General features: G+C 32.6%; 1 pseudogene; it reads left to right on the top strand.

Moving 5' to 3' along the window:
• Nucleotides 1-49,144: 49,144 nt before the first annotated feature.
• LOC149239157 (presenilin-like protein At2g29900 pseudogene) lies at nucleotides 49,145-49,504 on the top strand (annotated as a pseudogene).
• The last annotated feature ends 22,585 nt before the right edge of the window (nucleotides 49,505-72,089 follow it).

The following is a 72,089-nucleotide window of genomic DNA, read 5'->3' as shown; positions in this document are numbered from 1 at the left end:
ATGTGTTTTTTCAATTCTATACCAAGTGTTGTCCCACTATGTAAGCACAAATTGGTGAACTTTACATGATTTAGAAAATTTTGTATTCAATTTTCAAAATGTGCGTGCTTCAGAATTTGTCTCATTTGTGTTTTTAGTCTTGAGTATATTTTAAATGAAGAGCTTCAAATTGTTACATTAATTTTCTGAATTCTTTCAATGTTTTTAAATAGAAATTTTAGGATCTGAAAATTTATTATGTAATTTCAAGGGTAACATCAATTAAATGCATGACGTGACTTCAAGGTTTATATCAAATTTATTAATTTTTAATCTTTTTTAAGTAGACATTTTAGTATTTTTAAATACATGAGGTAACTACAAGGGTTACCACAATTTTCTAAATTCTTGATTTTTCAAATAGTAATTTTAAAATAAGCGTAAGTTCATGAGGTAATTTTTTAAATATCATTCATCTATATATCTATAGGTATCCATATCATGGAATATCATTTTCCACATGATTATTCGAGGTGAGCATCAATAGAGTCTCATGCATCTACTAGAGGGGGAGTTCGAGGTCATGCATCAAAGAGAATATCAAAAGAATCGAAGGAGGTCCATCATGATCTCGGTATATATATGTTTATTTGAAACTTTTGAAATTATATTTGAATATAATCATATGTTCATTTATACATATGGAATTTATTTTTTATCAATTTAGATTTAAATTAATTTATAATAAATTTCAATTTTTTAGGAGCATCTCCAACTAGGTCATAAATACTATCTACTCAATCAATGGAGGGTGATTGTTCAATTGTGGTATATATGTGTGTGTGTGTGTGTGTGTGTGAATTTAATTAAATGATAAATAGGTAGAATCACATGTATGTACACATATATATTGAATTGTTTTTCTATTTATTTTAAGAAGCTTCACTCATTATGTGATCACATGATGGTGGTCAACATCCGCTGGGTGGTCATCAATATTAGGGTGGTAAACGTTCTCCAGGTGGTGATCAATATCAGGGTGGTCAACATTCTTTGGGTGGTGATCAATCTCAATCGGGTCGTCATGATCATCATCATTTTGGTAAATTATTTAATTAAAAAAATTATGTTAAAAGAAATTTGTACATGTAAATGAACTATATGTACATATGCATGTAAATGTCTATCTATCATGTGTTCGAATACATTTATCCACATTTTTTCATATTTATGTAATTTTATATATCAATGTAGAGGGTGAAAATTTTGCTCCAAGTAGACATAAGTGAAGTTGGGCAGGTTCAAGAAGGAAACCATACACAGCCTATCACTTATCCATCTGATATTCTTGATGAGCTTCCTTGGGAGACAAAACTCCAACAATGTACATTACAGAGGTGCAAAATTCATTATCAAAATTTGAGAAAAGATCTTGGGAGTTTGGAGCTCCCTGTAGAGAGTGGAGAAAGCTTAGAAATAGTTGTGCATTCTCTAGGATCATTTCTTGATACTTACGATCAGCTTGGCCAACCATGAATACATTGATATATATGATGACATGTAGAAACAAAGAAGTAATGGGTCCTGATAAATGGCCGAGGATAGTAAAAGTGTTACAAAAGGTAATGCAAAATCTATGTTTAATTTCAAAGAAGGGATGAAAACAAAGATACTCAAGGTGCAATATTTCAAGGACCCTGATATAGCCATCCATTTTTATGATAGGTGCCTTGTCGAGTATGGAAAGCTAACATGGAATGATGAGGGTCCAATTTGTTTTCAAAAATATTTTATGCAGAATTATTTTTGGGTATGAAATCTGATTATAATGACCTTCCATCTGAATATTATGGTATTGGGAGAGGTCGGTTATATGATCGTAAGGGCACATTATGTTATACTGAATTTCCTCACCCTTTGCCACCTTCGGTACACCAACCTCCTCGTCTTCTAACTATGTGGTCAAATATGGATCTCACTTCTCAAGTTCGTCGAGAAGGAAGGGATGCCATTATAGACAACATCTAGAGTGCATTGACTAGTATTGATATTGGTCTAAATCAACAAGAGCATGAGCTAATGCACGTGCTAATTTTTACATAAAATAGATGAGGAGATAGATAATATGAATATTGAGGAGCTTAAAGAATATGCCAAAGGTTGTCATAATGGTTGGTAAGTCTTAATTTCTCATTCAGAAGAGGGCGTGGGATCAGTACATGTTAAATGTTAGGGTGGATATTTTAATGCAATTTGTAATGTATGTGTTAATGTGGATTCACATAGATTTTATTAATTTATTTAGAGATAATATAACACATATTTATCATATGTTCACCGTTTGGAGTTAACTCGTTTTTTGAACAGAAATTTTGATAATTTCATGGTCCTGGGTTCAGGTTCCAATTAAGATATTTTGAGAGATGTTAGTTTTTTTCATAGAGTTCATTTTGGTATAGTTTTATTCTACTTTTATTAGATCATTATTGTGAGGACATACTTTTAAAAGAAATAATTATGTATGTATATTAAATGTTAACATATTCCAATTACATTTGATGTTTTAGACATAGTGCCACCCTATTCCTCCCTACTAGGAGATGTGTCAAATATTCGATTGTCACAAGTATTGAATATTTCACTTATGTTTTGTTATAAATCAAAGTGCAAGTTTCATTAAAAAATGAGATAGATTTATATCTTATAGTTTTAAAATTTTTGAATTTAGGTTTTTGAGTCGACTTCCATTCTTCAAGGACTTTAATGATGGAGTCCTCATTGGGAATAGGATCATCTAAACAATTTCAAAAATTCGTGTACTAATTTCTTTGATTTTGTGTGTTTATGCATTTTCAAGTGCTTTTTCATGTGCAATTTTAAATTTTTAATATATACATGTACATGTATTGTATAGGGCATCCAGGAGGGAGAAATGAAAGGGGAACACCACAAGGTATTGCATGGAATTTGAAGGTTTAGTCTGTTACAGGGACTGAATCGTCTAGACAATTTGAAAAGTTGATACTTGATTTTTTTAATATTCAACTAGATTATGTATTTCCATGTGCAATTTTAAAATTTTAATATATATACATGCACATGTATTGGAAAGTTTATCCATGAGGGCACAATGCATGGTGAACATCACAAGGGCACAATGGAGGGGGAACACCATGAAGTATTGCATGGAATGTGAAACTTTTTATAATTTGTTTTGATGATTACTTTCTCATTTAATTTTAAAAAAATGGAATTTAATTTTAAAGTACATAATCTTATGTATATATGCATTTACACATGTTGTGCAAGGCACCCATGATTCAGATGAGAGCATAGGAGGTTGATAGATCATATATTTTAGTGAGATTCTCTAAATTGATCTAACTTTTTATTTGATAGTCTTTTAATGTTATATTTACTTTTATCATGATATAAATTTTGGACATATTAGAAATAAAGCTCTTTATTATGAATTGATGCATATTTTTATTCGACAACTTTTTATTATATATTTACTTTCATAATGATATAAATTTTGGACATATTTTAAATTTAGAACTCTTTATTATGATTTAATACATGCTAATTTTGGGGTTTGTGTACATTTTACATGGTAGGATTTGCAAGATGCATGGTTTGATGCTTTTGAAGGTTTTACATATTTAATTTCGTGACTATGTAGCAATGAAAGTAATTTTGCATTTAGTTGGTACATTTTGCATGATCATTCTTATAATGTTAGTAGATCATTTTTAGGTTTTGTTTAAAGTTGTTTGTCAATTTATTTAAAATGAATACAGTAAAATTATAAATTACAAAACATGGTACATTTTTCATTTGAATGAATCTTTTAATTTGGTGTAGATGTCTAAAACAATCATAACTTAAAATTGCATTATAAAATATTTTATATACATGTTGAATTCATGTATAGAAAGGCTACTATGGATGTTAGTTGATAGTTACCTTTTAATATAAAGTTGTTTTCAAGAGAAAACGCATTAGATAAAATTACATTATAAAACATGCCCCACAATTTGCATGATGCATGCATGGTTTGATGCTTTTAAAGGTTTTACATATTTAAGTTCATGAATATGTAGTAATGAAAGTAAATTTGAATTTAGTTGGTACATTTTTCATTTGATAATCCTTATAATGTTAGTAGGTGATTCTTAGTTTTTATTTACAGGTTTTTGGTCAAGTTGTTTAAAATTTCATCTATTAAAATTGCAAATTGCAAAACATGGAACATTTTGCATTTCAATGAATCTTTTAATTCGGCGTATATCTATAAAATAATGATAACTTAAATTTCATTATAAAATATGGTATGTACATTCTACATTCATGCATAGAAATGCTACTATGGATGTCAGTTGATAGCTAACTTTTAATATAAATTTATTTCAATGCACAAACATACTAGATAAAATTGCATTATAAAACATGGCCCACAATTTGCATGATGCATGCATGGTTTGATGTTTTTGAAGGTTTTGCATATTTAAGTTCATGAATATGTAGAAATGAAAGAAAATTTGCATTTAGTTGGTACATTGTGCATTCAATCATTCCTGTAATGTTAGTAGACGATTCTTATCTTTTTTTTTTAAGTTGTTTTGTCAATTCAAACCCTCTTTCATATATAAAGTTGTTATCATCATAGTCTTCCAATAGCTTCATCTTCTATTCAGTGCACCCCATCAAATAATACTTGACATTTTCTATGGTGTCATAATATAATTGAAATTCCACATGATAATGACAACAAAAAGTGTCACATACAGTGATACGTTTGATATAACATGGTTTTTGTTGCACAAAAGTATTGATTGAGACATTAATTCCACAATTCTCTTCTATGAACTTATTGAAAAAATCTCTCTGAGTGGTGTCCAAGATATGTTTTGCATGTTCTTGATAATGATTTTTTGTTATTCTTTGTTGCATCACATCCCTCGCCTTTTGTGAAACACGTGAATTTTTCATCCAATACTCATATATATTTTTTTTAAATCCTCTCCAAGTCTATATTTTTATGGTTTCCTAAAATTAACTATCCAAAAAGCGAGCTCATCATTCACATTTAATTGCAATAAAAATTTCCTATGTTTATGCAGTTTTTTTCGTGAGGTCCCTAATGCTTTTGTCATAGATTTTACCAAACAATTTTCTTTAGTACTTGATAAAATCACTGCCATTTGTATTTCTCTATGTGCATCTATACCAATTTTCTTTCTAGCTCTTCCAATTGATTTTAGAGCACTAATTATATTTTGAATCACATTTCCCTTCATCTTTTTATCTTTCATTGATTTTTGAATACCCAATAGAGTTGTAGCCTCTTTTAATTTCTTTGATGTTAAGAGACCTCTCAAAATTTGAGCTCGAAATGTCACATTTTCATCTTTGAAGAACTTATCAATAATGACCTTAACACAATATCATATAACATGGTCATCTTTTCTATCTCCATATGTGTCAATGTCAACATCTTCTAACATCTCATCATCAATATTGATTTCATCTATACATATGAAAATTAAATTTAAATGGGTATAAATATTCATTAAATAATAAAATTAAAAAATAGAGTTTGAATGAAATTGAAATTAATAAAAATGTATAATTTCAATAATACACATGAAATATATATACATACCTGATGGTGATTCAAATTCTTCACTTACATCTCTTTCAACATCTTCAATCATTGGTTCATTATCTGTTTCACTTTGTCCTTCAATATTTTCAATCTCATCATCAATGTTATGTGGACTATCTCTTTTTGTTTACATTGCAAAATGTTTTTCAAATTAGTTCATCAAATAAAAATTAAATTGCGCAATACACTAGTTAAATTTTAAATATCATTTATAATATTTACATTTACATGCCTACTTCAACTTATAGCTGAGATTGATTTTCCCTTTCAATATTTAAGCGTTCTTCCTTCTTTTTAATAGTTTCTCGCATGTTCTCTATGAGTCTCAATGTCTCTTATTTGATCATATTTTCTCTTGCAAATTGTTTGATATCACATGATAATTCAATCTATGTATATTTTCAAATCCAACCCAAAATCAATTTCAAAATCCTGCAAAAAAAAACTCACTTTTAAAATTTAGTCCAAAAAATTCTCTTTAATAATTCACACAAAAGAATTACTTTTAAAAAATTCACTTCAAAATTTCAGCCAAAAAGATTTACTTTAAAATGAACACAGTTTAAAAATTCAGCCAAAAATATTTACTTTCAAAAAAACTCACTTTAAAAATTTAGCCCAAAAAATTCACTTTAAGAATTTAGCACAAATACTTACTTTAGAAATTAAGCTTAAAAAACTCACTCTATAAATTGAGGCGAAAATACTTACTTCAAAAGTTAAGCCAAAAAACTCACTTTAACAATTAAACCCAAAATAATTACTTTAAAAATTAAACCCAAAAAACTCACTTTAAAAATTCAGTCCAATAAAATTCCTTTAAAAATGTAGCTCAGAAGAATTAGTTTAAAAGTTCACTCCAAATGAGAAAAGAGTGTGAAAATAATATTTTGGCTACATTTATTTATATCATTCTGGAAAAACGGTTTTTTCAGAGCATCACATTTTTTCATTTTAGCAGCCGGCGGAAAATATTTACAAATTTTCAGTCAAACATTTTAAAAAAAGTTGGTCAATCTTTTAAATTATTTAGGCTGAATTATTTATTTTATTTATTCTAATGGGCGTCGAGGAAAAACACAAGTTTGGCCAAATGTGCTTTTAGTTCGGCTAAATGTGCTTTTAGTTCGGCCAAACTAGTTTAACTTGGAACTCTCCAACAACTCGGCTCTGGTCACATTTCTCCAAGTTCGAAATGGTTAAACTCCATAAAATTTAGTGAATTTACATTCAGAACCAATAACAACATTTGCAGAATTGAATCTAGTTTTAATAGATATAAAGTTAATGAAATTTCAAACATTTTCTAATTCTAATTAATTTTCTAATAAAATGTATGAGAAAATTTTTATAAAGGTCATTATGATTAAGTGAAATGAAAATGATGTATCTTCCAAAATACACTATAAAAAAATATGAAAAAATTATGGTTCATTACATCGGTCTATCCTTTGTAATGGGTAGTTATTAGATTTTTAGTTTATAATTAATATGTTGAGAAACTTAACACTATGCTAAACATCTTCAAAATCATCAGTTTTTTCATATTGGTTCAATTCAAAAAATTCTAGTAATTATGATGTGCATCAGTTAGTTTCATAAATACAATGATATCAAAGTAGATTTTGTCTACCTTGTTGCAACACATTTTATTTAAAAAAAAAAGCAAAGTCAACAAAGAATACACTAGTGCTAAAAAACATGCTTTTTATTAATCCCTTTGTTTTTAAAGAACACATACTCAAACAATTGATAAGTTGACATGTAAAATGTGGATAAAAAAATTCGAAAAAATAAGTAATATAAAGCCAATAAAATTTCTGACAAGTTTTCTTTTTATTATAAAATGAAATTATAAATAAAAAATTTCCTTTGGCATGTCGAAATTTGAAGGGCTTCTAAAAATGATATTTTTTCTCAAAAAAAGGCAAATAGTGTAACCCAACATCACATTTTCACCCTGTCATAACTAGGAATAGTTTCGGTCATGTCCTTAGTCAACCCTAGGCTTAGATGCACATAGTGGTTTCTTGTTAAGGTAGCAAAATCCATTATTGAGGAAAAGACATGCTGATTTGAGTAGTCTAGAGGGCAACATTTTTGTCCACTATTTTCTTGCCCTTTTAGATAGGCTCCTTCATCATTTTACTCCCTATAGAGTTTAGTGTTTCCTTCTCCCCTTAGGATCCCCTTTTGCATCCTAGGTTTTGGAGCTTTTTTCCTATCCTTGTCCAATATTTTCACCTTTGATATTTGTCAGTTTTCTAACCCATTTACAACAGATTGTTGCCTTTAGATCCCAATCCCTTTGAGCTTATATCTTTTTCCGATAAATGCTTCTTTGAGTAAATTATTTTCCATCTCTTTATTTGTTGCTTGTTTGCCCATTTTTGTGGCTTTTGTGTGCTTAGATTGATTGTTTATTTTACTTTTTATATTCAACGTTATTTAAAGTTTTTTAACACTTTAATTTCAACACATGTAATCATAAAACATGCTCAATTAAATCATCCAATGAAAAAAAATTCAAATGCACGTGCACACCCTAAGCAAATGGAAGCTTCGTTAATAGAGCTAATCTAAGAGTTGAAACACTACACCTTAATAATTCAACTCACATAGATTAAGCCCACTTGGGCACTACGGCCAAAACAATCTGTGTAGTTATGTATAGGATATGTGGGATAGGATTCCAATAACACCCATACATCACTTACATTGAGTCATAGCTTGCTGACATATTAGGGAGCTTAAAATCCTTCACCATCCCACAATGTAGTTGGAGCATGTCAGAAAATTGATTCATAGGGGGTTAGGCTAGCTCATCATGTGAGTTGTTCTCATCAGGGTTACCCAACCAATGGTAGGGAATCTCATGCTTTGGTTGATCACCAAGATTATCAAGACTCGAACACCCCTGTGAGATGAAGGTAACCATAGTGACCAATCATAGGAAAACACCTTATAAGACTAGTTGTGGGTAGCAGTTCGTTCTATGCCCCACATTTCTCTAAATATCTCTAATTGTGGGGATCAAATTCCCTCAAGTAAGAAGTCTCTTCGAAAGTCATTTGAAATAGTAGATCTAGGACTTGTTTAAGGATTTATATCACCTATAGGCTAGGTCTCATTTTTTATTTTATAAGACATGTTTGCTTGAATTAGAGTAGCATATTAAAATAGTTAGTTTTCACTTGCACTACTGCACTTTTGTTTACTTTTTTTTTATTACTCTTTTCTCCTATCTTTTCCCTTTACTCTATTGAGTCATCATTGTCTTAACATCATTGTGTCCCCTAGGCATTTCTTGCAAATATTTCGTGGCCTTTACCCCCAGTTTCCTCTATGACATATTAGTCCTCCCATTTGATTTAGAGTTCATCCCCGTAGTCCTATATTGAGTCCCGATACTAGCCCTAATTCTTCTGATTCTTCTAGTTGTTCCTTGGATTCTGTGTCTTCCCAACCCTGTATCTCTACCATGTTAGGCACCAATGTCGGTGCAGGAAACCAAGGTAACCCCATAGAAAGATCCTCTACTAGTATGGTCACTAATCTCCCATTGGCCCTCTATATGTTTGGTCTAAGCCTCCCTAATTTTAGCAAACTCATCAATGATCCTCTTCCCCATGAGGCCAATTGGCCTGTTATTCCTACCAAAATTCCTTCTGACATCCCAAAGTTCGAAGGTAATCTTGGAGAAGACCCCACAAGTCATGTTCTCTCTTTCCATATGTGGTGTTAATCTAATTCCATCACTAAATACTCCATTCATCTTCACCTTGTCCAATGACCCCCTACTAAAGCTACTGCCAAATGGTATGTAAACCAACAATATGCCTCCCATTCCACCTTCAGGACTCGCACCAAAACATGTATTTCTTATTTCTAGTTACCTCTATGATATGACATAGGCACCTTATTCTTGACCTATTTTCATCAAACTTTTGCCAATCGCATATCTAACCATGTTCAAGAATATTGCAAAAGGGGGAGCATGTGTAGGGCCCCTGAATTTGAAGAGCATTTCTATATGGATTGGATCCCTATAACACTTTTGGCTCCCATAAGTAAATATGTTAGCTGTAACTTATCAAGAAGAAGTGCTCAAGATAGCTATGAAATATGCCCAGATCTATGCACAATTAGATTATGATTATAATATCCCTTCTAATCTACCTCAAACTGGTGCTGCTAATGCATTGAGGGCATATCATGCCACTAATGTAACGATTGGATCTATATCACACCCTCAACTACCACCATATCCTCAACCTCACATGAGTTATGGTCAATTCCTCAGGGGGACCAATTCCATTGACACTAATCCACCACAAAATCCTTTGTGTTTCAACACTTACTAAGGTACAAGTATTTCATATACATAACCCCATCTGCATCAATTGATGATAGGGCTATTTGTTGCTCCACCTAGTTATCCAAATGTTCCCGCAAATCCTTACTATCCTTATGGACCACCTAGTGTTCTATCACTACTGGCACTAGTGCCCCAATTGCCCATTTCCCTTCCACGTCTCCAACACTTAGCAGAGTGAAACTAATCCCCCAAATCCTAGGAGAAGGAAAAAGGGGAAGGGTGACCAAAACCAATAGTCTGAAGGTAACCAAGAAAACCATGGTCCATCACCTAATTCCCCTGAGGGTGAAGAACCTAATACCACAACCCTGTAACAAGGTGGATAGCCCAAGAAAAAGAAGGCTCTTCGAATGAACAAACATTGTGCTTGTTAGAGTGTATTTTTCCATTAAACTCGTGAATGTTCCCTTTTAACTTAGATGCACCAAGCATGGGAAGCTCAATTAGTTGCTTCTAGAGGTCATCAACCTGTTGCTCCACCTCCTCCCCCTCCTACTTCATCACTATTGGTTGTGCTTACAAATCCTCTTCCCCATAAAGAATATGTAGCTTCCCAACCAACACAGGGTAGTGCAATGCCTCAACCTAAACACTCTAGCTAGAAAAATTACCATATCTTCATCATGAATTCAAAATAACTCAACATCGAACAAGTCAACCTTGAGACTCAGTCGTGCCAATATGACAAGCCCCCTGGAAATTGAATGACTAATTCCCAACCAAAGTTTCCACTGAGCCTCTGCCTTCACCAATGGCCCCTTACAAATCCCTCTACCTAAATTCAAGGTTCGTCCCAAGACCCCCAACTATCCATTACGTTGAATTTTTTCTTATTCTAAATCTGCCCATACCTACCACATAGTAGATGACTTGGTGTAGTCTCCTTCTACCATGTCAATGTTGGAAGTCCTATAGATGTTCCCATCCCAATTCAGAGATATACTATCTTATTTAGGTGCTATGGATCCATTTTACGATCGTTTGATTATATTTTATGTTAAAAAAGTAGAACATCCCCCCTTCCTTCCTTAGTTACCTTTTAAATACTAGTCTCCATAAAGAACACCATGGTCCAATGACGTAACATAGATGAAGGTGCCTCCACCTGTGTGATGGCTTCTAATTTTTGAATAAAATTGGTTCCCCTTACCTATTCTCACCTCTTATCACTCTTCATGCTTGGGATAGTCATCCCTCTCAACCCCTCAGTTTTTACTACAATTGTGCTACCATTGTTGCTTGCAAGATGGTCTCAATTGATATTGAAGTCATTGATGTCTCCTTAGATTATAACATCTTGTTGGGTTGTAGTTACACCTATGCTATGTCCATAGTCCATTTGGTGTATGATGACATCCTTGGCCACCTTCTCACTCAATTAAAATAAGTCTTAGCCTAGACCCCAACTATCTAGGTATGGTCGATTATCCTTTAATTTCTTGGATACTTTGTCCTACCAATATCTCCCTTGAGCCATATACACATCACATATAATAGATTCTTGATACCATATATTCAAACATTCTACTCTATGTGATGTCGCACTTACCACTTAGTCCCCATGTTTGACTTGGTTGGAAATAATGATCCTAGACCTCGTCTAGTAGTTCATTCTCATTTCCTTCCTTATCTTGATTCTTCATCAAGAACCATACTTCCAAGAAGCATTAAGGCCATCCTTAGACACAAATAAGGCCACCTATCTGAAAGTTGCATATCCAATTATGATAATTGTTTTACCACTGTGAGCTTCCCAAGATTTAGGGCCTTCTCCTCCTCTATAAATTCTCTAACAACTCATTATGAAAACGAATTGGATTTGGGGAACAAGAAGCTCTTTTATAGGAAAACCCTATTTTTTTCATCGCGCATTGCGACCAAACCGTAGCTCAATTTGAAAAACCGTCAGCACCATTGTAAAGATCTCACTGAGTTGTTTATTGGGTCTCTCTTGGTTTTAGGTGATTTGAAGCTTCACTAGTAAACCATTTTTACCAAGAGGTCTCACTTTGTCACCTACTAAAATCAAATTTCTACATATGAGCTGCCTATAATCTCATACCACTTTACCTTGCAATTTTTGGCTCATATTTCAATTTTCGTCATAAGTTACCATTATTTACTCATGCTTTTATGGTCCCCTTTAGGCCTCCCCCATGTGACAGGATCATTGAGTCGCCCTTGTTTAGAGGATCTGAGATGAGTCACCCTTGTTCAGAGCATCCAAGATGAGTAGCCTTGCATACAACTCATCTGTTCAGAGTCCCATTTAGTTCATTTATAGTGTTTCATCCATATTTGCATCACATTCATCCCATTTTTCTCATATTTTTCATCCAACTATACCGCTCCATCTTTGAAAAGCCTCCGAATAATTAATTGACCATCCCCTCTACAATCGAGTTAGTCGATGCTAGGTCAACCATGCATATCATGCTCTAATAATGGAAGTCATTGGTCTACCTCACCTCTTGTCAACTCCCATCATCATGTCTAATGTCAATCAATCACTCCCATTGTTATGATTGCATGCCTTTGTTGAGGAATCCTCATTTCCTCACCTTTGGTAGGCCCTCTTCTCTCGACTTCAGCACATTTATTCTTGGAGAGTGGTCTAGAGGGCAATGTACCTTTATTCAAAATTTCGTCATTGTTCAGTGCCTAGGATCAAGAAAAGGGAATCATCATTGGTGTTTGACTTGGTTGTTTCTCGTGTGCTTATCTCCAGCTCATTATTGCATGATAAAGAATCGTACACTTGATCGTCTGGTGATATAGCAAATTGTAGCATCATTTATTGGGTATATGTGATATTTTCCAGACCTCATGACGGGGCAGCCCTTTAGGTAGGCCCCCACATTCCTGAATGACTATAGCTCATGATCCAGCCTTAGATGAAATTCCACAAATTTGATTGGTTAGGTTTCAATCACTTGCAGCACCCACAAGATGCATGCCTCATTCAGATGACCCATTCAAATATTCAAATCCTTTTCCTATTTAGTAGGGATTCTTTCCTTGTGACTCCCCCTCACCATGTCAGCTTGAGGGGTATTATGTATCAAATACTCATATTAGAAGATGTTATTTTATTCAGTCGTGACCTTTTTTTCCAAGACTATTATATTTATGGGGCTCATTATATCATTATATCATTCTATGGACCATTGATGCCAGCATAACATATATCATGTGTCATGTATCATGTACTTTGTTGCTCAGACCCACATTGCTAGGTGCACAATTACTATTTGTACGTAGTTATCTTGACCTGTATGGGTATATTTCCCCTGCCTCATTTGATATCATGTAGTGCAACATAAAACTATACTTATATTAGTTTAGTAGGTCTTTATCCCTTCTTTCTCTATCCTTCCTTTCATTGCTTCAGCCATCTCTCTCTCTCTCTCCTCTCCCTCACCCCTTTGGTGTCTTGTGGAAGTGTAACCCACATCATATTTTAGTCATGTGATTTGTTCCTGATGATCGTACATTGGGGGGCAATACGTTATGACCTAAAAATTGATCACCTAGCCATTTCTAACTAGGTGTATCGAAATACACAATGTAGGATTAATTTTACCACAATAAAATCACTTTCACCAGAGGAAATAATTTAGTAAACCATTTTTATTAAATTATTTATATTTAAAATTAAAAAAACCCATGAGAATAATTGAATAAATCATTATTTATTTAAGTTTCACTGAAAATAATTATTTGATCACTATTTCTTAACACATTTGACTAAATCACCTTCGAATAATTAAATAAATCATTATTTATTTATTATGTGTGATTATTACTTTTTGAATAATTGTTAAACCATTATCTAATAATTATTTCAAATTCACACTTTTATTAATCCTCAGAAAGTGATTAATAAATCATTTTATTTGCTAATTACACCAACCTTTTTCTAAATAAAGATACTTGACTATTTCGAATATCTTTTCTCTCTCCAAAAAATATAATAAAGTATTATATTTTCATTTAGTCAATAATATTTTATTATTTTCTAATTCGTATATTAGCTCAATACTTTGTTATGAATAAGAGGGTTTTCCATTCATTATTCACCGTGATCATTATCATCGTCACCGTTATCATCTCACAATATTTGAGCTCCCACTTGAGTTTCATATTGCTTTTGGGTTTTCTGCACATTTCCGAGAGAACAAAAAGATCACTAATGACAAGGACATCAAAAGTATCCATCCGGCATGAAGGGGGATCTACAAACCCACATTGTAAATCTTCCTCAACAGTTGTTTTAATAAAAAAATATTTATTTTAGGTCCTTCTGTTGGGTAATTGCAATTTTCTTTATTGATACTATATGTTTTGGGCTTGCATCATATGTTTTCTTGTAGGGTTTTATCATGTTTTCTTCCAAATCGAAAGAAAAATAAGAGACCATATTATGTTGTTAGGGTCACTTGTCACCAACTACTTGAGTGAAGCTTTTTTGATACACATACCAAGAATTTTCATCCTAACAAATATACTTTTAAAAATATGTATATTTTTTTATGTTTTTTAAAAGAGAAATTTATTAACCTAAAATAGTTAATTATATATTTGATTTTACCTATTACAAAAAAGTATAATTACCATAAAAGAATTTTAAATTTTAAATGAAAAAAGATAGTTATTTTCTATAAATCATTATGACAAATTTTAAAAAACATTTATAATAGTTATAATGGTGCATTTTATTAATTTTAATGTTATTCTATGAATTACAAAAAAAATTATTATAAATTTCTTTGTTTTTTAAATAAATAAATAAATAATGTAACGAACACTAACATGTAAGTGTACTCACCATATCAACTAACCATTATGTAAAGTAAGTATTTGAATATAAAATGTAATAAAATGTAATAAGTATAGTATCTGAATATATTTCTTCATTACTATTTTATTTTGAACATTTAATTTCGTGCTTTACATATTTCTTCATCATATAGCGATTTCCAAATGAGTTACCCTCGCTCATATATTTATTCATTTTTATTTAGAATTAAATATATATTTTTCATTAGTATGGAGAATTATAAGTTTTTTAAAATTAAAATCGAAAAACAGTTATATTAATTAAAAAACTGTAGAGACCGATTATTTGAGGAGTACAATAAAATAGTGTTCCTTCGTTGCCAATATATAATAGTCCATTTGATAATTTTGTCTACTAAATTATAGTATATCACACCTCTAGACATACTAGATATACACATCCAACAAAATGTTGTTAAAAAAATATGAACTTAACAAAATATTCAATGGTCAAAAAAGAAGAAACCACTCATGATCATTGTTCTCTATGAGGGTTTCCTCTATATTTTACTCGAGGATACTTGGGGAAAGCATCAATATGAACTTGACAAAATATCCAATAGTCAAAAAAAAGAAGCCACTCATGATCATTGTTCTCTATGAGGGTTCCTCTATATTTTCCTCGAGGATACTTGGGGAAAGCATCATGTGAGAAGGGGAAACACGACTCTTGGATGAAAAGAAAATGAGTTGAGGTGGAATTTTTCTAATTTGAATCTCTAGGTTTGATAGTGTGCAAGTTCTGTAGACTGATGAACTCATGAAGGCGTAAGTTTTCATGAGTTATGAATGTTGAAAATAATTTCTCGTCTTTGGATTGGAATTTATCATATTGATCCCTAAATCAATTCTCCCATTCCTTCATTTTATCCTCACGACTTTGCAACTTTGCAACATATATTTATTGCATTGTGACTCTATATAGTGTGTGCTAGTATGTGGGTATAGCTCCCTTTTAGGTCTAGAACTTACAGTGGAAATGCAATTTGGGTTATTTCTTTTTCTGTAGAAGGGAGTGCAGGAAGGAATTATGGTGTCGTTGTATCTCAAAATCTTTCACATCTGAGGAATATAGGGATATTTCGTTTGCTGTAGAAGGGAGTGCATGAAGGAATTATGGTGTCGTTGTATCTCAAAAACTTTCACATCTGAGGAATATAGGGATAGCAAGCACCTAAATGGCCAAGGGACTCTACTAAATTCTTCATGATTGCATTGATTTTTGAAGGAGTGGAAGAATTTAGGGTCAAAATTACCTATATAAGAGGCGTCTCTAAAAATATTGTGAATGATAACTTGTAGCTAGGGAGAAATGGGTTTGTCATTGGGAATGCTAATTTCTAGCTAGCCGGAAATGAGAGTGTCTTACCGGGAGTTTCTTAGCCAAATAAGGACTTCCCTTAAGTCGATTGAAACTTGGTCAAGAGGATTTGTCAACTAATCAATAAATAAATCATCCATGAGGTAAATTCTTAATGGATTACACCTCGAAGTCGAGGAAGAACCATAAACGAGAGTTGTGGCAATGTAAGACGTATGGAGTTGTTCGGTAATGTTATCACCCATCCCCGTCCACATCTTGATTCATCGTTTACTTAGTGTCAACACTATGAATGTGGGTTGTGTGAGATTCATGGGATGGCTGGATTATATATGTTGCATTCTATAGAAAGAACCCGGATACTTTCATTTGTTTCCAATCTTTCTACATAATTTTCTTCTTGGATTCTTATGTAAAAGGATCTAAAAGCACAATCTTATTTTATTTTGTCGATTACAAATACCAACTAGTGCTTCTATGGGACTTGGTTAAGGATAACGAACCTAATGATGACAAATAAGTCCCCAATAATTACTAATATAAGGTCCCTAAAATACTATTTGCAAGTTTATGTCCCTAAAATAAGGCTTATGCATCTACTCCACTGGTTATGGTTATGCTAAAACCGCATGCATATGTACATAGTTTTCTTTCTTTGAGATTGAAACTAACCCTTGTACATATAAACCCATAGAATTACAGTTAGCTATATCCACTCACAAGTAAAAGAAAATGTGATATAAATTATTTAATCCACTCATAACTAAAAGAAAATGTGATATAAATTATTTAATACATTTATTTTTGATGTGATATAGAGAGTTATTTTTCCCATATCTAAATTTATATTCATTCTTATTTAAATTAAGCGTTAAAATGTATGTGGAATAAAAAAAAATGGCCCAAACATCCTTTTAACAAAATTAAAAAATGATAAATATTAAAAATTTTGTAAAAGATAGCAATTTTTAATATTTAACAAGAATTTATGTGTTGAATATTTTCAATATATTATAGGTTTAAAAATATATTTTATGATTCTAACACCTTCAAAATTGGGATATTACATTTTTCTTAAAATTCTATTTAAAAAAAAAAAATATTCCATAAAATTAAGTACTTTATAACACATTAAACATACTCTCACTATTGTTCGATGAGTCCTTCCTCTCTTGAGGCTCAATTGCTATGTCATATAGTCCCGTGCTCTGCATATTTTTCCTATTTTGGGAATTACTAGCATATTGTAATCCATATCTAAATGCATGCTCATATATCCAATATAAGCATAACAATGTCCTAGCATAATTAAGTTAGATAATATGGAAATACATTTCATAAGCACAAATAAATATATATTAAAAAATCTTGTAGCAAAAATATAATACAACACATAAGGAAATTGCTTATCTTTTATATGGTGCAAAGGATTAGATACTTCAAATGTTCCACCCAGCCATAAACCATGTTGTTAATTTATTTCAATAGTGGGTAACCTCCAAACTATGGCTATCATTCCATGGCATCAACAATAACTTTCCCAAAAACCTAACACATATATGGTACAAACAACAATTGGCCAAGGTACTATGGATGGCATCCTCCAACCAACATTCTTGTGTATTTTAGGAGTTCGACTTCCCTCATAGGCCCTCTAAGTACCCTTCTAGGCTTCACACATTCAAGGTACCATGCCTGACAGATTCCAACCAAAAGTCTTATAGGTTCCTTCAGTTCCACTTCCCACAGGAAGCCTCCAAGGTACTATTCTAGGCTTGTCATATCTAAGGTACCAAGCTTGAAAACCTCCAATCAATATTCTTCTAGCTTCTAGGAGTTTTACTACCGTCACAGGCCTTCCAGGTATGCTTCTAGACCTCAAATTCCACCATTGTATGCAAGTTTCCATGGTCGTATTTCCAAAACCCTTCAGAATAGTCATTTGTACTCCTCTATAACATATAACTAATGTATACTACTCCACTTCCCATAGCTAAGACACTCATTTTATCTACATCCCCTCCCTTTGTGACTTGTCATTCACCCACACCCCTTAGTGTACTTTGGTTATATGCATGGGAAATTTCTATGATTATTATATCATATAAGGCCCTTAAAAGCTCACCCATCCATGGAGTCTCAGCCCCCCATTCTCATTTTCTCCATTTCCATCTACAACCAATTTATTTTTATTAGTGTTTGTAAATAATTACATTGATAGGCCTTCTAGCATAAAAATATGCAACTTTTAAACGCAGGCATACCAACCCCAAAACATAACACATGCCTACTTGGGTACATTTTGGCTCACCAACTTGGTTCCACATTCATATACTATACACATTCCAGGGATCAAGTATGGGGTGTTACATTCACCTCTACCTTATTTAGGCATTGTCATTAGTGTGATATATATGCACACATATACATAATCGATCATTTAAAAGGATGAGGGTAATCTTCCCTCATCACACCCTTGCACTCCCCTATAGCATATTTAGTAATAAAATGCATCCACTGCACCTTTACCCAGGTGATGGCTCAATTCCAGAGCACTCGGAATTTCTTGTCCAAGATTAATATTAGTTGCACCTAAAAGTCTCCCTCAAGCTCCAGCTAAATTATGCTCAAAACAATTACAATGTTAGCATCAACAACATATTGTTTTGGGAATGAAACAAGAAATATATTATGTATATATGGATGTTGGTAATGCAATCCTATATCCAACTGTGTTGATCCTTTCCAGGATATCAAACAATCAATAATATATCATCATTAATTTTTTATAGTTTCTAAAATTCTAGGAGTTGTTCCTTGCCTTCACCCTTGGGAAGACATGGTCAACAATTCTAAATTTCCTATTTGACCTAATGCTATCAATATAACTTTTCTTTCTATCTTGGGAATCCCTTAAATTTTCTTTAATTTTTCCACTTTCACTTCCATTTCCATAAGAAAATATAAGCTAATAATGGCCTTATCAACATGACTCTCGAAACTAGCTAGTGTGTTTCATTTCCTACCATACAAGGCTTCAAATAGGCTCACTTTCAAAGGTGCTTGGTACCCATTATTATAATCAAATTCTTCCAAGTGAAAGAATTCCTCCCAATTCAATGGCTTTTCCATCACATACATTCTCCAAATATCATCAATGACTTTATTATCTCTTTCTATTTGAGCATTTGACTCCAGATGGTATGTTGTGCTAAAATCAAAATCAATCCCAAATACCTTTGAAAAGCCTGTCCAAAAATTGGATGAAAAATTGGAATCCCTTTCCAAAATAATCACCTCTTGCACACCATGCAATCAGATAAATTTCCCTCATGTAATTCTTAGCAACATTGAATCCCTTTCGTGTTAAATTTATTAGAATGAAGTGGGAATCCTAGGTGAGTTTATCCACCACAACCATGATGGAATCATGTTGGTTTAATTTTCTAGGTAAATTTATAATGAAGTCATTTAAAACAATTTTCCACATCCACTCAGGAATGGGTATTGGATGTAGTAACTTTGTTGGTTGTCTATGCTCAGTTTTAATATTTTTTCATTCCAAACACTTGGTTATCTAATTAACCATGTCTTTCTTAACACTTGGACAAATTATTTCTTTCTGACTACTGATATTTTGTTTTTATATCTTGAGTTCACAACACATGGCACTCTACTCATCTCACTTAGCACTAAAACATTCATCCCTAGGAATTCAACACATAAACACTACCTTTATACAAAATTACTCCATATTATTCCATCTGATAATCCCTATATTTGATCTCTATTTCTCCTTGTTGTAGGCTACTTTTTATTTCCGTGTATTTTTTATCTAAATTCCCAAATTCTAAAATTATGATTCTTAACTACTATTTACTTGTGTTTATGGTTGTGGCATTCATTGTATGCACCCTCCTATTGAGTGCATCAACTACTTTATTTTCCTTTCCCTTTATATGCTTAATTTCAAAGTCATAACCAACTAAAAAATCTAATCATTTAGTTTATTTGACACTTAAATGTGGTTTTCCAAACAAATGTTTTAACCCACTATGGTATTTTCACAATTCAATCCTCTTCCCTAAGAGGCAATACCTCCATGTATTCAAGGAATGTATAATGGTGGACAAATACAAATCATGATTGGGATAATTCTTTTTGGACCCCTTGAGGTTCATGGATTCAATACATATTACAAGTTTGTTCTACATGGAAAATCCTCCATTTGATTCTTTACATGCATCTGTGCACATGAGAAAGTCTTAATATAGGTCAAATATCCTCACTATAGGTGCATTTGTCAATATTTCCTTTAAATATTAAAAGGGATCTTAACATTTCTGAGACTAGTCAAAATTTTCACCTTTCCTTTACAAGGATATAAAGAATGGGTTATCCTTAAAAAACCTCCAAGAAATATTTTGTAATAACCTACTATACCCATGAAAAGACTTACCTATCACATTTTAGGTGTTTTCCACTCTTTAATTACTTTGATATTTCCTGGGTCTATTGTTATCCCTTCTAAAATAATATGGCCCAAATAATGGGTATTTCTCTAATAAAATGAGCACTTACTCATATTTGTATATAAATTATTTTTTATTACTACATGCACCACCATTCTTAAATTGTGTTCAGGTTCTCCCTCATATTCAAAATATATGTTCTCCCTCATACTCATAGTATATAAGGATATTGTCTAAAAATATAAAAGATAACTTATAATCTTTTTAATATAAATATTAGCATTTAAAAATATAAATAATATAATCATTTGATAGTTTATTTAATTTTACTTTTTCAAATACAATTTTAAGCAAAGAAATTTTAGAATGATGATGATGTTATAAGTCGATGCTAATCTTCATTATTTAAACTTATTAATTTAATTTTAGTATTCAATTTAGAATTGGTATTCATTATTATTTTTACAAATCAGATATGATTAGATCTAATTACTAAAATACTTATAAATAAGTTTATATAATTATCAAAACAATCATATTAGTAAATGTGGTTGATATACACCAATTGACATTATTTTGATATGTCATGTAGCACATATCAACCACATTTACTATTGTTGTTTTGCTATTTGATAGTCGATGTGTGTGGTGTGGATTCATTGACAATGGCAGGTTATGGTTGAAGAGGATTAATGAGGCTGACCATGGTCAACCATTAATATAACAATGTATTATTGTTAGACTGATCTAACAATATTACAGTAATATTGATCATTGTTACATTGTTACATCATTGCTAAATTAATATTGATCGTGGTTGACCATTATAAACCATGGTCAACAATGGTTGGTGTCACATAAATGTTAATGATAATATTACACTAATGGTTGAAGTGGGTTGATTAGGTTTGTTGAATTTTCCTTATGTCTTAGATTTGGTATGAGGTAATCACCAGATAGACACACTAGAAGCCCCCAACTACCTAACACTTTGCACAACTGAAATCTTCAGTAGTGAAATAAATACATAGGGATTTGAGCCCAAAGCTCAATTATTTTTTTAATCAATAAATAAAGAATCATGGGGCTCACGTACGAGGGATGATGGCCCTTGAATACTAGTATAGCTAATATACATACTATACAGGTTAAGGCTTGCAATATTCTACTTTGTATCTGCAATCTACCTAAAAAATGGACAATAACAAGAACTCAACTTAGTTGTTAATGTGGCCCTTTTATATTAACCCTTTCAATACACATTTTATTGACACTTTCTAGGTCCTTTTACTACTTTGATCACAAATAAATGCCCCTCTATCTACTGGATCCCGCAGTGTATTTTCTCCTTCATATGCATTATACATCAGCCCATAAAAACATTAGGCCCTCACGACAGATATTTCCCTTGCACACTGTATATTAGCCTACAAAAAACATATTTTTCAAAATTTCATTTTGAATAGACTTCTTCAGCAACCCTTCCTAGCAACATTCAAACTATGCAAGCCTATTTTTACTCAACCCTACATGACATTGGCTTATCCATCAATCCTACACAGAGACAAGAAACTCTTCACTAGAGATTTAGGGCTTGGGTTACTTTCTCATTCCTAGAAAACCTACTTTATCCACTCACTAGTAGTCGTTGTCATTTTTATTAGGCACTCTTAGGGTCACATATTTTTATTCAAACCTTATAAAATTGTCCATTGGCTTCCATGCCCTTATCTACTCTCCCCTTTTAGGCTAGTGGCCCTACTAGTCTCGACTTACCTAGCATGGCCTCCTGTGACGCTAACCAGGGCACCTTGAGCCCATGCTTAGCCACATATCAGGCCTCGTCTTCCTCAAATTACATAGATCTCGATGGAATATTGTTTAGCATCGTAACTTAGCATATTTACTAGTACCAATGCTTCCTTTTGAGTTTGATTATGACTTGGATCCACCCTTGAATAGATCACGAACCATAGCAAAATATTTCATATCCCACATAATTCATAGATCAACTATTGTTTCCGTCTTATTGGCATGGTGATCCTGGTCCGAGTGTGACGAAGGACCCTTCCAAGACCTTTTACTTTTGTGATGTGTTAAATTGCATTTTTAAAAGAACATAAATGAATACATCTGCATGTTGTAAGGAAGAGGAACATGATAATCATCAGCAACATAAAACTCAAGACATTGATAACGAAGTTTGTCCAGGAGGGACTACGTCTCTGGGCCCCGATGTCAAGAAGGTGTAGGCTGCTATATAAGTGCTGTCAATAGTGGTGATGTACATAAGAGGTGATGTCATTATCATATAAGGAAAATTCCCTCAAGCAAGAGCGGCTCTAAGAGATATTCGGCTACAAGAAATATCAGTCAAAAAAAAAATCCTATCAGTATGACATAAAACTCATGCATGATGATCATCCCACCAAAATGGCATAAAAGGGATCTCAATGCAAATATACATGGCGACAACATGAGTATCCCATCAACATGACGAAAAAAGGTATCTCGAGCAAAACATGACGAATCATGACAACAAGTACATCATACAAATGATTCTACATCACATCAAGCATGAATCATGAAAACGAGTAAGAAACAGGATCCCACATCAAACATCAAACATGGATTTGTGTAGCGCAATGCATAGTAAAAGAAGTACATGAACACACTGCATATACCTCACATCCTAGGGCCACTCTGAAGAAAAGGGTGCCAGCTTGCTGAAGTTGTTCGTACCATCGATCTCACAATGTTGAATCTCATGGGAATGGTTGCTCACACATGAATGCGGACACCTGCACTCCACTTAGAAAAGTGGCCGAAAAATGAAATGACTAAATCAAAAATCTAAACACACCATCAGATTTTTGTCATCGAATAGTGCAAAATCAACTGTCAAAATTTTGAATTCTAAGAAAATGAAAATCTGGGGCTCAAGGAATATTTTAGATTCCCCCTAAATTCCTTAAAGATTCCCTCCTCTGGGTCCTCTATAAATCTGTTGCTTAGATCAAGAAACTAATTGTGCCATCAAGTTCATCTCACCGAGAGGTGTAAGATCGACATAAAGTCTGTCCAGTTTGGACACTGCAAAAATTTCACTCTCCTAGAAATTTCGCTCAATCATGGTTCCCCCTACAATAAATTAATTAAAAAAATAATTCCATCTCAATTTCCATGCCCACTCCTGGTTCCTCCATCCTGTGAGTGCACTGAAAAATGAGTTTTATATAAACTTCTGGGTGGATATTCCCACATCGGGTTGGTTAGCGTAGTGGTTAATTATAAGTGTTCGTTGAGGAGGGGTCGAGTGGTCAAACCCTGCCCCTCCCTTTTTTTTACACATTCTAGTTTTTTTTCAAACAACCGCATGTATATTTTTCTTTTTATTGGGGGTTGGGTCCACATTGGGCAGCCCACCCCTTAACTCCCTCATCACCTCATGTTAAATGGTTGGCACATTTGTTTTAACACCAAATGGACACGTTGTTGGTGTATAAATGGAGGGCACGATTTGGCGTGTTAATTTTGGTGGGCAGTTTGATGGTTGTACTGTGGTTTATGGAGGAGGTGACATGGGGCTGCCACATAGAGGTAGGCCAGCCCACGTGACTGGTGCAGACTCGATACCTGGCATCCTCCCATTCATGTGGCTTACGGTATAAGGTTGGGGGGGTCTGGGCGGGGTCCACCTGAGGTGGTCCGTGCGCACCCCATATTATGTTTAATGTGCGTATGAGGGCTCGGGTTGACCAGTGAGGGTCATGCCCCATCGGTCATTTAATATAATTTTGTTTGTTATGTATTTTGGATCCGATGGCAGCGGCGGCGGTCATGGCCCGCCACCATTTTTTTATATATTTTTTTTATTTTTAAAATAAATAATAATTTTAAATTTTTTCAAAAATAAGGGATATTGGGAATTTTAACGAGGCCACAATTTCTCCTGTCTTTGGGAGCCAGATTCTATTCTCAGGACTCAGTCAATTTGTAGGACACTTAAACCTGGTCCATAGCCCAACTTTGACCAAAACTTTGACTGGCTCGTTCTCCCTCATACGAGCTCAGATTGATGAACCGTTTGCACCACCATGATCAGGACAATGGGATCTATGCTTTGGTCTTGGTTCAAAAGCATTCTAATCACTTTGCTTTTCGAGCTTCCATCAACCCTCTTTGTCCTGTGTGTGTCCCTAAAGCCACCTAGATCACATGGTTCAAATAATATTGAGGTTGTGACCTTTCCTTGGAACTAATGTTAGTCATCAACATGCCTTACTCTATACTCAACCTTCTAGAATTGGTTATGGTTCATTCCTCCCTTCCTTGCAATCAAACAATAGAACCCATGGCCTCTTAAAGGGAAACACTCGTCCTCCTCACACTAGCTCTGATTCCTCTCTTGGATCTATGTCTCCTTAGTGAATCCAATCACCTCATGTCCATCTTGCTTGAGCTGCATTGAACGTCTTCCTAGTATCATCCTCTATTTATCCTTTTACCTTTGGGTTACTTAGGAAACCTCTATACCTAAGGTTTTCACTTCTCAATCCTTAAATATAAATAATTATTTAATTATTTATTTTTCTGTGATAAACCCAAATCTTGGGACCAAAACCCCACTTTTGGATAAATTTCCCAACCCAAAACTGTTGGTAGGTGTCCTATAAAATACCTTTTGAGCTACCAAAAATTCCAACACTCCCTCTTAGTAAGGTATTTCCTTCATGTTTCCACATCCATGAATTTCCTTGAATGCTCATGACCATCCTGACATGATTCACGACTTTTTTTTTGTAGCCATAGTCACCTTCATATGTGCCATGAATTCTTTGTACAAGGGATAGATTTTTCTTGCATGGTGCATGATTATGCTCACATGAAACATGACTCTTCCAACGTGATTGATGATTGTATTCACAATATATACAACTTTCCTTGCACCCCCATGAATTTTCTCTCATGATTCAGGATTGTAATTGCATAGTTTAATTTTCTTTTGTCTCGTTAAAAATTGAAGATTCAAACTTCCATAGGGAAAATCATAATCCTTCGCAATCTTCCTTTGAAGGTAGACTCCCTTTGAGTCTACACAACCTTCATTGGCTTACTCTGCTTCCTTGAGGATACTTTGATCCATGTGCTCTTCAATGTAGCTCTGATACCATGCTGAATTTTCCTTAGTCCCTAGATCTAGTCTAGGGTTAATCACACACAAAGACACACTAGAAAGCCGCAATTATCTAGCACTTTGCAAAATGAAAATCTTCAGCGGTGAAATCAATACACAAGAATTTGAGCACAAAGATCAATTATTTTATTAGTCCATCAATAAAATAAGCTTATGGCCCCCATGCCACATATCATTTACATCGATCAATAGTGCATCTAGTATACATAGTTTAGAAGTTAGTGTTTGCAATGTACAACTTCAAACCTCCAATATTCCTAGAAAAATAGATAAGAAAAAGAACTTAATTATTGATGTATGCCTTCTATATTAGAGCTTTCAAATACACATTTTTCTTGAAAATTGGTAGGTCATTTCAACCTTTGATCACAAAAGAATACTTATTTGTTCACTAGATGCTCATGCTATATCAAACCCTCACAATGGATCTTGTCCTTCAGACCACTGCATATCAACCCATGAGATATTATTGTCCACAATTTATTTTGTGAACATTCTCTAGAAATCCTTCATGGAAGCATCCAATGCATCCATTCATTTATTTACTCATCCCTACATGAAAATGTCTTAACACTAAAGTCTACACAGAGATAGGAACTTCCTCTCTGTATCTTTAGGGCTTGGACTACTTACTTAACCCTACCAGATGTTGGGTATACCCTTATCCAACTTGATCCACCTACTTCTAGTCATTATCATTTTTCTCAACCACTCTTAAGGTCAGGGATTTTTTTATAGACCGTATACCTCTATCCATTAGCGTGCATGGGCATATCTATTTTTTTCTTAGGCTAGTGACCTTAGTAGTCTTTACTTTCCTGATATGACCTCTTGTGGCCTAACCAAGGAACATTGAGTGTACATTTAGCCAAAAATATAGCCTTCGTCTCCTTATATTACACAAATATGGATGGAATATTATACACCTTAACTCAACCTATTCAATAGTACTATGGCTCTAAGCTAAACTTGACTAGCACTTGGATCCACCCTTGGCGAGATCATAAACCATAGGAAAATATTGCAGAACACATAGACCCCATCTGCTAGCTATTATAGCCATCATAATGGCATGATTCAAACAATATTTATCTTCTTTCCATTCTTTGGCACCAACGTCAGCGATCAACAAGCCTTACTACAAACTCAAACTTCATAATAGGTCACAATTCAGACCTCTCTCTCTTGAATTCAAACAATCGAACCCTCAAGCTCTCGAAGGGAGCCATTCATCTTGCTCATGCTAGCTTCAATTTCTCTCCTAGATACACACCTACCTAGGGCAACCAATCATTTCAAGTAAATTCCATCATACTTGAGATGAATTAAACTTGTTCTTAGCTTCCTCCTTTATTTATCCTTTTCCTTTAGGGTTACTTAGGAAACCTATAGACTTAGGGTTTTTTATTCTAAACCATTTAGAATAATTAATTCTTTACTTTTAGGTCCTAAAACAACATCTTGGGTCCATAACCCAACTTATGGGTAAATTTCCCAACCAACAAAATTTGGTGGTTGTCCTTGGAAATATGTTCTAAGCTACCCAAAATTCTGATAGGGTTAACAATGGTTAACAATGTTGAATATCCTTGATGAATATTAATAACTGTAAGTCAAGGAAGACCTTGGCTGACCTCAATTCACCATGATTGAGAATTTTTAAAATAATTGACCATTTTTACACAGTTGCAGTAACATTGCATTAACATTGACCAAGGCTACCCATGGTCAACCTTACATTAATGTTACATCAATGTCAACTAATGGTTACGTTAATGGTTGAATTGGATTTAAATGGCTAACAATGGTTGAAGAGTGTTGGCCATTATTGGTTTAGGCTTACCATTTTTCGTCTAGGTAGACCACATTTGACCTTAGTTTAACATGATTGACAATGATTACCTTGGATGACCACGATTGATGAGGTTGATCGACGGTGGATATTTTTTACTATGGATTAGCATAGTCGAATGAGTTCTGCCATGGTCAATCATAAATATAGTAATGTAACTATGTTAAATTAATCTAGCAATGTAACATTGATGTTTTCAATTATTGTACTGCTACATTAATGCTAATAAAACTTGATATTACATTAATGTTGATGTTAATGTTACATTACAATTACAAAAATGGTTTCATTACAAGTTGAAGCGGGTTGACAAGGTTGATTTTGGTTGAAGAGGGTTGACGATCATTAATTGATGCAACCTAGGGCTAATGGAGGTATAATGGTTAAACCCACTAAGTCATGGTTTATCGAGGTAACCCATGGTCGATCAAGGTAGCCCATTGTTGATCGAGGTTGGCCTTGCTCAATTATGGTTGGTTATGATTTTCATGGTTTATGAGGGATAAATAAGAAGGATTATAATTGATTTTGGTTAGTACAATTGATGTTGGTTTACCATGGTTGACCCTAGCTAACTATTTTCAACAACGGTTGACAATGATTACCATGATTTACTCAGGATGACCATGGTTGACCATGATAATAATTTTTGAAATTTTTTATAATGTTTAACCATTTTACTATTATAAATTATGCTTAACAATGGTTGAATATGGTTAACCATGGATGTCCATATTTGATCATGGTTAATGATTGTTGACCATGGTTAGGCATGATGACCATGCTTAGACATGCTAACCATGGGTGAACATAGGTTGACATATTTTTCCATAGTTGACAATACTTTTCTATGATAGATTTTGCTTTCACATGTTTACAATGGTTCACCATATTCACCGATAGAGACATTGGTTGACCATGTGTGACAATTCTAGCCATGATTGACCCTTATTGGCTATTAGAAGTGGAGTGGGTAGAGAATGTGTTGTTCTATGTTGACTATGGTTGACTATAGATGACCATATTTGATCATGGCTAACCAAGTTGACCATGGTTGATAATGGTTGACCATCATTAACTATGGCTAACTAAGGTTATGTATTGTTGAACATGGGTGATAATAAGTGACAATGTTTGAACTTCTATGGCCATGAATAAATTTGTTTAATCATGGTTGACAATATTTGAGAGTCTCAAACATAGTTGAATATGATCAATATATAGTTTATTGTGGGTGGACATGGTTCATCAAGGTTGTTATTGATTACTCTAGATGACTATGGTGAACCATGGTTGGCCATGATTCCCATGTTTACTATAGTAACCATGTTTAATAATGTTTCCCATGGGTGACCACTACTAACCATGCTCACCATGGACACAATTATTGAAAATGGGTTGACCATATTTGACCTTAATTTACTATTTGTTCAGAAGATACCTCTGGTGTATGATTTTCATCTATTTCTAACTAAGGTTGATTATTGTTGACTATGGTTGACTATCACCAACATATCATTGAGTAATTTTGATTAAGGTTGACCACTGTTGACTATGGATGACCCTGTTTGATGATGGTTAACCATGAATGATGAAATATGATGATGGTTGATCATGGTTGACAATATTGAAGAGGATTGACCATGATTGACAAAGGGTTGATAAGCAATAACCATAACCATTCTAGGCCATTAGTGACAAATATTGACAATGATCAATTATAATTAACTATGGTTTACAACTAATGATCATGTTAACCATGGTTGACCATTTTTAAGGTAGTTAACTATGGTTGAACTTCTTGTCCAATATTTAACCATGGTTATATTGTTCGACTATGGATTGGATTGTAAGAGCATGGTTGACTGTGGTCGAGTATGGTTGATTGTGGCTAAACATGGTTGACCATGGTTGGCAATGTTGAACAATATATGACTAGGGTTGACCATATTGAGTATGCTTGATAAATGGGTTAACCATGTTGAGTATGCTTAATAATGTGGTTGTCCATGGATTTCCATCGATTATCATGGTGGCCATGGCTGATTATGTTTGATTAATTCTTAGTAGTTTAACTATGGTTGATTATGGTTCGTCATGTTTTATTTGTTGGATATGTTGATTATGATGACTATGGATGAATGTGTTGATTATGTGATGATTTTTACCATGGTCAAGAATATCATAATGGTTGACCATTGTGACATTGATAATATATGTCCATGTTTGACCATTTACTAGGTCAACTATGTTTGAACATGTTGACTACAAGGATTATGTTAATGTATATCAATCATGGTAAACAAATAGCACAATGCATATGCCATTACCATATGCAACATGTTGTTTTGCACATTGCAATGATATTTTTTCTTGCTCACATTGCGCTTATGTTTAATGTTTACCACATTATGATAATGTCGACTAACATAACATTCTAACATTGTTCATCACATTGTGAAGTTGTTTCTTCTTTGTTGTCCAACATATTTTTATATTTTTTGTTGTTTGTCACATGTGATATTGTTTATTGTTCATCACATTGTAACATTGTTTATTTCTTGTTACATTGTAATGACATTTATTACATGTCACATTATGATGATGCATATTAGTTGTCACGTTACAATGGAATTTTTGGTCTATCACATTGTAATGGTGTTTGTTGTTTTCATATTTCAATTACATTTAAAATTCATCACATTACAATGACATTCATTATTCATCACATTCCAACATAATTTTTCATTCATCATTATGATTTTTTTTTAAAGCTATTAAATTTATATTGTATGTCACTTTGTGACTTCATTTCTTATTCTGCATATTGTGATGATATTGGTTATCATAAAGTTATGGAATTGTTCATCACAAGTGACTTTGGTTGTTGTTTGTTATATTTTTCATCACATTATTCACCACATTGTGGCATTGTTTATTACGGTATGTCACTGTTCATATATTGTCACATTATAATGGAATTTGTTTTTCACCACATTGCAATGACAAATATATTCTCCACACTATAGTTTAGTTTTTTGTTTGTCACATTCCAATGACATTTATATTTCATCACATTGTAATGACATTTGATGTTCATCACATTTAAATATCATTGGTTGTTCAACATCTTGTGATGTCATTCATGATAAATAACAAATGACATCAACCGTGCTCAACAATGGAATAACATATCCAATACTAAGAAAACACGGTTATATATGGGCAATCATTGTAGACCATATCTATCTTTAGATGGCGTGCTCAAGCATCATCAAGGGATCAACCATGGCCAACCTTGAACAATTCATCAACTATGGTCAAACATTGTCTAAAAAACATTTTTGAGGGGTGTATATTACATTTAGATCACAAAAGAAATTTTTCACATAAACTCTATAAAATTAAATACATGTGTGTACCTGGTTCTTCTGTCTAATGTCAACCCCTTGCTAACATTACTCTGGATCTTTCACTTTTGTTACCAAACCGATTGATTCCTCCCATCCTATTTAGGGTCAACCTCTCTAGTTCTGAAATCGAGATGAATTTGAAATTTAATTCCACTCACCCCTGTGCCCAAAAATCCAAGAACAATGCTTAATTTTCAAAATTTTCAATTCAAAATTTGCCCCCAAGGTCGTCCCTCAATTCATGCTACCCCTCCTTCTTGAAAATCCTTGTTTTTATTTCTTATTTGTTGGGATTAACATATATAATTTGGATGATAATTTTCAACAATCTGTTCATAGTTCATTGATGTCATTATGAGTTCATAAATAGTGTATTTGTTTTGATGAAAATGAACACATTCTTGATGATGATTATTTTTCGTATTATTGTTAAATCATTTGTTTGTCATCACATTGTGACGCCATTTGATGTTTGATGTCATTTGTGTTGAACGTCAATTGATGTAAATATGATGAAAAATGGTTTCACCATGTATTGAACAACAATAGATGTTGCAATGTGACAATCAACGAAAAGTGTTGTAATGTGATGAATAATGAATTTCATCGTAATGTTAGGAACAACAAATTCTATTGCAATGTGACAAAAAATAAACACCATTGCAATGTGACAAAAGACAAATGGCAATACAATGTGAAAAATATTATTCATTGTTGCAATGTTAGCAACAGTAATTGTTATTGTAATGTGAGGGAAAATGAAAACATTTTTGAACATAATTCCTATGCTTGAATATAGTTGAACATTTACTAAGGTGGTTGAATATCATTAACTATTATTTATCAATGCTTTCTTATAGAATAATTTGATCGACCATGGTGCCCATGACTAAAGTTCACCATGGAAACCATGCTTACTATCATTGGTGTTGGAATGTGTTAACCATCGATATTAGGTGTGCCAACTTTTGATAATGTTTTGAAATGGCTAGTCAATTGTTCATGGTTGAAAATGCTCTACCTCTTGATCATGATTGACCATGTTTTTTAAGGTTAACTATGCTTCACAGTGGTTTTCCATACATAACCATGTCTAACCATGGTTGGCTATGTCTTTCTATTTCTTAACATGGTTCAAAATGGTTATCTATGGTCGACCATCACTGACCACATTCACCTATAGATGATTATGGTCGGCCATGATTCCCATGGTGACCATAGTTCACCATATCACCCATGTTGATTATGTTTGGTGTTGGAACATGTTGATAATCCAAATTACTTAGTTTATGAATTGTCCATGGTTGACCATGGCTAACTTATTGATCATTGTTGATCATGTTGTCTGAGGTTAACTATGCTTCAAAATGATTGTTGGATAAATAAAATTAATTATTAATAACATGAATATTGATAATAACATGATTATATTATTATAAGATAGTTTATTAAATATAAAAATATTATGTTAATGACATTGGTACCGTGTTTATATTATAGTTAATGTATTAGATATAATAATGTAACATTGTTAATGTTTCAGATTGGATGCTTCTGTAATTCATGATGTAATGATTAAGATCTTCCGGAAAATCACATGGAGAATTATTGGTCGACGCATTTTGAACCTCAATCTAGGTTCATCATCAAGATGAGGCTAAGGAGAAAGATCAACAAATTGCTAAAGTATATCCCAGAGATGCAACGGTTAATATCCAACGTTCAAAAAAATAACTAATAACAAGGAGCATTAAGGGAAAAAAATGACTTAGTCAATAGTTATTTTTTACTCTTAACAATTAATTAATTTATTTCTATTTCTATTTTTTTAAATATTATTAATAAAAATATATAATAATATCTTAATATTAATAATAATATCACTATTTTCTTAAATGTGATATAAAGAATTTCTATAAATAAACTATATTAGTTTTAAATTGATTTAAAATTAATCTTAGGAAATTATGCATTATTACAAATTGTTATTAATAGAGGGTTAATAAATATATATAATAATATCTTAATAATAACAATAATATCACTATTTACTTAAATGTGATGTGAATGAAAATTGATATCATTTAATTAATGAATATATATATATATATATATATATATATATATATAACAAAAAAATATAAAAAACAAAGAACACGACACATTAACCATTACAGAGGCAGGAGCACGAGGTTAAGAACAGGGAGAAGGGACCCACGAACTGCTTAACTTCCATCCATCGTCCCTATGAAGAGTCTTATTTCTCTTTTCAATTTCAATGGCTTCTCTTAATTTCCAGTAATGGAAATGGTCAACCCTCACAAGGACCTTAGAATCCTCTAAGCAAATACGGTGCTTTGTTAATTCAACGTGTTCGGCTAGAGCTAATACATTTTATTTATAGAAATTATTTATATGACATTTAAGAAAAGAGTGATATTATTGTTAATATTAAGATATTATTATATATTTTTATTAATAATAATTAAAAAATAATAATTAATTTTCAAAAGTAAAAAATAACTATTCACTAAATCCATTTTTATCCCTTAACGCTTCTTGTTATTCTTTATTCTTTTGAACGTTGGATAATAACCATTGCATCTCTGAGATATATTTTAGCACTCTGTTGTTCTTGCTCCTTGGCCTGGTCCTCATGATCAACCTAGATTAAAGTTCGAAAACTGTCATCCAATAATTCTCCATACGATTTTTGAGAAGACCTTAATCATTATTGTTAATGTTATTAATGATGTTACTAAAAACATTGTTATTAATCTTAACCATATTAGTATTAATTTTAATAATATTTATATTCTGGTTATTATTAATTATATTACCATTAATAATAAGAATAGTATTATTAATTTTATCATTATTATGTTATATATATAGAGAGAGAGGAATTAGCAACTGAGATGGTATCATATTCACATGACATGAGGTCGATTCCAATTGTTACAATTCTAATTTTTAGGAACCTACATATGAATCTTCCGTAAGCATGGGTGAATGGAGGAACTTGAACAATGAAGTTCCTGATACATAAAGCTTAATTTTCGTGACCATTTCCAATTGAGCTACACCAAAAATTAATATTGTTAACAATAATAATAATAATAAAATAAGTTCTTACATATACTAAACGCATTATATATTGATATTAATAGTGTGTTTATGTTATAGCTAATATATTATTGTTATTAACCATTTACTAATAATATTCATTTTAATATTATATTTTTAATATTCTTTATATTAATAATAATAAAATTTGTCAATGAGCATCCATAATAAAATTATAATATTAATTATTACATATAGTAATATTATAATATAATGATGTTAATAGTATGTTTCATTATTAATATAACATTGTTAATGTTATTAATCGTTTATTACTGATATTATTATTAATATTAACATGTGTAGTATTAATGCTAATATGATATTTTTTAAAAAAAAATAGGTTAATATTACTATTAATAATATAATCATATTGAATGTGTGGTCTATTTGGAATTGGGTTCGAGGAATGTTAAAATTTTAAATTATGAATGACAAAGGATTAGATTATATGGAATATTTTTCATGTAATACATTATACAATGGAACATTTTCAGTTTCTTTGATCTACTTCTATCTTTAAATTATTAAAAAAAAATCATAAAACATGACTAGCGTTATAATTTATTAAGAAAATATTTGAGTTTATAATTTATCAAAATATTTTTAAGTTTTATATTACTAGATTTTATATTACTTCAATATTAATAAATTCCTTTAAATTATTTTAAAGTCAATTTAAATCATTTAAAATCAATTTAAATTATTTAAATTTTGCAAATAGTAGTTTTCTTTAAAAATTAGAACATTAAATTTGTTCGGTGTAATATTGATTAGCATATAAATGATGGAAAGTGAAGTGTTAAGCCTATATCAATCACATTTACTGATGTAATTGTGCTAGTTACTAATACTACTAATATTGCTAATAGTAGTAATAAGATTATATTGTAAATATTAATATATAGTTAATGTCAATATTAATATTGTTATTATCACTATTCACTTAATATTAATGTAATTTCTAAATTTTATTAATGAATATAACTTTAATAGAATAATATTAATGTATAATACCATCATTATATTAAAATACTATTATATCTCTTTTTTACATTTATATTATTAACGTCATTAAATTTACACATTATTACTAATGTATTGAAATTACATGATGATGATGATGGTGGTGGTTAATGTCCACTAAGGCCAAACTTTGGTCTATCGGACCTAAAGAAACGAATTATTTAGTTTGATTTAAGATTTTATTCCTATGCTCAAAAAGCTTGGAGAGAAGCCTCCCAAGCTCAATATAATTTTGACATTGTAAAAGGCTAGGAAGGTCAGTATTGCAACAAAAATGATGAAACTAAGATCTGATATGGTTGTACACGGGGCACTCTAAGAGGAAGTGATTTTCATCCTTGATGTTCATATTCTCACAGAGATGGTAGATCCTTTCCATCCATGGTGTTTTAGGAACTGCCCAACGACTCGTTTCACTATGGAGCTCATGAGAGTTCATTCTAATATTTACTATATTAATTTTTTTCTTTGAATTAGTTAAAACAAAGCGATACCTTTGATCTTCTAGGGTGGGGTTGATGACCTCGTTATAATATCTTAATTTTATTTTAGCTACTAAATATTTCTCACACCACATTTTTTCTTTGAACTTAGAAGTAACAATATTTTTAATGCTATTAATGTTTTGTATTGCAACATTCGCGTCGATCTCCCAATGGTTTAACCAGTCCCTTGTCTCTTTATACCAACCTTGTTTGAGCCTTAGGTGGTTTTGGCGGGAATTTAAAGCTTGCTTAGGAGGTCTATGGTCTCCTCCGTTATGGAGTTTGTGCTTGTACAACAGAAGCATAGTCATAGCTGGGCTCTCAATCGAGGAAAGACCCACTTCTATAAGGATAATATGATAGGGTGTATTTCTTTTAATTTTGAGGTTATACTTTATAAAACACTTCTGGATTTGCTCAATATTTGTCTAGGATTCTCTAGAGATGCTGCAACCCCAAACCTCACATCCATATAAGGTAACATGAGTGACTAAAATTTCAATGAGGAACTTGTTTAAATCCCACATTACGATGTTTTTCATTTTACAATGATTTTCAAGACCAAACTAAGATTTCCACCCCCCATTAATCCTTTTCTCAATGCTATAGTTCAATTTGAGCTTGTGATGAATATCAATTCATAGGTACTTGTAAGAAGACACTTCCTCCATGTTACTACTGTCATACAAAAAATTAGCATAAGTGCCCTTCTTGGATTTGATAATCATAACTTTTTTTTGTCAGTGTTAACAGTCATACCCATGGTAGAGCATAAATCCTTAAGGAGCCTAAGTGGCTTATCAAGATTAGACGAGCACCTTGCGAGAAGAACAATATCATCAGCATAGAGAAGAAGGATGATCACTATCCCAGCTAAGATCGTGCTAGCACATGTTGCTTCCTTTAAACAACCTTCTAGCTTGTCGATGTAAATGCCAAATAGGGTAGGGGAGAGGAAGCAACCTTGTTTAACTCCGATATTACACTTAATATCTTTTGACCAACCCTCATTGCTCTTTAACTTAGTAATCACATTCTTGTATAACCTTATAGCGACAACTCTCAACTCGAAAGGAACCTTTATCTCTTCTAATCTATTCCACAAGTTGTTTCTAAGAACCGTATCGAAAGCCTTTCTAAAGTCCACAAAGCAACAAAAGAGATTGGATTTATCATTGCGACATTCCTCCACAATGATCCTAAGCATAATGAGGCGGTCTGTTGTTGAGTGATGTCTTATAAAACCCACTTGGCATTTAGCCCACTTACCTTTACTTTCAATCCATATGCTCAACTTCTTTTCCAAAAATAATACCATATAACTTGGCTAAGAGAGGGCTGATCATAATTGTCCAATAATTAGAGGGGTTATCTATATCCCCACTTTTAAAATAGGGATAATGGGGCTCTAAGTCCATGGTTTGGGGAACTCTTGCTTGACTACTTGATTGAAAAGCTTGTGGATGTGGGAATGAGGACAAGACCTCCAATTTTTAAGATTTCCGCCTAATAACCTTGAATGTTATAAATAACAAAATTAATTATACTTTTTATTCAAAATTATATTATTATTATTATTATTATTATTATTTCTTAAACATTATTAATAAATACAATGATAATATTACATTAATAGAATTTTATTATTATATAATAAGAGTTATATTAAAATACTATTATATTTCCTTATTAAATTAATATTACTAAAATTATCAAAATTAACGTATTGATATAATCATTAATGTAATATATTATTATGAATAACAAGATTAATTATATTTTTAAAATTATATTAATATTATTAAATAATTATTATTATGAAGATTATCATTTAATATTCAAAATATTTATTAATAATGTAACATAAAATTAATACTAAAACCATTAATCAATTTAATATTTGATATTAATACTTAGAATAATTTAATACTAATACAAAATAAAATTTATGTACTAAAATAATATAGTAATAGACTAATTATATATATAGATAAAAAAACAATAGCCACATGATTAAGTTGAGTTAAGAGAAACCCTGGTGTGTGAAACCGTTAGATGATTATTTGAACATGCACATGTTTCATAATCCAATGCACAATCATAATATTAATATTATAATTTTTATAATCCAACGCATATTTAATGATTTAATGTACATTTTGGAAGGCATGTTTTAGTGTATGCTTTATAAGTTTTATTTTCAATTCAGTTGTTACTAATTCTAATATGTGGTCATCAACATATCTATGATGGTCAAACTTATTATTGAAATTTGTAATTAAAAATAATAATAATATACTAACTTTCCAACGAAAAAAACAAAGATACCTGCCTATAATTATAATTATTTAAAATACATAATATATTTTATATTAAATTTAATTAACATAACTAAATTATTGAGTTTATTGATGACTACAAAAAATTATTTTAATTATAAAAATTGCATAAAGGAATACATAACCATCCGTCGTTATATGTCGTATAAATTATAGTAACATATCCTAGAGAATATTGATTAGAAGAAAATAGTGTTTCTGCTTTCATCAGCCATGTTAAACAAAATCATAGTATTATATATATATATATATATATATATATATTTGTTATTTTATAATATTAGGAAGGTTGAACATAAAAATTATTTTCTCTTGCATTGCCTTATTTTTACTTGATTTTTATTTCCAAAATATTTGTAATACTATCAATCTTTTTGACTCATTTCTGAAACTTTTATCACACTTCTAATCTTATTGATTTGTTAGTTAGTGTAACTATAGTGATCATGGTGCACTTCTTTCCTTTGCTTTTGATCATAATTTTTTTTACAAAAAGATAAGTAATTTTTTACTTTATTAAAGTCTGGTTGACCACATTGATCTTAATGGGTGTTAATTCTCATTATCATCATAAATATAATACACTGAAATACAATATATTTAAAATAATAAATATAAAAGAATTATAATAAATATAGCTTAAAATGTGTTTTTTTTTGTTTTCTCTTATGCTATGGTTCACAAACATTGGGTGGCCATTACATCAACGTGAAAATTTGGGCAGATCTCTTTTAAAGCCTGTCGTTCAGACTAGCAAGGACTAACCCAAAGGGAGTCGAGGAGAATTAACCTTGTGACCTCCCGATCGGTGAGACAATTAACCACGGAGACTCCACCAATTGAGATAACCTTGGGGCTAGCTTAAAATATGTTATATGGTAAATTTATATGGGTTAATCCAACCTAATAAATAGCTAAGAATATTTCTCTTTCAATAATAGTTTTTTTCCAATATTTAACATTAAAAAAACTATTTTTTATCAATTTAAGTAGAAATTTTGAATGAGAAAAATAATGAAATGTAAAAAATTGAATATCTTTTTCAAATATATAGTTTGTATTCATGGAAAGTTCTATAAGTATCTATTCGTTTGAGAATATTTTTTTAGTATAATATATGATGTGTCTAAATGTTGATATGGTATTTATGTACATAAATGCTAAAATAAATGTGATGAAATTAATATGCATATAAAGGATAAAGGATAGGTGGTACTAGTGCGGCTAGAGCTAACCAGCCATATAATTTAATGCCCTCAGAGCAGCTCGCAACTTAGCCCGATAACACGGGAGCGGGCAAATATTATTTAATGCCGAATTTGCCCGCTCCCGTGTTATCGCTTTAAGTCGCGTGCTGCTCTGAGGGCATTAAATACCCAATATATGGTTGGTTAGCTCTTTCCGTACTAGTGCAAGATTTGTCGGGAGGGAAGAGAGGGCCGTTGGGGAGTTGGGGAATTGTTTTATGATTTTTTAAAATTTAGAAAATTAATGAAAATAGAAACATAATATCAATGATAAAGTTTGGTTTATTTATGGAATGTTTCATTATAAATAAAATGGTTTTGTTAAATATGAATTATTTTTGAAATCATTGAGATAAGAAAAAATTATACGAAAAATATTAGCTTTATACTTTTTAATGGGCTCTCTTGCATTAAAAATAGAAAATAAACTAAAATAATAATCAATGTTTACAAGGTGGAAATGGGTCATTATTAACACACCTATAAGAAAGCATGCACATTCTTAGGAATGTGAAAACATTTCTAGCTATTAAGTTTGGCAAGCCGTTGAACACTCAACTAGAACACTAGGTAGGCATGGCTCATGAATGCACATGTATTCTCAAGAATGTGCATCTAGGTAGGCATGGCTCATGAATGCACATGTATTCTCAATAATGTGCATCTAGGTAGGCATGGATCATGAATGCACATGTATTCTCAATATTGTGCATCTATTTTCATGATTGTACATGTGTTCCTAATGCGACATATTGTTTTATGCACTAGGGACATTTTTTTCCTCAATTTGAACCACAGAGTGTGTTTTTGGAATCCCATCGACAAAAAGATTTTCTTCCTCGTATATACTAAGTTACAAGTAAATGAATTTTATCTTCTTCATATGTTAAGTAACCATTATAATCGAATTTTTAATTATTATTTTGTTTGAAAATTCGTATATAAAATTGGAATAAATAAAATAAAGTAAAAAAAATGAAGCCCTAAACATGAGCATCATATATAATTGTCGGACACTTCATCACTATAGAGCATAATGAGAACGCAAACCCACTGTCACCAAATATCAATTCCAAACTACCAAACACCAACACCAAACAAAGAAATCACAATGTTGGAATTGATAAATCCTTGCCTACTTTGAGGGAACTCTTACATTATCTCCAAAACATAAAAGAGCTCTCATTGTTGACTCTAGAAACTTCACTAAATTTAATAATATCATCCACTTTTAATGCCCAAGACATATTAAGTCATTTCCTTATTACAAGGGTAGTATATATCAATACCATCAAATATATCTAAACAGATAGCAAATTAAAAGACTTCAGCATTACAAAATAATATTGAATTATATCTTTATTCATTCACACAAGAAATAATGAGGAGATATCAATCAATAAGAATGGAATTTGAATGGACCAATGCACCTACCAAACAATTCAATGCCATTAGATGGCAAGGTGGTAAGGTAGTCCAAGATTTTTGATATGCATCCTTGTAAAAATAGGAAGGTACATACATATTTCTTGAGAAACCTATTAGAAGAGTCGAGTTTCAGACTCCGTATCAACTACTTTGACATGGAAAATTCCAGGTAGTGGGTTGTGTATCTACACAAAATAGAGAGAATACTAGGTGCAACCTAGCACTATGTCTTTGTCCACCCAAATGATGGAATATACCATGTTCCCAACATCCTCTAGTAGTGGATAGAATCTTTGAAACCCAAACCACCATAGCTACGCTGACTTGAACCCTAGAGCAACATTGCATCTTTGAAGCATCTTCACAATTGGAGTGACTAGAATGTGATGTTGTAGTGTGGGTTTTCCATCATCTCTAAAACATGGTTTGACAAGGAGAAGTAAAACAATGGAAGGTGTGAACCTCATATACATATATACCAATTGTAGATAGAATGTTTATGGGCTGTTGGAGGTTGTGACAGTAGAGCTTTATGGACAATTTTATTATCTTCAAAGATCCATTTATATGATATATATATATATATATATATATATATATATATATATATATATATATATATATATATATATATATATATATATATATATATATATATATATTTCTTCAAAGATCCATTTATATGTTGCTTCTAATAACTACACCTTAGAAGCACTCCCCACACCAATATATGCATTACTACTAGTTTTTACCATTGAGGTTATAGTGGAAGGTACTTCATTTTTTCTACCACATACATAGGTATGGTGAACTAAAATGATCCCTCCTTGAACTATTCATATGCTTTTATTCCATATTATAGATGCATTTAGTTTTGGTATAATTGTGGTGTCCCTTTAATGCTTCTACAGATTGTGCTGAAACTTGGCGAGAAGCCATGCCCACTAAGAATGAGCACATCCTCTTCTGCTAAGGTACCATTTTTCAAATTAAATTTTGTTGAAATGGTTATTTTGTTACGTTATTTTATTTAGCTCACTAAAACATTATAAATCTGTATATAGGGTGGCTTATTTTCCTATCTATTCATGATGTAATTGACACATCATTCACCAAAATCCACTATTCTACCACCAGTTGCCCCTCACTATCTTTTTGGTATCAATCACCTATATCAAGGAACTTCCATCATTTATAGAAACATTGAGGGTTAATCACATCATACCTCTACCACCTCTCCCATGGTATTTATACACAGAGGCTACATCCATAGACCATCCAGCAATCTCCCCGATTGCCACCATCACTATTTCATTCTGAACAATTTCCCACATATCGCCCATGCATCCCATTGACCATCATCCCATGGTGGAAATTGAGTGGATTTGATAGTAGACGTTTCCTCGAAGTAGGTTATGTAACCAATTAATGCCTTTGAAATGAATCTTTATAATCTCCCTAGATGTTCATGGTCATATAGTTCACTAATGAAACTATTATGCGTCATGAATTTAATTTTATAAATTTAAGTTGAAATTGCATGCTATGGTTGTTGTAACTATTATAGGATGGTATAATATAGAATTTGGGGTTTGAAAGGAGGGTAACACCCTCACAATTGGTTGTATTATTTGAGATGACTTCTCTTGGCTGAAATAGAAGTTGTATATTTGTAGGTTTGATGATTCATTATAGAAAAAAATTATGATAATGTTCTTTGTTTTTGCATTCCTCAGAGAGATAAAGCACATTATAAAATATAAAATGTGGGATACATCTTCTATTAACGGGAGAAAGATCAACGTATTGGATGTAAATTATGGTGGTGAGGGTGGAATACCAAGTAAATCCATTTTTCATATAGGCCATCATATGACATAGTTTCATGTTTGGACATGAGTTGTTACTCTCCATATGGGGCAGACCCTCCATTATGTTAAAAAAGTACAGTTGATACAATTTAGAGTGTGTGGTAAATTCGCAGTTACATGGTGATGATGCATTATCACACATGGTGAAGTGAGCACTCTAATGTGTTGCATGGATTGAACCTAGTTCATATTTTTCAATACATGTTAGTAACACATAATGCTACTCTCTACATGTATTTGTTCACCACACAAAACTAGAAAGGCCACGCCAATGGTGCACTACGAATGGGCTTCTTCAATAGTATTAGAATTTCAAGTGAAATGAAAAGTATAAACTTATCAGAAATTCCCTCCAATATTACTATCATCCAAAATAATGAATGTTATGTTAAAATTACACTATTTTTTGTTAATGGGTTATCAATTAATTTTTTCTAACATTCATTATCTAGATCAAATTTTCAATCATTATTATAGTATTTTTGTTATGTAAGGTGAATTACATTATCTAAAAACCAAGAAATTACATCAACAATTTAGAAGAGTTATTTTGGTTGCTCATAAGGGAGGCCAGACCACAAACAAAACTATACCCTTCAAAATGACACAAGAGACACACAAAAAATAGAAAGGGACTATCATCCAACAAACCTATGTTATGGAATTTCCCTATCTTGACATGTATATAAAATATTACATAAGAGATAACATAAAATTGTTCCACCATATAGATAATGGGAGCAATTATGAGTCTAATCTTGCAACTAGAATAGGGTCCATAGGATCAACTAGGGTTCTAGGTCCTACTGGAGGGATGTTGAGGCGCTGCTCAATCCTTGTCTATTGAAAATATGTCATTTCCAATCTCTAGTCATAGTACTTCATGCGGACATCCATATGGTCTAAGCTCTAAAAAATACCCCTTTCAACTACTTGATTATCCGTCAATGTGCTCCCCAATAGGAATTTAATATGCTAATAGAGATCTACTACCTACAAATACTAGTTTACTCGAACAGATATGTTCCACGTATCCTAAAGTGAACATTTTCTTTCTTCTTCCACCACAACATCTTGGATGAAATTTATTTCTAGGATGCTTCTGCTTCATACTTAGCTAACTCCTCCTACACATGTATAGGGATCTGCTCCCTAATTGCAGCTACAAAATCTACCACTCTATTCTATAAACTTGATCTTTCTCTTCGAGATCACCTCTTGTATTGTGCAAAACCTCTACTTAGTCTATGTCTCTCCTTTGACACGATGAAGACAATATCAACACGTAGATATGTACACTAAAAATTGTTCTAGAATAAAGGATCCTCATTCCCCCTAAACTGATGTGCTTTTCATAGTCCCACAACTTTGCTACACTTAGAACCTACACCAACTGACAGGGTATCTTGTCGTGTGGGTTAATCTCCAACTCCTTTATATCAAGCGCTCCAAACTCCTTCAAATTCCTAGATCCAAATTCTCTTAGTTGTATTCAGCCACTTATCGCACGAACCAACCTTTAGACCTCAACCAAGAACCATGCATTGAAAGCACCAACTATCCCCCACAACTTCATAACAAAATGACCACTAATGCCAATCAACCTAGCCACCGAGGAAATGGGTTGTTAGGTCCATATAATATTGGTGTAACCCCTTATTATTATTAGTTAAATCCCCTTATTATATTGTTGTGTCCATGTAGTCCCCATATTGTTATTATTGTGCCCCATAGAAGCCAACTATTGTTATTATTATGCCCTTACATTATTATGGTTAGGTTGACTCTGATTATATTATGACCCCTTAGACTCCTATATATAGAAAGGAGGTCTTGTCATTTCTATCGTCCAAGAATTTTTCATTTTTGTAATGTAAAGGAGTTTTCCCCCTCGAAGAGGCTGAATTCTAAGGTGTTTATCTCTCTTCTCTATCCTTTTGTGAGCTGGTTTCATAACCTTTGGTATCAGAGCTTTGGATTCTAGGGTTTCGCTGCTCCAAATAGGTCATCGTGGAATGTTCACTATAAATTCTTTTCTATGGCATTTTAGAAGCTACAAAAAACCATTTGCCCTGAAATCGTTCTGAACTTCGGATCTAAATTTCAGAGCTTGTCTCGCTACATTTGCAGAGATATGACGTGAGAAGGTTAGGGTTTTTGTAGACTCCCGAATTACATTCCAAAAGGGTGACCTGGGGAAAAAATCATAACTGTCTCTCTGAGGATAAGATCGAAATTTCATCAGAAGTTGTAGAAAGAGGACAGACTATAGTTTCTTGTGTATAATTTTCAGATTTCAAAGTCAAAACAGTGACAGGTGGAACTTAATACAAGTTCACTCTTCTTAAAATGTATATTATCAGACCATCTTGGGAGATTGTACATAACTCTCCCTTGGAGAATCCAATTTTGATCAGACTGGTGGCATTAGAAAGAGGACGTGGAGGGCCACTGTAGGTCGCGATTTCAGAACTGGAAGATCCAAAATTACAGAGTTACAGTCGTTTCAATATCGAGCTCCTAAAATCAAGAGAAGGCGATATGAGGAAGTTTGATGGCAAAGATGCAGTAAATTGGATACTACAGACGGAGCAATATTTCGATCTACATGAGGTGCAACTATTACAAAAGGTATGTATTGCATCTTCATATTCAGAACTGGATCTATTTTTATAGTATAAAGGGTTTTATTCTTGTAAACCACTTGTTACATGGTAAATTTTCACAGAGGAAATGATAGAAAATTATGAGGATACAAAGAGAAACACATTCTTTACCCAATTGATAAATCTCAAACAAAAGTGTTCAATGGCAGAGCACATTGAGGACTTTCAAAAATTGAATATAAGGGTAAATGATATTCTAAAGAAGCAAAGGATTGACATCTTCATAGGTACTTTAAAGGATAACATTCAACATGAGGTTTGTCTTCGAGGAACTGATTCATTGGAGAAGGCATACAGGTGAGCAAGAAAAATTGAAAGCGAAATTATGGAAACAAGGAACCCCACCACTAACGACTATAATTATGTAGGTGTTTTTTCTCCTAGCCTTCCAAACCTACAAGGTTTACACCACAATAATTGGAATAAAAAAGACAAAAATGGATTTGTTACAATTGTGATAGCAAATGCACTAAAGGTCATAAGTGTGCTGAGAAAAAATTATTTTACATAGATTGTGAAGAGGAGGAAGAAAGGATCAAGAAACATCAAAAGAAGAGGATGCACACCAGGAACCAACCGTGGAGAAATAAGAAATGAATCTGACCATATATTGTAAAGCATTGGCAAGAATTACCACTCCTCAAACTCTCAAGATAGAAGGACATATCAATAAGAAAAAGTTCGAGAAGTGAAAGATCACATCAAGAAAGAAGAAATTAATCCAACCATATCTTATAATGCATTGGCTGGAATTACCACTCCTCAAACTATCAAGGTAGAAGGACATTTCAAGATGAAAAATGTTCAAGAAGTGAAAGATCACATCAAGGATCAAGAAATGAATCCGGCCATCTCTTGTAAAGCATTGGAAGAAATTACCACTCCTAAAACTCTCAAGATAGAAGGACATATGAAGAAGAAAAGGGTTCAAACAATGAAATATCACATCGAGCCTCAACAACAAGTTCTCCAACTTCTAAAGGATAATGCAACTTTGGTGTAGAATCGAATGAAAAAATAGGTAGATCAACGTCACAGTGAAAAGAAATTTGATGTAGGTGATTAGGTATTTTTATGGCTACATCTCAAGCAATCTATTTATGAGAAGGAAATGTTGGTAATAGTACATGCACTTAAGAAATGGCAACCTTACCCAATGGGAAGACACTTCAAGGTAAAAATGGATCATGATAGTCCTAAATTCTCTTTAGAACAAAAAAAATGCGTCACAAATATGTTGGGTTATGACTTTGACATCATCTACAGAAAAGGAAAGCAAAATTTTGTTGCGGATGCACTCTCATGAAAGGATGAGGATATGGAAGCATTGTTTTGTGCTATTTCTATTCTCCACCCAGATTGGATAGACGAAGCAAGGGATGAATCGAAGAAGGATGAAGAAGTTTGGGCACTCATTCAAAAGTTGCAGAAGATCCCAGTTAAAACAATATTGCTAGAACTTGACGAGGAAGGAAAAATCATATTGGAACCTGGAGCACTCATAGAAACAAGAACACGACAGCTACAAAATCAATCAATTTCATAGTATCTCACCAAGTGGAAGAACTTACCTCCTGAAGATTCCACATGGGAGGACAAGAATTTTATACAGAAGCATCAAGAGTTACTCAAGCGTTGAGGACAACACTTTTGGAAGGAGAGGGGCATGTTAGGTCCCTATACTACTGGTGTAACCCCTTATTATTATTAGTACAACCCCCTTATTATATTTTTTTGCACATGTAGTCCCCATATTTTTATTATTGTGCCCCATAGAAGCCCACTATTGTTATTATTGTGCCCTTACATTATTATCGTTAGGTTGGCTCTGATTATATTATGACCTCCTAGACTCCTATATATAGAGAGGAGGTCTTGTCATTTGTATCATCCAAGAAATTTTCATTTGTGTACTGTAAAGGAGGTTTCCCCCTCGAAGAGGTTGAATTCTAAGGCGTTTAGCTCTCTTTTCTATCATTTTTTGAGCTATTTCATAGCATGGGTGTTATCATGCTCAACAACTAGGGTTTATCACCAGCTTGAATTACCCCTTGCTCCTAAATAGTATTCAGAACTAGTCTAGTTTTCATAGAATCTAAAGAACATGACTGCACAATGAGAATTGAAGCAATACAAAAAGGAAATATAGACCCAAATTCCCAATACCCCACAAATGATAGATAACAACACACAATTTCAAAGCATAAGCTTCCTACTTTCCAATGAATATCGTACCAACTTCTCGCCAGATAAGACACCTTACCTCCCTTCATACTTTATACAAGGGATTCAACATGGGTATAATGATCAATATTCCCCAAGGAAATAATAGAGGGGAAGGATATTCATAGAGACAATTATAGCAAGAGTAAAACACAAACATACAAAGTGGAAAGATTCCAAGTGTTAAAATAGAAGTTACCTAGAGAGATGTGAGTTTTCCTTAGATCCATGGGTCACTCATCCCAATTGTGACCTCCCTGATTCAAACTGTCATTGATAGGCTGAAATATCATCCTATCATCCCTCTACGAAAAGGACATTACATGCCACCATCGCACTAGGGTCGTGAATAATGCATGCCTCTACTTTCTATTATAATTCCCTTTACTACTCATATATTTTCGATATTCTTTCCTTATTCCACTCTTAAGCAGATCTTTATTGCCCATTGATATCAAATAGTGAGTTATAGACTCCCCTTTCTACATTAATCTTTCATTCACAACTTTGAAATCCTCCTTCTCTCATGCTTGAAGATATTCCCATCAAACAAACGAGATACTCCCATTATAATTCCCATTACTAGTCATCTATTTTCCATATTCTTACCTTATTCCACTCTCATACATATCTTTATTGCCCATTGATATCAAATAGTGAGTTACAGACTCCCCTTTCTGCATTAATCTTTCCATTTCCAACTTTGAAATCCTCCTTCTCTCATGCTTGAAGATACTGCGATCAAACAAACGAGATACTCCCATCGAACTTTCTTCATTAATCTTTCCATTCGCAACTTTGAAATCCTCCTTCTCCCATGCTAGAAGATACTCCCATCGAACAAACAACTTCCATTCATGTCACATAATTGGCTTATTCGAAATTACTCATGAGTTATCACATGTGCAGGGGACACTTTTCCACAGCCCCATATCTATTGGTTAAGTGGGTCAGTCGCATATGCACCCATCTCTGAATTAGCCAACCTATCTGAGATCATTATTAGAATATTATTAAAAATTATTACTATTTATTTAAAAACAAAATATAGATATTTGAAAACAATAGGATAATATAAATAACATAACAGTTAATTACACTAATTTAGAAATTATATATATTATAGTTATAGGATAAAATGTGTATGTCTTGTTATGTGGGAGTGAACATTCGAATCAAATGGGATAAAAAAATTGAAGCCAAAGATATTAATTTTTTTCGTGAAACGTGAAAAATACTGGCCATTAGGATTGGGATTTTGGTTAGAGATAATTTCATAGGAAAAAGCGGAGAAAGTGATTCAATCAAATTTATTGAATTGAGACTTATTTTATAATCTACTTTGAGGGCTATTTGTAATTGGTATGTATTTAACCTGAAGTTTATAGGTTTCTTTAAATAAAAATAAAGTATTTTTTAAATAAAAATAAAGTATTTTTTATATTAAAAAATAATATCATTTATATAATTAAAATAAAAAAACATACATATGTATAGGTTAGTTTTACTTAAAAGTATTATAGAATATATTTTACTTTAATTGTACTTTCTTTATTGTTTATTGGTACTACAACTCAACACAATAGAGATATGGTAAAAATATTTCTCTCATCTATGAGGACTCCTTCTTCCACATATGTGAATCAACAAGTGGGTTCTTTGCCATTGCCTTCTACACTACAAGGATTATTGACCCAAACTGATAGTGATAGTGAGGGGAGGCCGCACCCAAATGGGATTGAAGATTCTACACACACAGATACATACCAACGGGATGGGATTGGGCTTTCTGCATCTGGTGCAATTAAACTGGGATTGGGTGACTTCATATTCTACAACGTATTGGTTGGAAGGGCAGCTATGTATGATTACATGACAGTTTACACATGCTACCTTGCCATAATAGCAGGCCTCGGTGTAACATTGATTCTGTTGGCCTTCTGTCAGAAGGCTTTGCCTGCTTTCCCTGTTTGAATTTCTTTGGGTGTAATTTTTTATTTCTTAACTCGTCTTGTAATGGAAGCTTTCGTGGTTCAGATCACGACTCACCTTTTTCTTTTTTGATATTAGAGCAGAATAACTCCAATCCCCAAAGTTGCACTTAGCTTGAATACCCTTAAATAGACTGCTGGATATCGTGAGGCCACAAATCAACTCAGCTCTGACAAGGGAAGCCAAATTTTCTTTGTTGTAAACTGATAAATTCAGCACAAATAGCATTGATTATGTTGTATTCTATTCTTATCATTTCCTTCGGCAAAGCAATATACTCTGTAATTTGATTTTGTATTTGAAATTTACTGCAAGAGGAAATCTATGGAAATTTGAAAACAGTATTCTGATTATTTTATCAAATGACAAAGAGCGTTTAGAAAGATAATTGCACAATGATCTAGTCCAAGAAAACAAGGTTTTCCACAAACCAATTAACTCTTATAGAAAAATTCAACAATTCCAATTTAATAATCTTATCGGCCTCTCTTTGTACCTTTTGGGACAATTGCTAGTTTACTCTAATTGTACTTTCTTTATTGTTTATTGATACTGCAACTCAACACAATAGAGATATGGTAAAAATATTTCTCTCATCTCAACTATAAATAAGATATTTTCATTTTGAAATAACAAATTTTTTATATAATTTTTGAAATTATTTAAAAATAATTAAAGAAAATATTATTTATATTTTCATATTTCACTTAAATCAAAAAATAATAAATTTTAATATTCATTTTAAGTATTTTATTCTAATATCAACTCTAAGATATACATATATATATGAGAAGTAATTGAAAGTAAAAATATTAAATTCCTCCGTTATAATAATAATAAGAGGGAGATGTGTCATTAATTCAATTCTTAGTAATTAAAAAATTCAATACGCATCATATGAAATTAAATAATATTGAAATATGTTCAAAACTCTATTAATAGGAAAAAAAAAAAAATTGGACAATGTGATTTATAAATAAATAAAAAATCAACTTTGGGTTAACTAAATTACTTCAATCTCAACAATTTATATAGTTGATGATGATGATGCTATATTTGATATAAAGTAATTGAAAAAAAAATATATTGTAATAACATTTCAAGTATCATTATTTTATTTGTTGGCCCTACTATTAAGGTTAATTTTGAATCGGACATGTATTTGTTGGAATCGCATGTTTAAGCTATTTTATTCCACGTATTCAAGGAATTTTCAAAAAAAAATCAAAATACAATTTAAAAATGAAATATTGTATATATATATATATATATATATACAGAGAGAGAGAGAGAGAGAGAGAGAGAGAGAGAGAGAGAGAGCTGTAATTTTTGGAGATGCAATTCTTTTAAGTTTTGCGCTATAAAAAAACGTCTTGTTCCATGAGATTTTATGGATCTTGGCCTTGTTATATTCATGGTTAAGATGGATCTATATCGATATTTTGTATTATCCCCCAATAACAAATTTTTAAAGTAATAAAACATAAAATCAACAAAGTCAAACATAAAGTTTAACAATTCTATTAAATATGTGTTTATAGGAATATTTAGTATGAATATTAATTTCCTAGAGGGTTACATAGTGTCAAATAGAATTTTTTATATACATTTAATTTGATATAATTAGCTAAAAATTAAAGTTTGCAACAAGGATTTATATACACTTAATTTCTTATAAATATTTCAAATGACATTGAAAATTTTATATAACTCAATGAAATTTTTTATAGATTTAATTGTTTGCAAACTATTATTGAAATAATAAGGTGTCATGTACCCAATTTACAACATTATGTAAGTGCATAATTTATATATATTCGCATTCATTGATTTACCCCAATCCCTATCTAATATATACATTAACCCGTACACCCATGAAGTCCTATCTCTGTATCAATTAGACATGACTCTTTTGTCAAGGCAAGTCAATCTAAGTCGTTGGTTGGCATTGAAACTTGTGTTAAGTGATATGTATCCATTGGCTAGCAGCTTGGATTCAAGTTAATTCGGATTGTCTATTAATTGCCTGCACTGTCCACTGTACGTGATGTGTGCAGTCCTGAACGGCACAGCTACCGCCTCCGGATTCCTCTTGAAATCGACGGTGTTGGGATTTGCTGAGTGATCGAACGGTTGTGGATGGATCATTCAACTTTCACAATCCTTGGTATGGATTCGGGGACTCATTCATCCGTCGTTTCTCTTGTTTCTCTGATCGGTCTACTGCTTCCATCCATAGTTTTTGCTATCCACTTCGATGCAGGATTCTATGGAGTTTGTGAAGTGCGCTCGGATTGCCAAAACCTGTCTTCAACACCAGAGTCAGTTTACCAAGTAAGATTTCAACTGTGTAGTTACTTTTTCTCATTTTTCTTTGTTGTAACATTGGTAAAACCCTGTCCTCTCTGCAAACTAAGTTCTCTTCCTTTTCTATGAGAACTTCTTTAGTTATTTAACCTATCTATGGTGGTTGTATGCAGGGTCACTTCCACTTTGGCTTCAAGCTTGGTTCCAATTGGGAGCAAATCCTTCCAGGAGTGGGGTTACCTTCAAGGTTTCTGTCAGGTATGAGGGTTTCTGCCCTGGTTGTGTTACATTAAGCTACAGTTCTTTTATTAATCTCTTGCAGAAGGGATGATTAACCCTTCTTGTGTAGTCTAGCTATCTTCTCGAACTAAATACTCATATTTGGTATTTGCTAATGTATATGTATTGTAGAGGCAATACCTCTCTGGTTTCGGTCCAGAAGCTTGAGTCCTGTTGCTCTTGTGCTATTATTTTTTTTTCAAGAAGCGGATTAAATTCAAGGGTTTTCACCTCTGAGATTTTTTTTTGAGCCGCACTAGCCAACTTTGTAAATGTAATAAGTTTCCTACAGTATGACCCATCTCTGTTTTTAGTTTTTTTTTAACACTAGAAGACACATACATTTGTAATCTTGTTTAATGGGTAATAAATTGGTAGATTTTGTGCATCTGGAAGGTTTTCTTCCTGGGTTATGTTCCATAAAGTACTCTTGTTGATTTCAAGTGATACTATCATGTATTATTGTCCTTCGACTGTTATTTCTTTTTGGCTCCTTTAGCTTTGCTATTCTGCAGAGGTGATGATTATTTTTTTTTTGTTTGGTAAATCGACTCGGACAGTATAAACATCTGCTAATTCTTGTTTGTAAATTGACCTGGACAGTATCATCATTTGTTAATTCTTGTTTGTAAATCGACCTGGACAGTGTATTCATCCCCTAATTCTTGTTTGAGTGCTAACTGAGTTATCTCTGATGGGGTTTTGAAAGGACGCTTATAGTTCAGGTTTGAGTTTTCAGATGGAATTATAGAAGCCTGTTCACCTGGAGAATGGGGTCGACCATCTTTTAGAGACAACATAAATAGGTATTCCTTCTAAATTTTAATTCATGTTGCGAAAAGCATTTAGGTTTAGATCTGAGTCCTTAAACCCAGGTTCCTGGTGCACCTTGGGTTGCATTATTTTCTCACAGGAACTAATTTAACTTTCTACAGCAAGGTTATGACAGAGCCCAGTCTTTAGGAGCTATCTCCCTACTTCACCGCAACTGCTCTTTTTTTTTTAGAAATAAGATTATGGCCTAATTTTTTTTTCTAAATTTGTTCCAAGCCATTTTTGTTGGGTTTGAAATGTTTTCCAGCTTGTTGTAATTCTTCCCATGCTCTAGAGCATTAAACGAACTAGGCATACTAGAAGTCTCGCTTAATTAATTTTTTTTTTTTATAATCTTTTCCTACATCACTACCCCAGCAATCTTTATTACTCTAGAAAATGGTCCAGATTCGGTTATTTTCTCTTCTTTTTTTGTTGCAGAACCCTACAATTCCTTGGCAGAGCACTGCTCGTATTTTATCATAGTAGAAGAGCGAATGTTTTTTGAGCTATTCAGTTTTGGGATAACCTTTATAGTTTTTTTTTATTTAAATGGGGCACAGAGTAGGAGTCAACTTCCACAATAGGCTTAGGTTCTAACTACTATATCATTACAGTGCACACATTTTAACATTGACTACCTCATTAATACCTTTGAATGCTTTCTAAGTGGTTAGGTCCACTTACCTGTGCCACTGTAACTTGCGAAACACTCGATAAGCCGAGATTACCTCTGTTCTCTCGCTTTCAGTCTACCACCCGTCCTTGAGATTCGTCTTTCAGGACTAGAATCTCCCCCCTATCTCTCTTGTAGGACCATTGTCTGCAACAAGACGCTTTCACTTAGTGCTTGGCTATCTGGTCATCACCAGACTTAGCCATTTTCCTTTTTTTTTTCTTCTGCCTATCCCTACAACACAAATTTTCCCCCCTTTCCCTCTTTTCGTCTAGAAGCCCTTCTAGTTAGGGAAAGTAGTAAGGGTTGCAATCAGTATTTTTTCCCCAACTTCCTCCTTGAGAAGTTGCTAGCTCTTAAAAGAAAACATTTCTTATCTTTTTTAAAAAAATATTATTAAATTTCAAATAGATAATAATATCATATTCAGTTTGTCTTTTACCAGAGTAAAATCAACTATTTACATTTATCCCGGGGCATTACATAAGGCCAAATGTTAAGTAAGTGGAATTAAACTGAAATTTACATGGATTCAATTCTATATATAAATCATTTGAATGGGATTGAGAAAAAAACTTCATATAAATTTAAAAAATATTTAACTTTTGAAATTACATCATAAAAGTATTTAAACCCCTCACGGGCTTACAGTAGATAGCGATGGGTTGTACTGTTAAATGATTTCTTCATGGGAATGTCATCAATTCTAAACTGCTTCAAACAAAATGAATGTCATTAGTTCTAAATGAATGTCATTAGTTCTAAACTAGGTTAGAAAAAATCCAACCATGCTAAAGGTTGTTGTGACGACCCTTGAATAATCATTTACATATAATCATCTCAAAATTCCAACAATTAACCAATAAAAAATAAAAAATATTTAAATTAATAAAATAATATAATATATAATAAAAACATTTATATTATATATAAAAAAGATTGTTACCTTTAAAAAATACACTTACCATACAGTTAAGTGATGGTGTTATAGATTACTAAAAAAAATGGATTCTATACCTGTTCATGTATTTTAAAGGAAAACTTTCTATATCTCCCCATTCAAACCAGTGGAAAGTAATAGTTGTGCATGTTAAAAGCTGCCTATACTCATACTTGTTAATTTTGCTAAGGCATTAAAAGAGTATTATACTGGTTGATTTTGGTAAAATATTAAATGAGTATTATACTTAATTTTATTTAAAGGATAGATACTAAATTTGTAACAAAGTTAGTAAAAATAAAATATGGTAAAAGTTGTGAAAATCCACTTAATGCGTTGAAATTGCATGCATGCATGAATAATTTTACGAAATATACAAATTGATAATGTAGATTTAAATAAAATGCTATTTTAGAGAAGAACTGAGAAATTTCTGTAAATTATCCTTCTTTCACTGATTCATCTTTTTCTTATATATTTTATCCTATCTTTCCTCTAGTTTCCTGAACCATTTTAACTTTTTAACCTAAATTCTAATTTTGAACCGGGAGTGGTCGAATTCAACTTAGTTGCAACATTTATCTGCTATCATATATCAATGTTGAGCGGAGGAGTACTCGAATTCAACTTAGTTTCAAGGGATATGTGCCATCATATTTCAGTGTTGATTTAGGAATTCATCCTGGTTTCAAGATTTAGCTGCCATCATATTTTAATGTTGAGTTGAGGAGCGGGCGACTTGAGTTGAGGAGCATCGTATTCTTTCCGAATGTGGCTCAGTCTTCGATAACGTCTACGTCTATCCAATGAGCTGAGGAGTAGCCAAACACAAATTGGTCACAAATCTTGTTTCTCATCATTGGCAAGCTTTTCCTCCGAGGTATAGTTGGCAAAACTCAGCTCTTCTTTCCATTGCTTTAAGATATTGATATGTTATTTTTTTTAAACGGATTAGATGATTTTTATTTTTAAATTTTTTTTATATTTGTTATGAATTTTTAACAATTCCGCTTCAATGATCGTAAATTATAAATATATGTTGTTTTTTTTAAATGGATTATATGATTTTTACTTTCAAATTTTTAATATATTTCCGATGAATTCTTAACAATTGCACCTTCAACTAGCGTAAATTATAAATATATGATATTTTTAAAATGGATTATATGATTTTTACTTTCAAATTTTGATTATATTTCTTATGATTTTTTAACCATTGCACCTTAAATTACTGTAAAATATAATACGTTGAATTTTACAGTAAATTATATTTAAAATATAAATATTATTTTTTATAACTTGATTAGACAATTTTTACTTCTAAATTTTTAATATATTTTTAAGAATTTTCAATTAAACAATTTTAATGATCCATTTCAATGATGTCATTCCGTACCAGGATCCCCTTACCAGAGTCTATTTCCTTCGACAGTAGCCTGACTCGGCTGGCTTGAGTCGAGTATGCGTTCTTGTCAGTTTGGCTCAGTGAGAAGAAATCAAGACGCTCAGGACATGTTAAACTAAGAAACTGTAACCTGCACTACCTTATATTTTCCCTGTTATAAAAACAATTTTTTTTTAATTATATACATATATATAGATACGTATATAAAACGCATTGTTATTTCTCTTCATTGTATTTTTTAATAATTTTTTGTAATTAAAAAAAATATATTTAATTTAATTTAATTTTTTTATTTTTTATATATATTTTAAACAAAGTGTTTATTAATTATGTGTGAATGAGGGGTGGTTGGGGGCAAGGGATTCTCTTTAATCTCGAAGGAATAATAGTGGATAAATATGCATGGGGATTTGGCATCAAGACCAATAATCAAGCAAATATTTATAGCTTGTATATGGGACTCTTCCTAGCCAAGAAGAGGGAAGTTAAAAACATCACAATTTAGGGTGTCTCCTCTCTCATTATTAACATTTAACATTTAGAAACTCTTCAATTTCCCAAGACAATCAATTAGGTCAGACTCTCCTTCTTGTTCAAAGGATTCTTCCTTCCTTTGGAAGCTCAAAAGCCTGACAGATACTTTGAAACATTAATTTAAAGGACAACTTGGTGGAAAAATAAACATGTTAATTACCTAAAGGAAATTTGGAAATAAACGGGGTTTCAAGTCTTTACCCTATTCACTAACACTTCCCCATAATTAGCCCCTTCATGTGGCCCCCCATATACCCCCTTGTCCTTTGGACATATGTAATATTTTTGTCACTACTTGTCGGTCCCCAACTGTCCATAGCATGATATCTCACCATCCTCGTCGGTGTGATGACACACCTCCCCACTCTCTTGTCGTGCGGCATCCATTACCTCCTAAACGAGACATCATTTGGGCTAAGTCTGCAGTGAAGCATGGGATTCTTCATGTCAATTTCAAGTTTCAATGTTCATTGCAGGCATGTGAAGTTGGTTTCAATGTGATGGCTCTCTCCTTGTGTGTTGCATTTATTCCTCATGGCCTAGACTAGACAACCCAATTGCTCAAGCTCTCGTCTGTAAATAATGGTCTCTCTCTCTCCACTTAGAGAAATGACGTTGTCATATTCGGATCGTAGCAGCTCGGGCTTGTATTTGTAGGGCCATTGTTATAAATTGCAGATGAGTCCTCTAACACCTCCGATTTCGCTTGTGATTTTCAATTATGGTTGGATTGTGTTATGTTCACCTCGTGCGAAGAATATAGAAGCCTCTTTGGGTTGCAATATTGCAATCTTTCTCTAGGACTAGGTCTGCGTCCTTCCTTTTTATTCATGCTCTAGCTTGCCTCGACGGGCTCAATGGAGGTTAACGCAGGAAGAGCCTCATCGGTGCACCACCTCTCGGTCTTGTCCCATAATTTAGTGGCACTCTAAGGGGATGGCTTTAGGTTCATGGGGAAGTAGACACCAATGCACTGGCAGGGTGACAAAGAACGAGGCATCGTGCCAAGCAATGGGTTGCTAACAAAGTTTTTTGCCCTCCCTGACTTCAATTGTTTGTGTGCAGTGTGCACAGGAGCTCGCAAAAATAAAAGTGTAGTTGTGGGACATAAAGGACATAATGTATCAAAATAGGATGGTGGCTGACGAAAATTCGGAGACTATTGATGCCAAAGGTAAGTAGGTTGGTAATCTTTACAATGAGGTTAGAGCATTGCACACCACGATTGATGACCTTCAACTCCAGGTGTCAAAGTAGGGATCTCCTCTAGAAGAACATAGAAACCCATTTAAATTTCATAATTAAGACATAGATTTAAATCGCTCGGTTGATCCTAGTGCTTAGCTTCAATTTGCAATGATTGGTTTTTTCTGTGTAATCTTGCTATCTCAACTTTGTCGAATATAGATTAGTAAGATAAATAAGGATAATATATCATTTTCAACTTTTTAGTGATCATGAAAATTTGGGCTCCAATAATGTATCTGGAAATGAAAAAATTAAAGCCCATGGGAAAATACAAATTGTAACTCACCCATGTATTTTGCTATGACCAGGCATAGAACTAATATAACAAGTACTCATTATTTAAAAAAAAAAATATTTGAATGAAATATTCTTTCTCCAAATAAAATGGTTGTAATTTCATCTTAATAACATGAAGCTGAGAATTTTTCAGCGTACTTTAAACTACCTCAAATATCACCACGATCTGACTTTTGAGCTAAGAGAAATGAAGGCACTACCGTGGGATGCAAATATTCTATAAAATTAGAATTAACAAAATCCCTCTCTTATGTCAATATTTTTGGTTGACTATTCTACACTATATTCTATTTTTTTTATTTGCCAATCAAAAGAGATCCCTAATGGCCTACCATTTTTTCCCTTAATGTGGTTCGGGTCTAAACTTTTATAGAAATTATTTCTTCAAATTTTCTATGGAATCATGCCCAAAAAAAAATTTGATGTCTTACCATTCATGATGCATAAAGACTTGTATAGGAATTGAAAGTAATGCTCAAGAAGTTGTATTCAATCTAAATTTTTGCACATAATGAAAATCTTTAATGAACGATCCGTTTCTCCAATTTTAAAATACAAAACTATAACATATTAATTTACAGGTTTTCTCTTTAAGATAATTATCTTTGTGATCACCAAGTATTGATTTTCATTTCTAATATTTGATTAAAAAATAATATTACTCATATATTTTAATATAGATAACCATTTTTTCAATTCACCTTCATGTAAATCCTACTACTTAAGTCAACCTAACTAAACTACCTAAATCAATCCAACTAAATTGACCTTAGCTCTGGTATCACTTACTATCATGTATTAAAATTTTATCTACCTCAATGGAACCCATAATGGATTGTATTTAACCACATCATATTGTATGTACTTAGAGAATCCCTATGATCTTAGATGGTTTTGATCTAAATTAGATTAAATTATTTATATTTATTAGTATAAAGTTAAATTGATCTTTCTTTAAAATAATTAGAGTTAATGGAAAATTAACTTTTAAATATAAATTGATTTGACTAATAAAAAGATGGAAATCCAAAGAGGAATTAGTTGGTTGATCTCCATACTACACATCTGGTTGCCTCTCTAAACAACAATTTGATTGATCAATTGTTTGTCTCACATTGTCAAAGAAGCCATCTCGTGGTGCTTTGGACATATTGTAATGGAGCTCGACCATTTTCCAAATGATTAATGACCAGTAAATTCCAAATGTTGCCTTGTTAATCAAACTAAGAATTTATAAGGCTAATGTAAAACTAATTTTTTTTTAGTATTAAACATTTTGGGGTTGCCGTGATTTTACTATGGGTAGCTTCATTGGTAATGTAGTTCAACGGGTACTTCCATAGGTAATGTATTTCAATTTGTAAGTTTTTTTTATAATAATAAAAATTTATTTTATTAGCAGTTAAGTAAATGTTCAAAAATATATAATTGAAATTACATTAATTCGTGTATTATAGATAGCTTCGTTAGTAATGTAGTTCAATGGATAGCTTCATAGGTAATGTAGTTCAATTCGTTATCAAAATAATATAAAATTGAATCGATTCACAAATTAATATAAAACTGTGTAGACTGGAAAATCCAAAGTTTTGGAATTGACCCATATCACCTAAGTACCAGACTGACCCGTTAATAAACATTACTTGCTTTATTATATATTATTTTAATATTTGTTTGTAAACTTTTGCCTTACAAATTTGAAATTGTAAATAAGATATTATAACTTCGTTTGTATATTTTCAACTTTTCTTAACCCCATACACTTTACAAGATATACCCAATTATTACAACATAAGAAACCTCCAAAGTAGATTACAATAACTTCATAATGATCCTATAGATATTAGGATGATAATGATTTTCCATTTAAGCTTGTAGATATTATTCATTCTTATGATATGGAGATTGAACAGAATACATCCATTGCAAATTCTGTTCGGCCAATGATTCCACGACCTACCAAGAGAGATAGCTTGTAGTTGAAGATATTATTCATTCTTCTGATACATCCATTGCAAATGGTGATTTAATTCTTCAACGAATGATTCCACGACATACTAAGAGACTTGTTGATACTAGAGATTTAGTTACATTGAAATAGTAGAACGCATTAACACACTCAAAATTATGAAATGCTTTTAATTGAGGTTTTAATTTTGTTCAAAATTACTAATATGTAGAATTTTAAATAAATTCTTAAGTTATTTTATTTAAATTTTAATATATCGATATATACTATAATTTATTATTTGATTATTTAAAAATAATATATATTTAGAAACGATCCATTGAACCTAGTTTCCACGCCATATGGATATCCCCTGGATTCTATGACACCATCGTCTAGATAGAGTGATTATGACGATAATCATGTTTAAGATTTGTTCATAGACATTCAATATTCTCAACCAACGTAATGAAAAATAAAAGTTGATATATATTAGCAATTGTTCCAAAAAGTACAAAGAGAGAGCTGATAGGATTATTAAATTAGAATTGTTGAATTTTTTAGAAGAGATGTTGGTTCAAGTGAATTAGTAGGTAGTATAAGAAGACCCGAATTTAAATATGTGGCTACTAAAACACTCTTATAAGCTCGCACTCTTTTGAAATTGATTACCCATAAATTAACCACAACACTCAAAATAAACACAGCCAAACCAACGAATATGACGATACAGGCCTGGCTTAAACCCTAGAACCGCCAAAATCATGGAATATAATAATTAAAAGAATTTACATCTCTTTTTAACGTAAAATTACTTTAAGTTAAAAGAACGGATAAAGTCAACACGTTCAGAACCTCTGACTTTATAGAATAAAAAACATTTCAACAAATTTTAAAAATTAAATAAAGTGAGACAGAATAATCTGAACAATGCCATGAAATAGAATGGAATGCAAATGAAAACTCAGCCGTATTGCTGTGTAAAGCCTTACCCTTTACTTCTTTACAGACTTGAGCTTCAGCGCAAGAAAAACAAGTAGGAGCAAATTCTTCACCCTCTTTTTTCACATCATTGTCCCGTAGCAAATAGAGCTCTTTCATTTAAGATCAAACATGTGAACCCAGCAGCACCGGCATTATCGTCTTTCTTTTGCCGGAAGGAAGATAATGAAACGAGATACTCGAAATGCTGAAATAAGCCCGGCATTATCGTCTTTCTTTTGCCGGAAGGAAGATAATGAAACGAGATACTCGAAATGCTGAAATAAGCAGGGACGGCAATAAATTTAAATCTTTTATCAGCATAAAATTAGAGAAGGTTGAAGAGTCCGATGGAGTAAACATGTTCACAACTTATAAAAAAAAGGGCCAAGTATTTTTTTAATTATTTGGTTATATTGTATCTTATTTTCAAATAGTTTTGTCTTTCTACCTTACCAAATTCCTAAAAAACTCTATATATTTTTAAATTTCAATTTTTTAAATATCAATGAATGAGATCTTTACTATAGGTTGCTTTCTAAACATTTTCATACCTATTACTTTTTTATTTTCAATAGTACTTCTTTCATAAAATTATATAATACTATAAAACAAGAATTTATTTTAAAATGTAATAGAGGCCAGTAATATTTTTTTGATGTATTAAACTTTGCTTTTACAAAATATTCTATTATAAAAAATTATTATTAAAAAATTATATAAATAATTAAAGATTAAAAAAAATCAAAATTAAAATTAATTTTAAAAAACTGATTATACATACACATCCAAAACTATAAATGAGAACATAAATAAAGTCCTAGTAATTGTTTCAGTTAATGGAGTATTTTATATGGTTAAAAATATAGTATTAAATCAAATAAATCAAATTAAATAGTGAATAATCTCTGTGGAATATTTTAAAAGTTAAATTCTTATCATTTATCTCATAACTATTGATAAATAAATTAAAATTTTGAAAATCTCATTTAATTTTAAAATAAATATTTTTATAAATATAATTAACTAATATATATTTTTATAAATACAATTTTAGTTAGTCTAATGGTTAAGAGCATGTTTTCCCTTCTAAAAAATAAATAATAAAAAATAATAATAATAATTAAATAATAATAATTTTTAATATTTTAATATAATTTAAATGTTAGTATTTTTACCAATTATTTATTTTATGTTAAAATATATAATAAATATATATATGTTCTTTTTATTATCATATATATATATATAAAATAAATATTAAAATAAACTTTGTTAAAAAAAAAACAATTTTAACATTTGCATTTCAAAGCATAAAGAAATATGTGATAAGTTTGATAAAAAAAAAATTAATTTCATTCTATATTTATATTACTGAAAAATTGATATTGCATTCATAGCTTGTATCTCCTAAAAATTCTCAAGGATCCAGTATTCCAAAAATTCTCTAGGATACCGTATTCCATTTGTAGGGGCAATATTCACCACCTTGGACCCTTTCAGTACCACCTATTCCATTTGTAGGGGCAATATTCACCACCTTGTACCCTTTCAGTACCACCTAATGTGATGACCCCGGGTAACTTGTAAATATGGAATGATTACCGTGGTAAGAAATTATTATGAGTGGTTACTTATTGTTTACTGAATGACATTATTTATTTATGAAATTTAATATATTGGATATATTTAGATCTTGAAATGTTGGCAGCCTCTTGATGGAGGATTTTCTTTTAAAAGAAAAGAATCAGTTATGAAACTGAAAGAACTACCTCTCACACAGGAAAAGTCCTGGGAAGGAAAACCCCTGGGCTGTTGGGACAGACAGGGGAGGAAATTCCAAGAGAGAAGAGAGGAAGGAAAAAGGGTTACGTCTGGTAAGGACCAGATAACCAAGCACAGAAGTGCATGAGTCTTGTCGAGGGCTGCAGGCCTGCAAGACGGCTCGGGGGGAGAATCCAACGTGTTGTGGATCTCAAGGTTGGGAGGATAAGAGCAAGTATGATTGCAGGTGAACCTCTGGAGTAAGGACGCCTGTAGCAGATTGACCAGGTATGAGCTTTTTATAGAGCTAGACAATGGTAAACAGGATACTGAAAGTATATAGATAGAGTACAGTGGCACCTGTGTTTCTTTTCATTAGCTAAATGCAAAAAGAAACAACTGTAGTTGTCTGTAAAACAGAATAGCACGTACAGTTCAACAGACATCTGGGAATTAGTATTAAGACTATAAATTACATAGTCGTCTGCTGTAAATAATTCAGGTTATTTAAATATATATAACAGTATGAAACCCTAGTGTGACCCTGAAAGACAGCAGAAGTGTACAAGACAGTTATGAATAGTATTAGTAAACAACACCTTACAGCTACGGCATGGTGCCTAGTGGGACCAAGTAATAGAAACATTGTAACTACCAGAACAATAGAGATTTACAATTAAAATTCCAGTGCTGTGAATATAGATCTCTGTGCAGTACATAAACAAGAAACAATAGACCCCGGTGTCGAGGGTTGCATATATATTATAAAACTTTAAACATGAAAGAACAGTCACGGCGTTTGCATATATCTTTATAAGTTAAAATCTGAAGGAAAACAATTACCGGGGGTTATCTCGTTACATTACTAGCCGCAACCATAAAACCTCACACAGAATAGCCGGAGACCGAGTAATGTATCGACCCAGGGCAAAACACAGTTGTGGGTAACGGCCGTGTACCCTGAAGCTATACATTCAGTGTATCAATACAAATATTACTTATAAAACCTGTAATGAATAAAACATGAGAACGCATATTGAACTTTTACTGAATCATTTGCATACGAGTGCATAATAAACCCTATAATGATTCAAGGGTATAGATCGGTATAATATACCCTGTAACAGATTAATGCATCTGACTGTTTAGTAAACCCTATAGGGAACAACGCATTATTAAGCAGAGGAAGAGCATTAACCTAGTATTAAGAAACTGAAAGGCATATTACTTCAAAGACAAAATCGATAGCATATAAGGCAATGTCGGCCTTTGAAACAGATAGACAGAGCATAAAATTGTAAACAGCGTATTCATTAAGGAATAACGGGAATGTCAAACATTTAGTTATATGAATAACCCTGATGAGTACAGTAAACAATACGTATTGAAGGACTATAGAACCATCAGGCGTTCAAAATATCTGCATACCAAAACGGCAGAATAATGAATCTCTATTAAACCTTTAAAAGCTCAGAGAGCAATCTGATAAATATACAGACTTCGACTCAAAATTAGTCTAGGTCCGAGGACTGTAAATCTTATCCAAATGTACATGTAACAAGCGGCATATAAGCCAAGAGCACTTTCTATCTAAACCCAAGTAAATTAAACGAAATGCAGGTTCAGGCATGAAGTGGCCGACTGCAAATCGAACCTAGGGTTTGGACGATTACAGAACCTGAGACACATAAACGGAGAGTGCCATGAGACACTCCTCTGGCCAAGAGATTGATACTAACCCAATCCTTATGTATAAACCCTTGTTTAATAATGGGAAAATCATCTATCTTCAGTGAGGAAGCATACCTGTGCATGCGTTGAGCCAGCATAACCTTTCCGCAGGCGGTAAGAGGCCATCGAGGAGAACCACCTGCACATTACCATTCTCACTGTAATTAGTCATGGACAGTAAATACAAACGAATGATTCGAAGAGATAGAACGCAATGCATTCACCTACACGAAAACTGAACAATAGACCCAGTGGGCATGGCAGTAAAAGGTTGAATAATACCTGAAGCAGCAAGGTAAACCGGATAGGCGTTGCAGAGGAGCCGCCGAGCTGGGTAAGTGTTCGGCCTCACCAGTCTTGCAAAAATGAACCAAACCACAAGACCCGGTGGTATATGAGTCATCCACCAAACCCTTTGGCGAACCTGAACCCTCCGATGTAGGAAATGCATCTCCATCGTCCATTTAAGCAGGAGAGTCTGGCGCGAAAACCTAGAGCGGGTCAACCAAGAATCACATGGCTTCACATGGATTTATGCCACCTGGCGAAAAGGTTGGTGAGATGGGTTAAGTCTCCGTCCACCACCTGGCCGGAGCTGGTTAAGTGTATAAGCCGGTGATGTTCCGACCCGGAACTTAACATTAAACATCCAAAATTATAACAATAAACCTTATAGAACTATGTTAGGTGAGTAATATGTGCATGATTAAGGTTTGGATATATCGTAGAGTGCATAATCTTGTTACAATGCCGTGAATACTTATGTCCTTAGTTGAATAGAGGGATGGGTTAAAGTAAATAACCCATTTAATTTTTTTATTTTTTTTTATATATATATTCTCGATGGGATCGTGACACCTAAGGTCACTGGGTTAAATTCCCAAATTATTCCAAGAAAACATACTAAACAAGCTAGATAAACAAGACATTGCCAATAAGTAATTACGTGCCTAAGTGATGAGCTGCGAGTCATAAGAAAGGGCGAAACCATTTTCACATTTCGCAGCTTTAACATTTCAAAGCACAAAGAAATATGTGATGAGTTGTAAGTCATAAAGTCCACAAGTCTATGCCCCAGGTCCTTTTTCTACCACTGTTAGACTGATAAAAGTAAAAAGTACGTACAGATCAGTGTCTACAGTGACATGTAAAACAAAGTCAATCAGTGTCCACAGAGACATGTAAAACAAAGTCAAACATTTTCAGAAGATAAAAAGATAAACATATCTCTGATCCTTAGAGTGATGGATACCGGGTGTGAAACCAACCAAAAAAATCAATGCAACTGTATAAGCTTTGAAGCTTTAAATATATGAAGAAAATGGTTAAAAAAATCTTTAAAAAACTAAAAAGTAAACTGTTTATATTGAAATGGAGAAACATCAAAATCCATCACAAAAATACTCCAGTTATTCTTCATTGTTCAGAGGTCAAACTAACCAAAAAAAACATATTTCATTGCAAGAATCTGATGAATTTGATGTGATTGAACTAGTAAGGAAATTACAAGGGAAATGCTAATTCAGCATAAAATATTTCACTTCATGTGTAAGTTTGTCAGTCATACGGAGACATTCCCAGTCCTCTACAGTGTACGAAGGCCTTCACACATTAATGATCAATCCAACCAAATACCGTTATATAGTTACAGTGAACAGTCACGCCCACACGTACAGTCATATTAGGACCATAATGTACAGACAGCAAACAACACAGCTGGGCTCGGATCTCAGATTTTTATCGCTTGCAAGCCGGCGGCTATGGCTAATGGTAAAACCTATCTAACAACGCCGTTAATCATCTACTTCCGGTCGCTAATTGCAGTTCGCAAAAACCATCTAACATCGCTGTTAATTAGCTACATCCAGTAGCTGCAAAAACTATCTAAGAAACACCGTTAATTACCTAGTTGGCCATCAATATAAAACACTAAAAAATTGCAGAGAGTGCCTGCATTCCGGATTTTTTTTCTCCCTTCCTGTCAAAACAATTCATTTGGAAGAATGATTGGGAATTGTCAGGAAGATATGCGTGCGGAGCTCGATAGTGAGCTTGGAGGGCTCAAATCCACTGACAATGAACGGGACTGCAATGCTCTAATAATAACAGCGGGCATGCATGCAACTCAGCCCGTAAACGGAAACAATACTAGATAATAATAATAGAAAGCTTCCCTTAACTTAAAAAATCTTCGAGCTTTATTTATTTGTAGTTGGCAATCTTCGAGCTTTATCTATTTGTAGTTGGTAATGTTCGAGCTTTATCTATTTTTAGTTGGCTTTTGACAGCCTCATGCGAGAAATCACTCATCCCTCTAATGTGTAACAACTGTTTGTAAACTCGGCCATGCTTAAAAAATCTTCGAGCTTTGTGTAACAATTGCCTGTAAACTTTGCAATGCTTAAAAAACTTTTCGAGCTTTATCTATTTGTAACAAATCCTTGTAAAGTTGGCAACGCTTAAAAAGCTCTTCGAGTTTTATCGATTTGTAACAAATGCCTGTAAATTCGGCAATGCTTAAATCAACGGTTGAAAGTGTCTCACTTGATCGTACGAAGCAGGGTAAAAGTTAACAACTCCCTGTAAACTTGGTATGCTTAAAAATCTTCAAGCTTTATCCATTTGTAACAACTGCATGTAAACTCGGCAATACTTAAATCAACGGTTGAAAGTGTCTCCCCTTATGTAACCAAGCAGGGTAAAAGTGTTAAAAGATTGTTAATACATAGGAAAACCGATCCGCATAATTATATTATTTAGCTCTTTAAAAAATTGTAACTATAGGAATAGAATTTATTAATGAATAATTACACTTTTTCCTTAAGTCAATATATTTTGCTCACGTTTTGAAGTTTTCTCATAATTAACATCAATTTAGCTCTAATCCTAATCAACACTTACACGACAGTAAAACTTCGAACAAACATAGGTGTATTGTTTTTCTAGTTTAGAATATCGTAAATTCGAAATACTTTGTTTAAAGGAGCGTAATTAGTGGTCCATTTTTTTATTAATACTCAATTTGGGGATGATAATAATCACTTGCTGAAGACAATATTTGATTTGATTGTTGTGAATATAGCGAGTTCTAGTGTTTTAGATGTGAGTATATGCATTTTATATGTATGTACATTATTTTTTTTTTTTTTTTAACTGAAACGGGTATTTTATTTATTAAAGGCCAAAGCCAAGCTAGTATTACAAATCACTTTCATTGCTTTCCTCTGTTTCCCTAATGCTCCTAAGGAATGATTGCCAATTTCGGAGTCTCTGCATTTATGCTGATCATGCTTTTTTCAAGATTGCATCCTACATTTGCTAAACTGTCTGCTTCAGTGTTTAAATCTCTGAGGATATGGAAGAGCTGTGCTGATGAGAATTCCTTCAATAGTCTGTTTACTCTTGCGAGCTGCTTGTTTAGAACTGGATCCTTGAGACTTTTCTTGTGAAGTAACGACCTTATCAACAGTTCTGAATCTCCCAAAACTATGATTTCACTTGCATTTCCTTTTCTGGTCAGTTATTCTAAAAAGATAAATTAATATATAAAATTTTATATTTTTAGTAAGTATAAAATGTAATTTTGTTTTTTAAATTTAATTAAGATTATTTTTGAGGTGAAATTTTATTAACGTGAAATATTAAGGTGCTTAGTAGGGATTATATATTCTCGGTTGGTCTTTCATATGGGAGACCAAATCATATTTAAAAATAATATTCTCTTTAATAATGACATTAAATTTGAGAACCTAGTGTTACAAAAATATCCAAGCTGAGTTTAACACACAAGTCTAATAGGCCACATAGATAACACATATAATAAAGAAAAAAAACTAACGTAGATAGAATATGGGACCGAGTCTAATGGACAATATGCACGATGCCCAGAATTTGGGAGAATGCTTAAGTGTCATGCAACTTGCTCCATCCTCTGATCAAGAGTGTGAATTTGATTTTGCTGGTGGTCCAATGATTGGATAATGTCCAGTCAGGATTAATGACAATCTAGAATCCTCCTTCTGAATAGAAATATCATTTTCTAGTATAGATACATCATTTGCATGTACTAGTTGAACCAGCCTCTTGTATGACCCATATATAGTATTTATTCTATCCACTCCTTCCACACATCAAAACTAAAGAGGGAGGTCCAATGGGGTGATGCCTCACCTTCCTCTTACGTGATATTTTCCTGAATGTGCATTGGTGAAATTTCTCCATATTTTGAAGTAAACGCTATTGTGTTGTGATGGAAATGAGTGCTCCCTTGTTGAGCCCTCTCCTAGTAAAAAAAATACATGCCTAAATATCCAGATGATGGAGGTCTTTTTACATAGAAAAAAGACGTCCCTAATTTAATGTTACTCCCCACAAACTCCTTTCACTTTCCCCCTAGCTTAACCCCAAAGTTAAAAATATACCAACGGTAGCCCTTGAAAAATAACATGTAATTAGACGAACACTTCCCCTACAAAATACATAATTTTAATACCCCATGCATCTTACCCACAACCATTTATGTGACAACCCATCATCCCTTGAAACACGAGGCCCTCTAAAAAGATTTTCAAGCCACATCATTAATTTGCATGGTCACATCAAGCATAAATATGACGAGAGAGGTTGGGGTATGAATAACCACCCATATCATCAATTAAAACTCCCCGCCACAAATAGTCATCAAAATACCAATCTATATCATAAAAGAACGATATCCCTATACCCGAGCCAAACCAAAAATAAGCAATACTAACTTAAGACATCCAAAAGAAATAAAAATGAAATATCTATTCAAAAAATATTCAGGAATTCAAAACACAAAGTGACACCAAACACCTTGCATAATAGAGCTAAGCCAAATCCAACATAAAATCCAGAGAGGGGAAAGGACCTAGTAAATGCCAAAAGATGTGCTTCTAGAGCCTATCCTTCCTATTTAACACCCATATAATCCTAAATGATTCCCAATTTGGCTAAGGAAATCTAACAACCCATCCTGGTTTCTCAGACATTCTTATAGTCCACCATAGCACCAAAATTACACCAATTTCTATAATAAATTTAAAGTGAATTGGGTTTGTACCTCTCTAATAATAACCTTCTCATGGGCTAGCCATTCCCACATCCTAACCACTAAACACACTTTTAGATTTCCTTCTTCAATTTTTGTAATAATTAGACCCTATGCTTCGCCAATTATCAGTAGCTCACAGAGATGTAAACCTTCACATGTCAACCCCATATGAATGTATTCTAACCCTTGATTACCTCTAATTCAATCACTTCAAGTTACACTAAATAGAATTACATGCTTAAATTCTTATCCACCATGCTCATCACACACTTAACTCCTTATCTATCCCACTCATCAACTCTTAATGATGGTTCCCTTCTACCAACATTTGCATGATGTATGTTCTTTCATGTGCCATTAAACCTCACTAGGGATGAGATGTCACATCCCTCATACCATTATCCAAGTGGGACAATGGTATCCTTCCCCACCTCACATGTTTTTTGATTCATGTCGCCCCATCCAGGGTTTGACATTACCAAAGAGCCAATCTCTTGCATACATCCTTCAAAAGAGACTCAAGAAACTGGCACCATGATGATGTCATTAGAGTAAAATATTCAAGGATTTCGTGATTTGAATTTACCTACTTCAATATATACTTTAACTACTAAGCCGATGATATTTTCTTGATGTTGGAACTTGCGTGAATCTTTCACATCATATTTATTATAATTTGAGATTCCCCTTTGACCACTATCTTAGACTAGTCCTAAGTCTTTGTTATTTTAAGACCAATCTAAAGCCCATCAATTTTTTTCATTATTATGTTAGAAATTAAATAACGCACAAATGGAGCACATAAAATATTACAGAAAAAAGAAACATAGAAAAGCATAAGTAAGAGAGAGAGATTTGTGGTTCACCCAATTTGGGCTATATCCATAGAGAAACAGCCAATCCCTCCTTTTATATTATCCAACAAAATGAAGAGATATAACCTACATTAAATACGTTCTAATTTCATGTACACTCTCACACAATCTCTTCACTTTTCTTCAAGCATAAAATAATACATAGTCATAATACAATTCCCTCATATAAACCAAGACCTTCATTTCATGGGAAAAAGAACATAAATTAACATAACTTCTAATATGAGATCTTTTGCCTAATGAATGACCAAAAATGACTATGAAATTATAGTATTTTAAAAATAAACTTTTGATCTAATTTTCACTTCGGGGGTGCTACAACCGAACCTCCGCCTAGGGGGCTAGGTGGCTGCCACCATGCCCCCATGAGGGATTGGGATTCATCCAAAACAAAAAACCTCCAAACAATCACGAAGATAATCATCCACACCCAACACGTTACTATAATTCTTAATGTTCATGAATATACATATATAATCCTTCTTGAGTGATCCCTAAACATGCCCCCAAAACTTGTTGGACATTGGTTTCCCTTTACACTCAAGGTCGGTAAGTGTTTGGGCAGTTGATGTGGAAGTTGCAAAGGAGGGGATGGAAACCACCAATGCAAAATCCTTGCCTCCACTCTAGCCTTACATTCCAATCCCTCTGAGGTCAACGGAGTGAAAAAAATGAATCTCTGATTAGACCTGCCAAAATATTCCAAATAGAATGGGAATGATTTTCTTGTCCCTTAAAATATATTGATTCCTCTCTATCCATACACCCCAAAACATAAATGTTCGGACTAAAATCTAGATACAATTAATAATGGGATTGATAATGAATTGAAAACACCAATTTATTATGCTATTGGAGATGTTCAAGGGATATCTATTATATCTTTGAATACAGGTGTGCAACTGCCTCCATGTTTCCCTAGAGAAGGTACAATAGTTAAAAAGATGCTTTAGATTTTTAGAATAAAGAAAACAAAGCAGGCATCATGAAGGACCTTTATATCAGTTATTTTGAATACTCTCCCATCTTAATGGCTTATGGTTATGATTAGCCAAAGGAACACTGATACCTTGGCCCAAAAAATCTTCTTCCATATTTTTTTCCCACACTTCTTCATTTAGTAGATATTTGTGTCTGCTTCTAGGTGATAAGCTTCTTTGACTAAAAAGGTTCCTTTTGGACAATAACTCTAGTGTAATTATCCTCCTTCTCAGATATTGGAATTTTACAACCTTGGAGGTATTTCCAAAAATTTTCCCAGCCATTTCACTCTGCCCTAGGGTGTCCTTTCTTTGCAGTAATCCATCTACGTGATATGTATGCATGTGTTTCCTCTATCCAATAGTCCACAATTGTAATTCTAGCACTAACTTCAATTTGTTCTCTTAATCATTCAAGTTCTTCTTGGGTTACCAATGTGGGAAGTTGTTTCCATGAATTTCCTAGAACAATGTTGTTCACCATGTTTAGCTTGTCATAATCAATTATTTTAAATTAAATCAGTCCCCTTTTTTGCCATGGTCCAATTATAAAATCCTAACGATGAAGTATTCATTCTAATCAGGATTTTCTGAAGCCATTGAGGTCCCTACTTATACATCCAAATTTATTTCCAAAGTTCTAATCTCCCTTGGATCCATCTCCATAAAATCTTTGCACCCAAGATTATTGGCATGATCGTTGGATCTCATGGAC

This window comes from Pinus tabuliformis, chromosome 8 (assembly GCF_031772625.1).
Source record: "Pinus tabuliformis cultivar Carrire ecotype Pingquan chromosome 8, CPIR1, whole genome shotgun sequence".
Lineage (NCBI taxonomy): Eukaryota > Viridiplantae > Streptophyta > Pinopsida > Pinales > Pinaceae > Pinus > Pinus tabuliformis.
The sequence above is the reverse complement of the archived record's forward strand: the minus strand, read 5'-3'. Positions and strand labels throughout refer to the sequence as shown.